The sequence below is a fragment of the Rhinolophus ferrumequinum genome, chromosome 18, assembly GCF_004115265.2.
Source record: "Rhinolophus ferrumequinum isolate MPI-CBG mRhiFer1 chromosome 18, mRhiFer1_v1.p, whole genome shotgun sequence".
In the NCBI taxonomy this organism is placed as follows: Eukaryota; Metazoa; Chordata; class Mammalia; order Chiroptera; family Rhinolophidae; genus Rhinolophus; species Rhinolophus ferrumequinum.
In genome coordinates this window covers 57305988-57374549 of record NC_046301.1, presented here as the reverse complement: position 1 = coordinate 57374549, position 68562 = coordinate 57305988, and the positions used below count along the sequence as shown (strand labels likewise).

General features: G+C 53.7%; 2 protein-coding genes across 6 annotated transcripts; both read left to right on the top strand.

The window, feature by feature from the left end:
- The first annotated feature begins 16285 nt into the window (after positions 1-16285).
- Positions 16286-35476, top strand: ADAMTS10 (ADAM metallopeptidase with thrombospondin type 1 motif 10). 5 transcript variants are annotated; one of them, XM_033134730.1, is made up of 26 exons: positions 16288-16511; positions 18733-18812; positions 20078-20264; positions 20506-20852; positions 21204-21360; positions 22346-22563; positions 24243-24326; positions 24420-24565; positions 24990-25033; positions 25181-25286; positions 25374-25520; positions 25708-25849; positions 28672-28779; positions 29142-29287; positions 29379-29442; positions 30475-30577; positions 30769-30953; positions 31042-31165; positions 31930-32010; positions 32084-32247; positions 32331-32457; positions 32548-32677; positions 33065-33269; positions 33522-33698; positions 33794-33953; positions 34745-35476. In XM_033134730.1, the coding sequence occupies exons 3-26, from the start codon at positions 20177-20179 to the stop codon at positions 34852-34854; spliced, it is 3363 nt and encodes a 1120-aa protein (XP_032990621.1). In that variant the 5' UTR covers positions 16288-16511; positions 18733-18812; positions 20078-20176; the 3' UTR covers positions 34855-35476. The 5 variants fall into 5 exon arrangements, 4 of the variants coding, with proteins under 4 accessions (XP_032990621.1, XP_032990623.1, XP_032990624.1 ...); XM_033134732.1 differs by having other exon boundaries at positions 20064-20264; XM_033134733.1 differs by having other exon boundaries at positions 16289-16511; positions 30820-30953; positions 34745-35022.
- A 1404-nt stretch (positions 35477-36880) lies between these two features.
- MYO1F (myosin IF) lies at positions 36881-68105 on the top strand. The gene is made up of 28 exons (XM_033134879.1): positions 36881-37006; positions 45337-45474; positions 45950-46039; positions 46131-46225; positions 46605-46692; positions 46804-46893; positions 48691-48822; positions 48967-49101; positions 49325-49457; positions 49651-49847; positions 50553-50633; positions 50756-50842; positions 51565-51651; positions 52067-52234; positions 53371-53456; positions 55599-55680; positions 56886-56992; positions 57448-57546; positions 57634-57778; positions 62017-62131; positions 62225-62394; positions 63095-63240; positions 63640-63786; positions 63986-64134; positions 64603-64686; positions 65235-65430; positions 65518-65687; positions 66365-68105. The coding sequence occupies exons 1-28, from the start codon at positions 37004-37006 to the stop codon at positions 66439-66441; spliced, it is 3297 nt and encodes a 1098-aa protein (XP_032990770.1). The 5' UTR covers positions 36881-37003; the 3' UTR covers positions 66442-68105.
- The last annotated feature ends 457 nt before the right edge of the window (positions 68106-68562 follow it).

The window sequence follows — 68562 nt, the reverse complement described above, 5'->3', positions numbered from 1 at the left end:
TGATGGCCAGGTCCAGAGCCTGGCTGGCCCTGTGGAGGGAAGGCCGGGGAGAGTTGCCACTGTGGCCAACGGGGCAGCCACACAAACCCTCTTGAATCTCCTGATGCCCCCATCGGCCGTGTCTCGTAGCAAACCCCCTACTTGTGCACCGAGGCTGTGTGGTGCAGGCTATTGAGGATAGTCCTCACCGTCTCTGTGACCCTTCCCCACGCACACACGCCCGCCTTCCCGCCCATCGCGCCCCGCCTCCAGCTTCCAGGTCTGATGCACGTAGCCGTGCACCTGGCACAGCGCAGGCTGCAGATCCCCTCACCGCCCTCCCCACTCTTTGCCTCCTTCCCAAGGCCGGTGCAGAGAATCAGCACCGAGGCATCTTTCAGGCGGTGGGAGAAGAGCACCCATCTTGGAGACCACCTCCTAGGCCGCCCAGGCCCCGCTCCCAGGAAGGCCAGGACTCCTCATCTCCAGCTTCCAAGTGCGCAGCACGTGGTCGCGCACTACAGCGTGGCGTGGGCTGGCGAAGACGCCCAAGTCTCCGCAGCCATCATGGTTCCTTCAGCCCCCATGCTTCTGCCCCTCAGCCGCTGCCTGACTCTCCCTGGCCGTACCCCAGCCAAAGCCCCACGGTCTCCCTGGCAGCTTCCTTTCTTCCTCTCCACGGACTCCTTCCCTTCAGCCTTAGAAATTCTCCATCATCCTGAAAATTCCTACCTTGCCCTGCCTGTCCCCCCAGCACGTACAAGTTTCTAGAAAGCAGGACTAACCTGAATGTCCATCAACAGGGGAATGGAATGAAATGTGTGTCTGAGGGTTGGAACGGAAACAAGTCCACATGTATTTGTGGGGGGAAAAATAGAACATTTTTATGATCCTATTTGAGGGAGAGGTGATTAAATGTACTTGGCTATCTAAACGAATAACTAGGAAGGCAGATCATCTAAAATTACCTACCCCCCACTTTCTGGGGATAAGGTGATGTTCCATGTCATCATTACACAGGTGTCTTCATGTCTCAAAATTCACGGAATATATACGTTACACATGTCTGTTTCTTGTATGTAAATTGCACCCCCTCCGCAATAACAAAGAAACATAAACTACTGAACTCTAAGTAGTGATGCACATGCTGGAGTATTTAGGGGTAATGAGTTCTGATGACTGCATCCGAAAAATAACATGGACGGAGGGATGGTGGATGGATAGATGTGTGATAAAGTGAATATAGCAACATGCTAACTGTAGAATCTAAGTAAACAATCCTCTCCATTTTTCTGTATGTTTGAAAGCTTTAATAATGTTGAGAAAACCTGTCCCCCCACAGCAGCTACCATTCGTGTTTTCTATGAAAGTGGGCCTGTCAAGGCCACGCTGGCATAGACCTGTGTTGGGGAAGGGTCCTTGAAGGTCCCTTGCTTGTTCTGAAAGTGTAAGGGGAGTGCAGATTGAGATGAACTGCTGGTCCCCTGGGTGACATGGGGACATGCAGGGATGGAGCTGGGGCCCGGGGAAGCCACAGGAGTAGGAATTAGGTGAGGTCTGGGTCAGGGGGGCTAAACGAGGAAGCAGAATCTTCATTCTAACCAGATCGGCCGGTTAAAAAACAGGCAAAGTATCTGCATAGACATTTCTCCAAAGAAGATATACAAACAGCCAACACGAAAAAAAAATGCTCAACATCACTAGTCATTAGGGGAATGCAAATCAAAACCACAATGAGACATTACTTCATACCCACTAGGATGGTTAGAGTCAAAAAGTCAGATAACAACAAGTGTTGGTCGAGGGTGTGGAGAAATAGGAGCTCTTAAACACGGCTGGTGGGAATGTCAAATGGTACAGTCCCTGCAGAAGACAGTCTGGCAGATCCTCAAAGTGCTAAACATAGACTTTCCAGGTGACCCGGCAATGCCACTCTTAGGTATAGAACAAAATGAACTGAAAACAGGTATTAAAACAAATACCTGCTCAGGAATGTTCACAGCAGCACAATTCACAATAGCCAAACGTGAGAACAGCCCAATATCCATCGATGGATGGACAGATAAATAAAATGTGGTCCGTCCGAGCACAGGAATATTATTCAACCATAAAAAGAAATGTTTAAAAACGGATTCACATCGCAACACTTGAATGGTCACTGAAAACATTATGCTCAGTGACAGAAGCCGGTCACAAAAGACCACATACTGTATGATTCCGTTTATGGGAAATGTCCAGACTAGGCAGAGCTATAGAGACAGAAAGTGAAGGTCTAGCGGGTGGGGAAGTAGGAAGTGATTACTAATGGGGACAGGGGTTCTTTTCGGGGAGATACAATGTCCTAAAATTAGCTAGCGATGGTGGTGGCACCGCTCTGGGAATCATGCACTTGACATGGATGAATTGCCTGGTATGTGAACTATATCCCAAAGCTGTGAAAGGGGAGACAGAGAGGGGACGCCTGGGTATCCATTTAAGAGAAATGAAAACTTACCTTCACACAAAAACTTGCCCATAAATGTTGATAGCTTTAGTCACAATTGCCAAAAATTGGAAAGAACTCAAACGTCCCTCAACAGATTCAAGGATAAAAGGTGGTACAGCCATGCCACAGAATACTCCCCAGCAGTAAGAAGGAGTGAACCCCAAAACACCAACATCACTGGGGAACCTCCCATGCATCCTGCTGAGTGAAAGAAGCCACACTCCAAAGGCTGCAGATCCTATGACTCCATTTACACGATATTCTGGAAAAGGCAACATATAGTGACAGGACAGATCAGTGCTTGCCAGAGGCTGGGGCTGGCGGCTATTCTGTGATGGTTGTATGGCTGCATGTGTTTGTCAAATTTATATTTGTTCTACATTTAGTACAAATATAGAATCATGTACTAAAATGGATGGATTTTACTGTCTGTAAGTTACAGCTTAATTGTTTTTAAATAAAAGGGGAAAAAGAGATGGAAGGGAAAGACACACTACGCAGTACAAATCACAGCTGAACAGGAAAGAAAGGGCTGTCCATTCCCTCCAATCCATTCCTTTGCCTCCCATCCTCTCATCCAGCCTCAAAATCTGTTCCCACTGAGCCCCTGCTCCGTTGACTGGCTGAGTACCAGGCAGACGGCTAGGGCCCTCCTCACCCCATTCGTTCCCCTTTCCCCCTTATCACTAAGTCCCATGAGCAGTGGACAAAGGTGAGCCCTCTCCCCTGCTTGCGACTCACAGTTTTCTGTCAGTTCCTCATGCCACGTCCCCAGTTGCCACCTCCTCTGCCTCTGATGGCTTCTGATCTGTCTCCTTCCCCAACTCCTCGCCCCCCTACCTGGGCCATCCTGCCTGTGGCTTCACAGACTGCCAACTGTCAATCACACTCATCTCTAGGCACCCAAGTCTCTGTCTAGAGGTCAATTTGTACTAACATCACCTCCTTGGATCTCCACAAGCTATTTCTATTAACATGACCTGGAATCCAGCTTTGACTCACACTGTGCCTGTTGGCTAACCACCCCAACCTGTTTCCCATATGACCTGTGCTCTGGGGTCTCCAGATAGTGTTTGGCAAGTCTTCCCTAAACTTTCCTTGCTTAAGAACCTACCACAGGATTAACAAACTAAACTTAAGAGCTAAAACTATAAAACTCTTAGAAGAAAATATTGGGGGAAATCTTCATGACAGTGAATTTGGCAACAATTCCATGTCCATGACATCAAAAGCACAGACAACAAAAGACAAATTAGACAAATTGGACTTTACCAAAATTAAGAACTTTTGTGAATCAAAAGATACTATTAAGAAAGCAAAAAGACAATCTACAGAATGGGAGAAAATATTTGCAAATCCAATATCTGATAAGGTATCGATATCCAGAATATTTCATGAACTCCTACAACTGAACAACAACAAAAAAGAATCAACCCGTTTCAAAACTGGGCAAAGAACCTGAACAGACATTTCCCCAAAGAAGATACTCAAATGGCCAATCAGCACATGAAAAGGGGCTCGGCATCACTAGTCACTAGGGAAATACAAACCAAAACCACAAGGAGATGCGTACTACGTCATATCTACCAGGATGACTATTAAAAAGACAATAACAAGTGTTGGTGAGAATATAGAGAAATTGGAACCTTTATGCACTGCTAGTGGGAATGTAAAACGGAGCGATCACTACAGAAAACAATTTGGCGGTTCTTCAAAAAATTAAACTGAGAGTTACCATATGACCCAGGAATTCCACTCCCAGGTGTATATATATGCATGTATGTATACATATGTGTGTGCGTGTATATATGTTTATATATATATATACCTCCAAAGGAGTTGAAAGTGGGGACCCCAACAATATTTATACCCACGTTCCAGCAGCATGACTCACAATAGCTAAAACGTGGAAGCAGCCCCCGTGTCCAGGGACAGATGATTAAACACAACGTGGTCCCTCCAGACAATGGAATATTACTCAGCCTTATAAAAAAATAAAATGCGGATACCTGCGGCAACATGGATGAATCTTGAAAACATACAAAGTGAAAGAAGCCAGTCACAGAAGGACAAATACTGTGTGATCCCATTCACAGGAGGTCCCCAGAGGAGTCAGATTCACAGAGACAGGAAGTAGATGGTGGGGCCAGGGGCTGGGGGAGGGGAGGGGAGTGAGTGTTTCATGGGGACAGGGTGTCAGTTTGGGAAGATGAGGAAGTTCTGGAGATGATGGTGGGGATGGTTGCACAACATTGTAAATGTGCTTAATGCCACTGAGCTGTATATGTAAAAACGGATGTTACTGATGTATGTTACATATGTATGTTACATATTTTTACCACAAGAACCTGCCGTGGCCCCCTCCTGCCTGCCCCACTGAATGTGAGCTCCAGCCAGCTCGGCTCTCACCTTCCTTCCACACACGCCCACACGTTTATCCGTGCTGGGCCCCCACCCCTCTCCATCCCCCTACATCCACCATCCCTGCCTGTGGACTCACAGAGCTGCTCCCCTACAGAGAATTAGGGCCAGGCAGTGAGCTGGGGGCTTGTCCGGGGACAAGAGAAGAGGTAGAAGTTTCTAAGCTGGTCTGGGCCAGGAGCTGAGGCAGGAAACCCGGCTCAGTGTAGTTCAAGGAGCTCTGCCCCATGGTGGCCACAGGTGCAGCTCGAGCAGCAAGAGGTGGGTGAGGCAGAGAGAGAGGCCGGGGCCGACCCTCGGAGTCCTGTCAAGAGCCCAAGGTCAAGGTGCCCCAGAGACATGCGTTTCCTCTGCAGTTCTCAGCTTTGCCCCGACTTCCCTGTCTCGCAGTCAATAACAACAACAGTAATCATATTACCCACCCTGCAGAGCAGGCAGGCCCAGGGGCAGCCAGCCCTGCGTCTGCCCCCACTTCCTTGTGCCTTGCTAGACTGTGTCCGTCAGGGAACACAGGGGCGAGGCTTGGAGTGAAATGTCCCCAGGGTTCCCACAGAGATGCTGGGAGAGGCCAGAGGGGGTGAACAGAAGGAGATGGAGGATGAAAGGCCAGGGGAAGGAGGGGGGCGCTGACATGCTGGAAGCAAAGCCCTGGCAGCTGGACGAGGGGAAGCCAGGCCAGCATTGCGTGTTTACTTTCAGAAGAGCAGGGCCAGTCTGCGGCCTCCCACTGTGACCCTGGACTCGGCCCTAGGGAGGATCAGATGTTTCTCTCCTGAGCTAATCTCTGGGCTGGGTCCCAGGGGACTCCACAGCCTTCCCAGAAGACACGCCCCTCTCTCCCCTCAGAACCCTCACAGATGAAGGGACACTATGGGTTCAGTAATCCTGCCTCCCGTCCCTTCTTAGCCCCACAAGCCCAGCCCCCAGCTCTGCCTGGGCTGACCCTAAACAACCTCATCCTGAGCTCCTAATTTTGCTGCCCAGAGTTTGCAACCCCACTGGGCCACCCCAGAGAGCGAGCCGTGGGACAGACGCCAGCCTTGTGGTCAGTGCCCAGGTCCTGGGAAGAGGAGGAAGAAAGCTTTGATGCTGGGCCTGGAGTCTGTGCCTGAAATTCCACCACTCAAGTTTCCCCTTTGGGTAAAGGCAGTGTTTCCTTTATCTGTTCCAGAAACCCCTAATACCCCACAAATGCTTCAGAAGGGAAAAATGTCAAGGGGGCAGATAAGTTCTGGAAAGCTGCAGAAAGCACGTGAGCGTATGAAAGGCTCTGAGAAGACCTGCACTAACAACGCCATTCATCTTTGTTTAACCCCCACCCTTGGCCACAATCCCAGGGAACAGACTCTGCACATCCAAGGCCCCACTTATATGCTCACTCTCAGAGCCCGGAGGGCGAGCAGGGCAGTCAAGGTGCAGAGGGAGTGAGTCGACTCACCTGGACCTGGAGGGAGGGGACGAGGGGGACACAAGCCAGGCCTGGGGGCCCTGCATGCCACCCTCGGTCAGGCACCAGAATGTCCCCAAGGCACTGGAAGGGGACTTGGCTCCCACAGACACCACCTTGCTCCTCACTCCAGCTCCTGACTCTCCAACCAAACTCTAGCCCTCAAATTCCCCCAGAACTATGATTGCTGCTCCTCAGCCCCCGCCGTGGCAGGGGCCACTGCGCCCGTCATGGAGGCATCACAGGCATTGTCTGCCCACAAAATGCCATATGGTTATTTTATAAAGACAATGACAGGAGTTAGCCTTTCATATATATTCCTGACACCAGGACGGCAGACTGGTGTGGATTCAAATCACGGATCACCAGTCAGCAGGGGCATGGTCCTGGAGCAGCAAGTTCAACTCTCCAGGTCTCATCCAGAAAAGAGGGCCAGTGATGGCGTCCGTTGCTGGGCGATTGTGGGGATTCCATGAGATATAGAACCCAGGCCTGGCCTGCTTTGTGCCTCCTCTGCCCACAGACCTCCAGGGCTCCCACCTCCCTCAGGGTAAAAACCTAAGTCCTCCCCAATGCCCACAAGGCCCTGTCTCTTCCCAGCCCTCAGCTCCCTCTTTCTCCCCCTACTCACTCTGCTCCAACTACACAGACCTCCTCACTGTTCCTTCAACAAACCAGGCACAGTCGACCTCAGGGCCTTTGCAGTTGCTGTTCTCTCTGCCTGGACCTCTCTTTCCCCAGATCCCCTCACTTCAATCAAGTCTCTGTTCAAATGTCACCTCCTCCAAGAGGCCTTTCATGACCTCCCTCTTTAAAATAACCCCCTGGACTGGGTTGAATAGGTCTCCCCAAAAATTCCTGTCCACCGGAACCTGTGAATGGGACCTTATTTGGAAACAGGGTCCTTGCAGATGTAATCAAGTTCAGATCAGGTCCTAGTGGATTAAAGTGGGCACCAAGTAGAAGAGGGAAATTGGGCACAGGGAAACAGACACACAGGAAGAAAGACCTGTGACTATGGAGGCAGAGATTGAAGCGATGCATCTATAAGCCAAGGAGAGCCAAGGACTGCCGGCCACCACCAGAAGCTAGAAAGAGGCAGGCATGGAAGGATTTTTCCCTGGAGCTTTTGGAGGGAGCGCAGTCCTGCTGATACCTCGATTTTGGACTTCTGGCCTCCTGCACTGTGAGGGAATCATTTCTGTTGCTTTAAGTCACACAGTTTGTGGTATTTTGTTACAGCAGCCCTAGAAACTAATACACCCCCATCTTGTCTCTATCCCCAACCCAGCTTCTTTGTTTCGTCTCAGCACTCGTTGCCACCTGAAGTATGGAGGGTGCCCAAAAAAATGTATGCACATTTGAAGAAAGGAAAATACTATATTAAAATTGTAATACTCAATATATACCAAAAATAAAAGGTGAGTACAAGTCACGTGTGACTTCTGCAATGACAAGAGGTGCTCAAAGTGGTGACCATCAGCGTCCAGACACTTCTGATTACAGCAAACTACTGCTTGAGCAACGCTGACCCAAGTGTCCACCTGTATCGCTGAGCATGCCGTTTCAATTTCTTCGCACAGTACCGTGCATCTCAAACTTATCACGAATGCGTGCAATTGTTAGGCGTGTTGCAGGTTCTGTTGCATACTCGCGCCTCCATTGCCGTTGTACTTCCACAGTGTTCTTGAATGTCAAATATCACTTCCAAATGGTCTTGCACTCCTGGAACGGCACCCTTGCTTCTGCCATTTTCTTTGTCCTGCCGGTCGCATGGTGACGTTAGCATTCATCTGATTAACTGCCATCTTTTAAGTGAACGTCATACTACACATTGCTACTGTGATTCAATTCAACTTTGAAAAGTAATACCTAGATAACATCTCCTAAAATGTGTATACATTTTTTTGGCACCCCCAGCATATACCATTGACGCTCATTATTCGTGGATTCCTTAATTGCGAATTCGCCTACTCACTAAAATGTGTCTGTAATCCCAAAATCAATAGTGGTGGGACTTTCACGGTCACTCATGGCCGTGCACAGAGTGCCCCAGGCCACAGTCCCAGCTGAGGTCTCCGAGGCAATGCTCTGCCTTCTGGCTTCAGCTCATGTACTGTAAGCCTCTGTCTCGTTGGTTCAGTCTACAGTACCACGCTTTTCGCCTTTTTGTGCTTTTTGTTGGTGACTTGGCTGTTTAAAATGTCCCCCTCACCCTGCGTCCAGGGTGCCCAAGCACAAGAAGGCTGGGATGCACCTCACAGAGAAAATACATGTGACAGATGAGCTTTGCTCAGGCCTCGGGTATCATGATGTTGGCCGTGAGTTCAGTGCTAGTGAATCGACAATGTATATGAAGAAAGGCGTCTTTCAACAGAAACACTCGTAACCCAAGGCTGTGTATCGATCAGTTGATAAAACTGCTGTGACCAGAGGCTGCCAGGAACCTAACCCTGGATCTCTCCTGGGAGGAGAGATTCACTAATCCAGTGTCCCAGCGACCTCATAGAACATAAGGACCGCGGATAACAAGAATCAACGGTGTGTGGTTTAAAAAAAAATATGGGGACATTTCTAGCTCGGAAGTCAAAGGAACCAGAGGGGCCACCCGGCTCAGGGAGGAGGCCAGACCACAGGGAGGTGGCAGGCTGGCCAGGCTGGGGGACATCAGGCCGAGGGCTGGGTAAACACATGGTTCTGGGAGTCTGTCCAGCCAGGCTGCTCGGACACTCACAGTGTCCCGGGCTACGTGTGATAGGACACAACGCTGGCCTGTATGAGCCTCTGAGTCCCCATCTGCTAACGGCTGTCGCTGGGACACCCAGTGGGGTGGGGTTTATAATGTTCGCTCATGCTTGTCTCACCTGGGGGTTATCCAGTTACCAAGCCCCTTCTTTCATTTAAGCAAGAGGCGACGCACGAGCTTCCGCTGTCTTAGAGAGAGGTTGGACCGGCAAAAAGAAAAGAAAAAAAGCCAGGATGATGACAGGGTAACACTGTGGCCGGGGAGGGACGCGGCTCATCCCGTGAACAGGCCAGCGCGGACAGAAGGTAACCTGGGAGAGACCAATGGTTCTCATCCAGCCGGTTCCGCCCCCATCCCAGGGGACCCTGGGCAGTGTCTGGAGAGGTTTTTGGTTGTCAGAATTGGGGAGTGCTACTGGCATCTGGTGGGTAAAGGAGAGGGATGCTGCTCAAAACCCTGTGATGCGCAGGACAGTCCCCCACAACCGAGGCTTATCCGGCCCAAAAAGTCGGTGGCGCTAAGGTCAGAAGCCCTGAACCACTCACCCACCACGCTGGAAATCCTGTCGACCATGGGCAGCACCACCACCGCCGCCACTGTCACCATGTATTGTGCGCTTACTGTGCACCAGGTCCTGAATGCTTGATACACATTGGCCATTTTATCCTCGTAATGACCCCTTTGTAAGGAGGTTGCAATTATTGTCCCCATTTTCAGAGAGTTTAAGTAACTGGCCCAAGGTCACACCTGGTAGATGGCAAAGCCAGATTCCAACCCAAGCTGTCCGGCTTCTGATCCTTCTCTCTTCTCTTAACTCACCTCCTCAGGGAGGTAGGGAGGCATCCTGAATCCATTGCAATTATGGTTTTTCCCTCCACCACTGAATGAGAGCTCAGAATAGAGGGTAAAATGGATTATAAAATACCAAATTCTGTTTCTCCCATGACCTATGGACCTCCCTGAGGGAGCATCGAGCCCCAGCATAGTGCTTACGGGACATTCTCCGGCTGTGGGTAAGCTGAGTGCTGCCATTCTGGTGTCAGAAGTGATCCTGCTTGGGTGTGGGGCAGCTTGGGTCTGGGTGGAGGTCAAACATGGGCTGGTTATTCCAGGAGAGAGTTCTGAAATCAGGGGACAAGGCAGCGGGAGACACTACCACCATCATCACTGTCACTGATAACAATGACAACAGTTCACACTAATTGAGCACTTACTCCCAAGAGCCCTGTGTCATCGATATTACCTGACATTCCCATTTTGCAGATGAGGAAACTGAGGCTCAGTGAGGCCAACTTATCTTCCCTGGGCTGGGGCATTGTAACAACCAAAGATGTCTCCAAACATCTTTGCGTAATGTCCCCTGGAGACCCTTAACCCTACATTTTGGGATGGAACAAGAAGTGATCAGGATGGAGAGGTCTGGCTGCTGCAGCCCCCAGAAGAGTCTGGAGCCTGAAACATGAGCCAGTAATAATAATCAGTGGTATGCAATATGACTATAGCACCTACTATGCACCAGGCACCCTAAGTCTATTCCTTCATTTCATCCTCACAAGGAACCTGTCACGAGCAGAATTGGAAGCACAGAGAAGTGGAGTGACTTGCCCAAGGACATGCAGCTGATAAGTGGCAGAGTCAGGATTTGAATCCAGGCTGTTACACACCAGAGTCTACACTTAGGACATCATGTGTGCCCTCTCTGCCCAGTGGCCCTGCCAGGGCTGCCTGAGTGAGGCTGTCAGTCAGGTGCAAAGTGGAGAAAGAAGCTCGAGATTGGTCACCAAAGAGCCTTCACAGATGGCACCTAAGGACCTTCCATCCCAAGAGTCTTGGACCCTAATGGCTTGGCCAGATTTTATTAGGCACCTGTTGTGTGCTTGATGTCCTGGCTGAGAAGAGAGTAACGAAGATGGGGTGGCACTGTCTGCCTTCCTGCCGAGACTCTCTGCCTGAGACACCATTGCAGGCCTCTCATCCCACAGCCAGGAGCTGAACACCTTATAAATGCCAATACTGGCATTTGCGTTGCACACATGCACAAAATGAGGCTCAGAGAGGCCAAACAACTTGCCAGGGATACACAGCTGTTAAGCAGGAGTCAGGAGGTTCCCCCTCCACCTCTCTCCAGGTGCCCCCCACCCTGGCCCCTCCTGGAGATCACCAGCATTTTGTTTCCAGATTCACAGCCCCATTGAACCATCTTTGTATATGCAGGGTCTAGGACCAGGGCACGCATTTGCTTTCTCTAGAAGCTTCTCTGCTCCTTGGGGCCCAGGATACAGTCCAGATGGAGCCCAGCAGAAGGCCAGGGTCCGGGTGTCCATTGGGGTGTTGGTGTCCCCTAGACGGTGCCCCTCGGCTGATCCTCTGGAGCGGAAGCTGCACCTCTGAGGGTGTCCATCACATCTGCTTCCTTCTCCAGCTGTACCCCCCATCCCAGGCCCTTCGTACCTCCTGGTCCTCTCCAACAGCTCCCTGGCTCCCAGTTACCACTCTGGCCCCCTTGGTGGGACCCGGGCCATCCTGGAGAAGGCAGTGCATCCAGATGGGTGCTCTCTCCCCAAGGTATGCCTTCCTGGGGGGTGGGGAGATGGCTGTTCAGGAAAACAAGCCACCAGGGGTCTCTAGTTAAGGATGAAGAATCAGAACCCAAGAAGCCAACTTGGCCTTGCTGAAGCCAGACCCCCAGCCTCAGAGACGCTGCTCGCTCATTCCGACACACACAGGCAAGATGTAAGGAGGTCACACTACACTAGGGTCTCTCATTCAGGGGTGAGGGGTATTTTATTCACTCTGCCAAATGCCTGGACACCTCTGGGGTGGCCATGAGATGGGACAAGAGCAGAAGGCCAGAGAACAGCCACTTACCTGGACGTGCTGGGAGCAGCATGGAGGTCCAGGCAGAGAGGACAAGAAAGGCAGCCATGTTTGAAGTTTGTTTGTTTGTTTGATTTGAAGTTTATGTCAAGATCACAAAGTGCTGGGCTCTGGGATAATCGCCAGCCATGTGTGCTGGGAGTGGCAGAGGAGGCCGGCTGAACCGTGTCTGCCCTAGCAGCAGAGGGGAAACTGAGGCCAGCCTCAGATCATCACTCTGAGGTTGAGTGATGTTCCCAACAGCAGGCCCCAAAGCTGAAAAGGGGAGGGGAGGGCCTGTGGGTGCCAGAATGCTGGGTGGGGGTGGGAGAGGGAATACAGGGTTCATCAAAAACTGAGGGGGAAGGTGGGAGGGTTGTGTTGCATTCGCCAGGTGGTATTTGGGGGTGATGTTGTTTTTTTCTTTTTCCCAGCTTTATTAAGATATTATTGGTATTTAACATTGTGCATGTTTAAGGTGTAGAAAATAGTGATTTGACACATGTATATACTGGGGGTGCCAAAAAAGCGTATATAAGTGGACACTGGTCAACGTCGCTCAAGCAGTAGTTCACCGTCATCAGAAGTGTCCGCACGCTGATGGTAACCACTTTGAGCACCTCTTGTCATTGCAGAAGTCAAATGTGACTTGTATTCATCTTTTGTTATCGGTATATATTGAGTATTACAATTTTAATACAGTTTTCCTTTCTCAAAATACATACACATTTTTTGGCGCCCTCTGTACTGGCAAATGATCAGCACAGTAGAGTCAGCTAACACCTCCGCACCTCCCACAATTACCATCTCTTTTTTTGCGGTGAGAACACTTAAGATCTACTCCCTTAGCAACTTTCAAGTGCACAATACAGAATTATTAACTACAGTCACCGTGCTGTCCATTAGCTCCCCAGGACTTACTCCTCTTCTAACTGGAAGTTCGCTCCCTTTGACCAAAGTCTCCCCATTTCCCCTGCCCCCAGCCCCTAATAAACACCATTCTACTTAGATTGCACATATAAGTGACATCATACAGTATTTGTTTTCCTTTGTCTGACTTGCCAGGCAGAGTTGGAGTAAATATTCGCTCCAGACACAGGAGGAATCCCAGAGGAAACTGACCACAGACCCTTCACGCTCTTGCCTCTGCTGTGGCCTCAGCCTGACACTCCCTCCCTCACCTCTTCAACTGCCCAACTCCTATGCATCCCTCAGATCCTGTTAAATGGGGCTTCCTCTGGGAAGCCTTCCAGGACCCCTAAATTGGGATAGCTGGGGCTTTTGTCAGTTTCACCTGACCTTGGGCAGGTGCAGTTTATCTCAATGTTTAAGAGGACATTAACCCCATGGCTGGGGAAAGTATCTTGACAGGTGGGCTGCAGATGGGGTCTCCAGCTCCTGGGAAAGCCCCCTCCCCAGCGCAATGATCCCAGGGCCCCTAGAGGATTCCCTCCCACCCTGGGGGGGTCTTCAGCCTCCAAGCTCACCTGCCTTCCCCCATGGGTGGTCAGATAAGGTGACTTTTACCTTGGTCGTTCTTTTCTAATTCTGCACTCCTAGCTGAGGAACCTTCAGTAAGTGATTGAGCGTCCCCGTGCCTCGGTTTTCTCATTTGGGAAATGGCCATGATAATGGTGCCTATTTCATAGAGCTGATATAAATTTAAAACAGGACTCTAAGGGCTCCATCGTCCTCGTGATTATGTTCTTTCTTTTCCCCCACCCCTACAGTCCAAGGACAACATAGGATTCCTGTGCGCCCTCCTGTGGCAGCGCCTAGTACTGCATCCTCCCAGGTACAATTTATTAATTACATCACTCCGCTCTAAAGGTTTCAAGTTATCCCCCCACCCCCGCCAAAAAAAAATTTTTTTTTAATTCAATCCAAGCTGGTTTAAGTCAAAAGGGAACGCATTGGCCATAGGAGACTTTGAACTTGCTGTGCCCTCCTCCTAGATGCCCTCACCCTCTCTGCCTCCTTCTTGACATTCAAACCGCAACCTCAATGCCACCTCTACAGGGAGACTTTCCCTGGCTCCCGATATATTCAATACCCAGCACCAACTGTGCGCCAGACCCTATCCTAGGCACTAGACATACTGCTGTGGACCACGCAGGTGAAGACCTCTCCTCTCAGAGCTGACATTCTGGTGAGGCCGAGAACCTACAAAAATAAGTATTCCACAGAGTATGTCAGGTGGTGACTTGTGCTGAGTAAAATAAACCAGGGAATGGGAGAGAAGGTGTGTGGGGTGTAATCTTGAAGGGGTGTAATCTTGCACTGAGACTTGAAGAACAAGATGGAGTAAGCCGTGGGGATATCAGAGGGAAGAGCATTCCAGGCAGAGGGAACAGCAAAGACAAAAGCCCTGAGGCAGGACAGTGACCTCCAGCAGGACAGTGACCTCCGGAAGTTGGAGAGTGTTGTTCCTGGCTGTGTCCCCAGTACCTGGATCAACACCTAGCACAAAATAGTGTTCAATAAAGATCGAATGAATGGAAGCCCAGCTATGGGCTTCAGGAACAGCATGCTGAAATGAAGGCCCTGGAGCCATTCCCCTCCTCCACCTGGTGGCTTCATTCTTACAGGAGGCCAATCTCTGGGCTAAGATGGGGACTCAGCTTCAAATGCTACTCAAGATGAAAACATCCATTTCCCAGGATTCCATGCAAAAGCCCCAACTTGCCCATCCCCCAATCAATGGTGAGACCAGGAGATGGAAGGTGGGAGTGGCTCAGGGCCAAGTCTCATTCCCCACCCAGACTACACCAAGAGGGGAGAGGAGAACCCCAAAGGATACGGGGGCTATGGTATGGCAAGGAAGGGAAATGGATGCAAAGGCCCAGTTTCACAGAATAATTATAAGAGGTTTACAGCTAGTAAGGGGCAGAGTCTGGTGGCCACCCACCTCAGACTAAGGACTGGTGGCTAGACCAGCCACTAGGCTGAAAGGTAGGTACTTTTATCCTTAGGGCAGACAAAGAATGGAAGGACAGCCAACTCTTGGATAGAGAAAGAGGTCAATGCAAGCAGGTCAGGTCAGGCTCCAGTAGGAACATCCATAATGGAGGACCCACTTGCAAAGGCCACAGACAGCTTATTGAGCCTGTTCCTCTTGGGGGCTCAAGAGGCCCTGGGGGCAGTGGGTAAGGAACACCCTGCCCCTCTGATCTGGCCTGGGGTGAGGGTGGGGTGAAGGTGGAACCGTAATCATGGGGGCTCCGGGAGGAGGATGGTTATTATATGGAGTACCTGCTGTATGCATGAGTCCTGACCTGTCATTCCAAGTTCAGAACAAAGCAAATTTTTGCTGTTGAATGAACCCCTCTTCCAGTGGCCCTGTGATGGCTGTTAGTACCCCCTTCTCCCCTTCTTCTCCACCTGTAGGGATGAAAAATCCAAGACTCAGAGAAGGCCAAAGGTAAGGCCTGGGCACGCTCTGCCTAGCTCCCTAGGGACCATGCCTGGCAAATGCCTGGAATTGTGAGGTCCCTCCTCCTGGAGAACCAGTCCCTTTCCAGGCACCCGGGGGCCTGTGCAACAGCTGGCCATGGGAGTTCCAATCTCACCTCTGCCCTGACTGTCCAGGTCACCCCCATTCATGCCTTAGCTCCACATCTTTTGAACGTTGACCCAAGGGTTTCTGTTTTCCCCCCAAAGGCCACCGCCACTCCCACCCTTCCTCCCTCCCTGGAGCTTTCACTCTCCCTCTCTGTCCTCAGTTTCCTCTTCATTGAAATGGGACCAGACAGGCCCAGACAGGCCCAGGGCAGGTTGAACCCCCAGAGGGGAGATCTGGGAGGGCAGGGCCACTAGAGATTGATTCAGCCGGCGGGGCACTGTGCCTGGCACACGGGAGGCGCCCAATAAACGCTTGTTTGAGGGAGGACTAGTTCTCAATAAATAACAGCTGTTGTCGAAGCTGTTGATGCTGGCGAGGGAGCAGGCTCTCCCGTCCACCACCCCTTCACCCCTCCTCCGATTTCCCTGGAGCCCCATTCCTTCCCCTGACCCCCCCACCCAATTTGCCTCTTCCTCCAAAACCCCCTCCCCACCTTCTCCCCACTTTCCATTCGATCTTCTCCCTTCCCCAACCACCCGGTTCCCCTCTCCCTCCAGGTCCCCTTACCCCCACCCAATTCTTCCTCAATCCCATCCCCCATCTAGTTTTCCTCCCCTTCCCCACCCTCCCACCTTCTCCTCCCCCTAACCCCCGCCCATCATCCCCGCCCATTTCACTCCTCCTGTCCCATTCTCTCCCTCCCCCATCCTCACCCCCATTCTCCCCACCCCCACGGCGGGGCGCCAGGCCAGGCGGGGCGCCGGAGCTCCCGGGTCCCTGGCTCGGGTCCAGCCCGCGGCCCAGGCCGGGCGGCGGCAGCGGCGGGCGGGGTTCTGGCGGCGCGCGGTTTGGGGGTTTTTTTATAACCCTGGCCGGCGGCTCAGGAAGTGCCGTCCCCGCGCCCCCTCCCCCGGCCACGCCGCCGCGCTCGCTCCCTCCCTCCCTTCCTGCGCGGGCCGGCGAGACGGCGGCAGAGACGGGACTGAGGCCCGGGCGGGCTGGCGGCCGGCCGCGGGTAAAGGCGCCGGGGCTCGCGGGCCGGGCGGGGATGCGTGACTTCGGGAGATTTTGTGTGTCTGCGTTGGACAGGATGGCCGTGGCCATCGGATGTTGGACTGTCCCCCTGTGGGTGTTGTGTTGGTGTCCGATGTCCCAGAGCGTGTGCGACACTGAGTTCAAGTGAGTGCCTGGTGTGTGTGTGTGTGTGTGTGTGTGTGTGTGTGTGTGTGTGTGATGTGTGCGAGTGGACATCCACGTATGTGTAAATGCGTGTGTGTGTGCTTCTGTGCGTCCGCATGAAAATGCCTATGAGTGTCTGGGTGTGTTTGAATGTGTGTGTGTGATTATATGGGGGTGGTGTGTGTCTGCTTAAGTGTGAGTGTAAACCAGCATGTGGGCATAAAGTGTCTGCTGTGTGTGTCAATGTCTAGATTAGTGTGTGTCTCCAAACATCTGTGTGTTTGTCTTCGGGTGTGTCTGAGTGTAAAAAATGTGTAAATGCCTGTGTGTCTGCGATGTGTGTCCAGGTTTGTGGGACTGGGTGACTTTGTCCCAGGTCTGGTGTGAGTGTGTGAATGAGTCTGTGTGTGTAGGCCTGGGTGTGTTTGTGTGTCTGTCTCTGGGTTGCCTGTGTATGTGTGTGAGTATGTGTGCACACAGGTCTGGATGGTGTGTTGTTGTGTGTCTCTGGGTATGTGAGTGTGTACTGAGTGTGGGGGGGGTCCTTTGTGGGTCTGCGTATCCAACTGTTGGTCCCCAGCTGCGCAGGTGTGGTCGCCCTGTTGCCAGTGTGTGTTTGTGTGTCTGGGTGTAGAAGTGGCGCCGCCCACTTCCCCAGTGCTGGTCACAGAGGCCACAGCCCTCTTTCTCAGGGTGTCTCCAGCCCTGCTCAGCTCCCAGCCTTTAATTAGCGGCTGGTAGGGGGAGACCAGCAGGGCGGTAGGCCTGGCCTTTGTCTGCTGGCCAGGCAGGGTCTGCCTCCCGCCTGCCCGGCCAGATGTGCAGCACCCGGAGCCGGCTGGCGGCCTGGGCTGGCGGGGCCTCTGCCTGGGCAGCCGCCGTCTTGGCCTCCACAGGGAGGCCCAGAGGCCCTGTCCCCCCAGCAGGCCCGGGAGGTCTGGGTGTGGAGCCACGGGTCCCTCCAGGATCCCTGGGAGGGGATGGAGCCTCTGTTTCCGGGCCTTTTCCTCTTGCATTTCCTCCTCCAGCTGCTGGCACCCTCCCCCAGGCTGGCCACCACCCTCGTGCCTTCTGGAAGGAGGGGCTGGAGGATTGGCCAGGCCTGGGTACACACACACAGCCACACAGGCACACACACAGCCTCACACAGGGTCACATGGACACACACATCACACACAGTCACATATACAGTTACACCCGTACACAGTCACATGCAGTCACACACATCACACACAGATCCCCTGCTGACATCTGTTGCCCTGAGCCCCGCTCAGGCCCTGGAATCTGCTATCTCCCTCCAACCTTATCTTTCCACCCCCATGCCTACTGACCCTTTAGTGTCCCCCCAGGGCCCTGGACATGTCACACCTGCCAGCTACCCCCACGGGCTGGACCGCTGCCCCGGAATCTGTCCCTTGCCTTGCCCCAGCAGACACTTGTGTGCCCTCAGCTCCAGACTGCGTCCTCCCATCCACATTCCCCTGCCCCCATCCATCTATGCTGGCTCCTTCAGCATGGTCCCCCACACCCCACCAGATCTAGCAGCACAAGAGGGTCGCTGGGAGGAAGGCCCCAGCCTCAGAGGAAAGTGGTGAGGTTTGGAGGGGAGCAGGAGGACAGACCCAAAGACGACATCCAGGACAAGAGCCACAGAGATACTTAGAGTGGAAGATTCTGCTCCAATGGGGGAGGGACAAGAGGGACAGGCGTGGGGGAGGGGACTTCCAGCCTGACTTGCAGTGAGAAAGCTGCCACCTTGGCATGGGGGAGGGTGCACTGAGGCAGAAGGGGGCCCAGGGGAGCCCACCCAGGAAGGACTTTGATCCCAGAGCTGGTCAAGTCCTCTGAGGATGGAATAGGGGAGAGGAGACAATAGGAGATGGGGGGAAGCAGAAGAGGGCAGGGGGAGCTTTTGTTTTAGGGGGCAATCCTGGGAACAGAGAAAGGATGAAATCCAAGTGGAGGTTCACCAGGGCCAGAGAGAAGGGCAGTTTTCTCAGTGACCCCTGAACCCCAGATACAGCCCAGCTCCTCCTCACTGCCCTCTCCCTGTCCAGGCTCCGAAGAAGAGACAGAGACCCAGAGAGGCTCACACACAGGGGTCCAACACTGCGCCACTAACGGAAGATCCCAAAAGGTAAAACAAAAAGTCCTAAGGGGTAAACATCAGCCCAGCTGAAGGGAGCAGAGGGGTCACAGACTGCCAGGAAGTGAGCTCCCCATCACTGGAGGGGTCCAAGCAGAAGCGGGAAACGTTGGCTTCTAAGTCAGTATCTTAGAGAAAACCTGGCTCCATCCCTCTGGAGCTGAACTGCCCTGTTTGGGGATCAACTCTCAGACTTGGCCAGGCTGCAAAGAAAACAAGACAGTGTGTGATTAAGGGGGAAATTGCACAGAGAAGGAGGGTGGAGACGGGAGAGGGGAGGAGGGTTTGGCACAGGGTGGTGGCCCAAAGTGGTGTCTCTGGCGGGCTGGCCTGGGTCAGATGCCTGAGGAAGCCTAGAGCTCCCAGGAAGAATCTGAAGGGAGAGGAAACAGGGCTAAGGGCTGAGCTGGAAATGCAGGGTGAAGGAGATGTCCTGGGGACAGAGACCACCATGTAGGGATTTCCAGCTCCCCTGCAGGGTGAATAGTGTTACCCATGGCAGAGCATCCAAAGGCGTGGCCCACCGGGATGGTAGGGGTGAGGTGGGAGGAACCCAGCACTGGCCTCGGGTTTAATCTGGGTTGAAAATCCACACTGACCAGCCTTCAAGTGCGTCCCATGCTAGCTTCCCCTTGCTGGCCTCCTGCCCCTCCACACAGGTCTTTGTGGTCCTGGGTCCCCACCAAGCTCCCCCGGGCCTTTGATCATGCTATTCCTCTGCCTGGTGCACCATCTCCTGTTTCTTCACATGATTGGTTTCTTGTCATCCTTCACACCTCTACTTCAAAGCCTCCACGTTATTTCTTTTAGAGAATGTGTCAGTCTGAACTACTCTCATTTGTTCATCTCTCTACTTCTCTGTCCTGTCACTCCCAGGAGACTGAGCTTAAAGGGGTGGAGAGAGGACTATGTCCATATCATGCATATCATTACTCAATGAATGGATCCTTTCAGGGTTATTGGGAAATGAAATGAAATGGTGTGAAATTCCTCAGGCTAGTAGTAGGCATATAGTAAGTGCTCATGAAGCCAAAGTCCATAAGTGTCCTACTAGTATAAGGAGGGTGGGCGGTGGGGACAGGGCTACTGGGTAAGGAAATGTATTCAGAATCTTCAAACCAGGGGAAGTGCCTTGGGCATCCTTGGGGCTAGGAGTGAGGGACTACAGGTCCCCCTGTCAGCCTGGCAAGGGACCTTAGCAGTGATTGTGCGGGGTGGCAGGACCAGGCACCCCCGACCTAGTTCCTCCCTCCCAGGAGCCCAGTGATGCTGCCCAGGCTGTGAACAGGGAAGGCGGCGCTGTGGGGGCTGCCGGCAGCCAGGGCTGGGGAGAGACATGTGGACACGTGGCCTCTATGGCTCCCGCCTGCCAGATCCTCCGCTGGGCCCTCGCCCTGGGGCTGGGCCTTACGTTCGAGGTCACGCACGCCTTCCGGTCTCAAGGTAGGGGTGATCCAGGGGCGCTGGTGGGGAGGGAGCAAAGAAACAAGAGTCAGTGGGACTGGGATAGCAGTCGTGGGGGTGGGGGCAGGGAAGGCCCTGGGATCAGTGAGTCCAGAGTCTTGTAGCCTGTGACCTGGATTCAGGGGCCAGTGAGGCCAGCATCACCTGTCCTGCTGCCAAGCTGCCAAGACACGGGGGTCCTTCCCAGGGCCCACCCCAGGCCTCTGACCCTCACCCACAGATGAATTCCTGTCCAGTCTGGAGAGCTATGAGATCACCTTCCCCACCCGAGTGGACCACAATGGGGCACTACTGGCCTTCTCACCCCCTGTCCCCCGGAGGCAGCGTCGGGGCACAGGGCCTGCAGCAGAGTCCCGCCTCTTCTACAAGGTGGCCGCACCCAGCACCCACTTCCTGCTGAACCTGACCCGCAGCCCCCGCCTTCTGGCAGGGCACGTCTCCGTGGAGTACTGGACACGGGAAGGCCTGGCCTGGCAGAGGGCCGCTCGGCCTCACTGCCTCTACGCTGGCCACCTGCAGGGCCAGGCTGGCAGCTCTCACGTGGCCATCAGCACCTGTGGGGGCCTGGTGAGCAGAAAGTTCTGGGAGGCAGGGAGAAACTACCTGTGAGTTTGGGAGTTAAGGAAAACACTTCTAAATATAAGTCAGAGAGGGATTCATAGGGGAAATTTTTAAAGCATTTCAAGTAATCAAAAGGATTAGCTAATTTAGGATGCAGCTAAAGCAGTACTTAGAGGAAAATGTATAGCCTTGGGGTCAGCCTGAAAATTAATGAGATTAGAAGTCTTAAGAGATTAGAAAAGGAATAACAATCTAAACCCAGTAAGGTAGAAGGAATGAAATCAAAGAGTTAGGGTCCTAAGGGTCCTGGGCACCAGGACCTGATCCGAGTCCTCTGTCCAACTCCCTACTCCCCAGCATGGCCTCATTGTGGCAGATGAGGAAGAATACTTGATTGAGCCCCTGCAAGGTGGGCCCAAGGGGGGCCGGGGCCCAGAGGAAAGTGGCCCCCATGTGGTGTACAAGCGCTCCTCCCTGCGTCACCCCCACCTGGACACAGCCTGTGGAGTGAGAGGTACATCTGTCTCTGGGGATGGGCAATGGGGCTGCACAACATCTCTTTACCATGAGGTAGATAGAGGTAGGCAGCAGTGTCTCTCCATCCAGAAAGTCAGTAGGCAGCTACTTGAGGGGAGGAATGACATCAGTCAGACAGCAGGGCAGTGGGGCAAGGGTGTTCCATCCATCACTGCCATTGTCCAATGACCCAGTGGTAAGATAGACAGCTGGACAGCCAGGCACATGCTCGGGTGTAAAAGTGTTCATCTCTAGGATTACAGTCTGGTCAGTTAAGCAGCAGGCAGGTTGTATAATAAGATACCAAGGGGTTGCACAATGAGAACAGGCAAAAGAAGGGCTCAGCCACTTTTCAGAAGGTAAGATTCACAACCAGACTTACAGGAGGACAATCAGACATTTAGGGAATGAGAAAGTAAGAAAGCTAAAAAAACAACAAAATATTTACCAGAACAATCATACAGCTAGAAAACTGAGGGCTGTCCGGTAGAAATGCAGAGCACTGGGACAGTCAGTGAGTTGTGTAACGAGTCTGGGTGTGGGACACTGGCAGACACACAACCACATTCGGTTGTACAAACAGAAAAGTAGATGGTATCGCAGTCGGGTGAGCAGTCAGACCATCAAAAGCAGTTGGTTCTATAGCCACACAGTTGTGCAGTACATTGACTAGAAAGTTCCATAGTTAGAAAGCCAAGAAGTAATACAAGCACACAGTTCTGGCAGTGAGTCAGGCTGCTACACACATACATTCGGGTAGTGGGATTGTCATGCTGACTGTCGTGGGGTGCTGGGAGGCTGTTCAACCAATCAGTTTGGCTGTGGAGCAACCAGACATCTGAGTAATGGAGCATTTCTAGAACTAGACATCCTACAACCAGAATACCCATAGCAAAAGAACAAGGCGTTGGGCAGCTGGACCAGCGGACAGGGAGTTGAACCATAGCAGCAAGCAGCTGAATGACCAGAAATTCTCCATCCAGATGAGAAACCATGGAAGGGGCGGCCTTGGTGGCTGCGCACCCTGAAGCCACCACCTGCCAGGCCCCTGGGCAATGAAACAGAGCGAGTCCAGCCGGGTCTGAAGCGCTCAGTCAGCCGAGAACGCTACGTGGAGACCCTGGTGGTAGCTGACAAGATGATGGTGGCCTACCACGGGCGCCGAGATGTGGAACAGTACGTGCTGGCCATCATGAACATTGTAAGTGCCTCCCCCTCCCTGGGCATGGAGCCCTGAGAACCTGGAGCCAGCCTCCAGAGGTCAAGAAAAGGGGTGTCACCGTCACACCTCCAATTCCTGTCCTGAGGCCAGAGAAACAGAATGGAGGGGGGACAGGGTGAGAAAAGAGTGAGGAGAGGTAGCATGGCACAGCGCTTAGGAGCCGGGGTTCTGGAGCCAGATGGTCTTGGCTGAAAGCTCAGCCACTTTTCAGTTGTGTGCCCATGGACAAGTGACTTCACTTCTGTCCTGGTTTACTCATACGTAAAATGAGGATAATAATAGTACCCGCTTCATAAGACTAAGGTGGATGCAGTGAATTTATAAAGCCTTAGAACAGCACTTGGTACACAGTAGGTGTTGTATAATTGTTTGCTATATAAAAATAAGCATGCTGGGGCAGCCGGTTAGCTCAGTTAGTTCGAGTGTGGTGCTCTTAACAAGGCTGCTGGTTCGATCCCCACATGGGTCACTGTGAGCTGCGCCCTCCACAACTAGATTGAAACAACTACTTGACTTGGAGCTGATGGATCCTGGAAAAACACACTTCAATTAATAAAAGTTAAAAAAAAAATACAAAGCTTTAAAAAAAAAAAACAAAAGCATTTCAGCTTTTAGGTACTTGTTGAGGTGATCAGTACGCACATGGGCACATGAGCACACATCTGTATGCGTGCAGAGTTCTCGTTCAAGCACCTACCTGTAATTCATACAGTTCACCTCATTGACCCGCACTCAGATATACTCAGTGCTGATGCAAGATCTCTATTAAGACTCTGGACCTCTCTGAGCCTCAGTACCCCTTTGTAAAATGGGGTTTGTAATAGTACCTACAGCAGAGGGTGAGTTGGTGGCAGGGCAGCCAGATAGAGCACTTGGCACATGGTATGGGCTTGATGAGTTGTGCTCTTGTTTCAGTGAAGCAAAAAGGGAAAAGAAAAAGGTTAGCAGACAGACAGATGGCCCAGTATGTTAACATGACATCTAATTTGATTCCACTACTTTCTGCCCCAGCCCTGCATCCCTCCCGTAGGCTTTCGAAGTCCTAAAACCTGCCAGGGTTTCTGCGGGTTTCCACATGGGACAGTGATGTTCCAGGGCTCCAAGACCACGGCACTGTGTGGCCTCCACCATTTGTGCCCGCTCACCCCTGGGCCACTTCCTCCTTCCCTCTGACCACTGTCTCCAGAGTTTCTTGCCCCCACACTTCTACCATCCTGTGGTGATGCTCACATTGGTACCCTCAGACAGCCACAGAAGGAGACGCATCCCTCAAGCCACCTCTGGGCAGAGACACTCAAGGCAGCCAGGGAGTGGGCGGGGAGGAATGGAAGATAAGAAGACAGGGCTAGCTGAGCAAGCGTGAGTCAGAAAGAAATATATGGTAAGCAACCAGTGCTTTGCAGGCAGGCTTACCTGGACTTGAATCCCACTTATGACACCTACCATCTGTGTTTACAACCTCTATGCATCAGTTTGCTCATCTGTAAAATGGGAATGATAATAGTACCTACTCATGCAAAGATGTATGCAGCAGGCTTAGCCTGAGGCTGGGCATACAGCAGGAACTTGATTAAAGTGAGCTATTGTCTTTGTTCTCTTTCTGTTTTCTCCTCTGGGCCCCTCTTAAGACTCCGTTTCTCTTGTTTCTTGGAGGTCAGGTTGCCAAACTTTTCCAGGACTCAAGTCTGGGAAACATCGTTAATATCCTGGTAACACGGCTCATCCTGCTCACGGAGGACCAGGTGTGGGGACCTCACCCCTTCCCCTGCACACCACCGCTGCCTGCCCTCCCCAGGGTGGCTGGCACCCATGCACCTCACTCTGTCTGTTCTCAGCCCACTCTGGAGATCACCCACCATGCTGGGAAGTCCCTGGACAGCTTCTGTAAGTGGCAGAAATCCATCGTGAACCACAGTGGCCATGGCAATGCCATTCCAGAGAACGGTGTGGCCAACCATGACACAGCAGTGCTCATCACGCGGTGAGGGGTGGGGAGGGCTCCAGGACTTGGGCTGGGGGAACAAGTGGCCCAGGCGACCATCCAGATCCAAGCAGGGGATCGCCTGCGGGGAGATGAAGCACCTGGAACTATGAAGCTCCCTCTCAGGAGCCAGGGATGGGAGGGGCAGCTGGGAGCCTGAGAATGTGGGGAGGCGGGTGTCGGGCCGTTTGGGCATTGATACACTCCTTCACTCATACTTTCCTTCATTCAGTCAGTCAGTCAGTTTCACTCATGCACCCCAGCATCCCCAAGGCCATCTGGGGACAGAGCATGAGGCTTCGGGTGAAAGGCAGGTAGTGCCTCCCAAGCAGAACTTAATTTAATCCCAAGAAACGGGCCTGGTGGCATCATCAGGGCTTAGGGAGGCAGCCCAGCCTGCTCAGTGCCCCCTCTCCTCCCACAGCTATGACATCTGCATCTACAAGAACAAGCCCTGCGGCACACTAGGTACCCACATCCCCTGGGTTTCAGGCACCTATGAGGCAGTGGGCTGGGTGGCCCTGGCCCTCACAGGGGTGGGCACCTGGCAGGGGGGACAGGGCTGGCCAACACAGCCCTGAGCCCCCAGCCCCACCCCACGTGCCCGTTTCCCAGGTTTGGCCCCCGTGGGAGGGATGTGCGAGCGAGAGAGAAGCTGCAGCATCAATGAGGACATCGGCCTGGCCACGGCATTCACCATCGCCCATGAGATCGGACACACGTGAGGCCAGGGGACACAGGAAATCAAGGCCGGGAGGGTCCGGCCAAGTTCCTTGGCACCCAGCAGAGCTGACACTCCTCTCCTCAGGTTTGGCATGAACCACGACGGCGTGGGGAATAGCTGCGGGGCCCGGGGCCAGGACCCAGCAAAGCTCATGGCAGCCCACATTACCATGAAGACCAACCCATTCGTGTGGTCATCCTGCAGCCGCGACTACATCACCAGCTTTCTGGAGTGAGGACAGACCCGCCTGTCCTGCCCAGAGGCTCACACTCATGTTGGTGGCGGGGTTGGGGGCGTCCTCTGGAAATCAGGGTTGTGTCTCCTGCAGAGCTGTTCCCTGGGACCTCTACCCATCCAGAGCCCCCGAGCTCTTGGCCTGAAGCCTCCCAGCATGACAGCTGCTTTTCTCCCACCGTAGCTCAGGCCTGGGGCTCTGCCTGAACAACCGGCCCCCCAGACAGGACTTCGTGTACCCAACAGTGGCACCCGGCCAGGCCTACGACGCGGATGAGCAGTGCCGCTTCCAGCATGGAGTCAAATCGCGTCAGTGTAAATACGGGGTAGAGAGAGCCTTCCTGCTTTCCTTCCTGGGAGGGGAGGGGGCTGCAGGGACTGAGCGACTCCACATGGGCACCCCCACCCTGGGCAGTGGGGGTGGGAGAACTGGGAAGGGGAGTGAGCCCCATAGGTCCTGGAGGCACAGTGGGGCATGGGGTGATACAAATGTCACAAGCAATCAGATCGGGGACAAGAATGGTATCTCCTGGTTCTCCAGACCTGATTTGAAGCCTGGGCTGGGGAGAACCGGGGAGGCCACCTTCTGTCCAGCATATCAGGCCACCTGTTGGCTGTGGCAGGACTAACGTCCCAAGACCCCTAACTGAGCCAATTTAACCAAACATCCAGACTTGGTGGAAATAATTCCCCTGGAGGAGAACCATCTTCCCCACTTGGCAAAGAACTGGACAGAGCCTTACAGGGACGCCCTGTCTTCACTCCCCACATCCTCTCCTGACTGGTTCACAAGATCTCCTGGCCCCAGTTCTTGGCTGGATGAACTCTCAGCCTCTTGATCACTCCCCAGCTTTTCCTGAGATTTAGACTCAGCTCCCAAAGCCCTATTTGTACGTAGAGAAGCGAGTGGAGGGTCCGGCTCTCAGCTCCCCCCCCCCAGGAGCTGGAGGCCTGCTGGCTAAGCTGTCTGCCCCTCCCCTGCCCGCCTCCCTCAATTCCCAAAACACGCTTCCCATCTCCTCACAGCTTCAGCCCTAGCAGCTGGACCCATTCCCAATCCTTCACACTTAAGACTCGGAAGTTTAGAATTTGCAAGGCCACGTCCAAGATAAGGCTGCATTAACTCAAAACGGGGAGTAGGCAGCTGTTAAAATGCCCCCAGTTCATTCCAGTGCAAGACAAGGGGACAAACCTTGGATCAATTGATATTTAATTGACATTCCTCTCTCCCCCACACCCTAACTTGACTGGTAACTACAGCACCCTCTAATGAATTCCAAAAGAATCCGAAACGACCCTTGAGCCTCTCCTGTGTCCCAGGTGTCTTAAAAATGATGACAATGGCTGACATTTACTGAGCACTCACTATATGCTAAGTATGTGATACATATTATCTCACTTAAGCTCTTGAGAATCCTATTATCCCCACATTACAGATGAAGAGACTGAGGCATAGGGAGGGTGCCTTGCCCAAAGTCACAATTCAAGAACATGGCAGAGCCGGGATTTAAATCCAGGTCTTTCTATGACTCCAAATTTTATAAAGGGGTATTGGAGGGGAGGAAGTGCCAGATTATCAAGCATGGACCAGTGCTAGCTGTTGTTGAATTGATTCTCCCTTTTATTTCCCCAAGGAACATGTTCCTGGCCCTCCTGGCAAAGGGGGGCATTGTTGACTACATGTAAATCGGTTAATATGTGTAAAGAGCTGGGCCTACCTAGTGCCTGGTCCAAAGATCGCTGTGGTCACTGTTACTCAATAACGGCATTGGTGCGAGTCCTTTTGTACCTGCTCTGTCACATGCCTCTCAGCCTTTCATGTAGGCAAGGCCCATCTTGTAGATGAAGAAACAGAGACTCAGAGAGGGGGAATGTGTTGCAAGTGAGCGGTGGAGTTGAAACTCTAGTAGCCTAGACCCATCCATAGATACCACAGTGCATCCTAGTGGAGAAAAGGAAAAGCAGGACCGGGGTCTGCAGTTCTCCTTACGAGGTGTCAGAAGTGGGGTGGGGGCACGTGATGTTTTTACAAACAGCCAGAACACAAGCTAAGTGATGCCAGAAGACCAACCTAAGTTTGTAGAAGTGTCCTCTGAAGGGGCAGAAGGCGGGGACTCTGGAGGATATTTGAGGAAGCGGGTCTGAGGACAACCCTCCAAACTTTTCATGTATGTGCACGTGTCTCTCAGAGCCTGACCCAGAAAAGGTCCCTTCCTACAGCCACTGAGTGGTCCAATCCCAAATATTCAAAGTTTGGAAGGATTAGGTTCAAAGAGATTACACATAATTATAAAAATGAGACAGAAGGAGCCCCACTTCACAAGGAAAGACCCTGGGGTTGGGGCAGGATGTACCTAGAGGGTCTAACCTGAATCCGGAACGCTTGACCATGGAATTAATCTGGACCTAAAGGGTCAGAGTGACATCCTGGGATTGGTATAGGACTTGCTGCCAGGTCTTGGCCCAGCCCAAGCAGGATTCCGACAGAAAGAAGGCAGGCTGATTTTTTCACTGGAGGAAGCCGAGGAACGTCCCACACAGATCCAACCTGGCCTGGTCCTCTCCCAAACTCCCATTGATGAAAACTTTTGGGAGTTCCCCCAGTTTGGATGAGGGGAACAAAGAGAACCATCTGCTGGGGAAAAAGTTAGAGACGGGGCCCTTCACCTGAGCCATCTTCCAAGCCTGATTTTTCAGAACGGCTCTTTCATGGGCTGCTTCGCCCATCCCCAAAAGAAATCCAGAATTTTTCCTCTGCATTCCTCAGCGGGTCCCACGCTTCCTTCTAGAAACTCAGGAGGTGCCCGGGACTGAACTGAAAAGGGGTTACATCATAGGACCTTCAGTCTAGGTTAGAATCCAGGCTGCCTTTTCGTAGCTGTGTGACCGTACTTGTCTGAGTCTTGGTTTTCTTGCAGTAAAATGGGGAATGATGCCTAAGAGTTTATGGCACACGTTGGTGTTCAATAAATGCAGTGTACACATAGGCAGAGAGGAGGTCCCAGGCCATGCCCCTCTAGAGTATCGAAGAACATTCCTTGAGACTCAGGAAAGGAGCGTGGGGGCCCCGAGGGGGCAGTGAGCCAGCCGGTCGCCTGGGTCCTCCCGAGGGAGGAAGGCGAGCTTGAGCGGGCGCCTTGGCCCGCAGGAGGTCTGCAGCGAGCTGTGGTGTCTGAGCAAGAGCAACCGGTGCATCACCAACAGCATCCCGGCCGCCGAGGGCACGCTGTGCCAGACACACACCATCGACAAGGGGGTGAGCTCCAGCCAAGCCCTGGCCTTGGGCTACACCCACCTGTGCCGCGCCTCTAGTTCCAGGTCGGCTCTGGCCACGCCCCTGGCCGGAGGCCACACCTCCACCCCGTCTCTAGCCACGCCCACACGCTTGTCCCAGTACTAGCTTCACATCCTATGCTGCCCCCAAGACCCTCCCTTGAAGAATGGCTCCCTGGTCACGCCCCCATATTACCTGACTGTATCCGGGTCCTCAAACCCGACCGCCGTCCTCCCACTTCCGCCCCATCCCGGGGGTGCCGAAATCTCCGGTGGGAGTGGGGTGCAGAAATGAGCACCGAGGATCCGCCAAGCCGGGCTCACCCCTCCCCATCCTACCCGCAGTGGTGCTACAAGCGGGTGTGCGTTCCCTTCGGGTCACGACCGGAGGGAGTGGACGGGGCCTGGGGCCCGTGGACCCCGTGGGGCGACTGCAGCCGGACGTGCGGCGGCGGCGTGTCCTCCTCCAGCCGTCACTGCGACAGCCCCAGGTCAGTCTTCAGGACCCCCTGCAAGAAGAGCTGGAGGGGCGCCCCCTACTCCCCCTGCCCGATCTCTCTCCTGTCCTCCCACTCTTTCCAGACCAACCATCGGGGGCAAGTACTGCCTAGGTGAGAGACGGCGGCATCGCTCTTGCAACACCGACGTGAGTTCCCACGGGACCCCAAGCCCGGTCCTTCGGAAAAAAAGAGGCATAAATCAGCTTCCAAGGAGCCGGTGCCGGCTGCCTGCCTTCTCGGGAAGCTGCAACAGCCGCCCCGCTCCCTTCCCTCCCCGTTACACGTGCCCCACCCCCTCTTTCCCCTCGGCCGAGTTCCCACTCCTCGCACCTCCCCAGGGATCTGGCTCCTTCCAACTCCTGCAGTGCAGGAGTCTCCCACCTGGAAATTGTTTGACACACACACACCCCCCGCTACAGCGCGCCCCGCCCCCTCCTTTCATAGCCCAATTTCTCCAAAGAGCTCCGCCCCTGCCCCAAACCTGTCTCTGAGCTCCCAGTCACCAAACGCAGTCGCCACGTTTTCGGTCTCTGCTTGCGCCCTCTTCTGACCAGGGACCACGGCCTCCTGTCCAAAACTCCCGCCTGGCCGGCATCACCAACCTCCTGCACTCCCAGCCCCTCCTGGGCTGCACTGTCTCCTTTCCTCAGCTCTGCTGCTCCCTTTTTATATATTGGGGTTCCCTATGGCTGCGTCCTGTGTGTACACATCCAACAAGCACGAGGTTTGCTGCAGCAGGGGGTGCTAAGAAGGGGGGTGAGTTTCTGAGTGAGGGGTGGGTTACCTAGCCCCCCACCTGGGAAAGGGAGCTCATGTCTGGGGAATCCACATGCCCCTCACACTCACAAAAGGGGCTGGGCCCCTTCCCCGATTTGCCTTGCTCCTGTCTAGGCCTGCTCTCTCAAGAAAAGCCCCATGGTCTAAAACTAGAAACCTAAGCGGCATCCGCGGCTTGCACCTCACCTAGTCCCATTTCCGGTGCACCAGTCTCTCCAGCCCCGCTGCGTGGACCTAACCCAGGCCACCATCCAATCCTTGGCAGCCTCCTCCCTGGTCTCCCAGCCTCCCTGCCTCCAGCCTTGTTCCTCCAACCCATCTCTGCTCTGAGCGTTTGTTCTTTGCCCTGACTCCATCCCGGGACAGTTGGCCTCCCTCCCTTTCCCGTCTCGTGCCCCCAGGACTGTCCCCCTGGCTCCCAGGACTTCAGGGAAATGCAGTGCTCCGAATTTGACAGTGTCCCCTTCCGTGGAAAATTCTACACGTGGAAGACATACCGAGGAGGTGAGTAGGGGGCTCAAGAGGCCGTGGGAGTATCCAACAGAAGGTGGATATGGCATCATGGTCTGCCCTGAATCCTCCCCTCACCTGAGGAGCCAGCGTGCCAGACTGGATGCTGGGAACCCTCATTCCTTCGGCTCAGCCTGCCCATCCTTGGATCTGGGGTCTGTCCCTCTTCGCCTCACCTCCCTCAGGGAGCAAGCGGGGAGCCCCAGAGCTGGGTCTGATGGGGCTGTGCCCCCCAGGGGGCGTGAAGGCCTGTTCGCTCACATGCCTAGCAGAAGGTTTCAACTTCTACACGGAGAGGGCAGCAGCCGTGGTGGATGGGACGCCCTGCCGCCCAGACACAGTGGACATTTGTGTCAGCGGCGAGTGCAAGGTGGAGGGGACTCCCAGAGAGAAGGGAGGGATGGGGAAGGTGGGGGATGGGCACCTCACTGACACCCCACCACCACTGCCCTCCCCAGCATGTGGGCTGCGACCGGGTCCTGGGCTCTGACCTGCGGGAGGACAAGTGCCGAGTCTGCGGGGGTGATGGCAGTGCCTGCGAAACCATCGAGGGGGTCTTCAACCCAGCCTTGCCTGGAACTGGTGAGAGGCCCTGACTTCCCTGTCACACTCAAGATCAGCAAAGCCTCAGACCCAGGGACCCACTCGAGTGTTGGGACCCCAAAAAGTTCTGGGGATCCAGCAGTGCCCAGATCAGGGTCAGGAAATGGCTTGGGATAAATGTCAGTTTAAATGCCTAAACCTTGGCAATTAAGATGTCCAAGGGGGTGTGGACCCAAATCTCCCCTCCTCCATCCAGGGGGCCTCTTGCCCAAGTGTGGTTCAGGGGACAGTGTAGGAGTCCAGGCAGATAAACCAGGACTCACGGGGGCACAAGTGGGCAGGGATGGAGTGTTCCCAGGGGCCTAGGTCGTAAGTGGTGAAGCCCACTGCAAACCCAACTCTTGACTGCTAAAAGTACGATGTCACCCTGTGTGAATCAGAGCCTCCATGGTACTCTCTCCTCTCTGCCCAGGCCCAGACCTGCTGCTTGTTAAGGGGTTAGGGGGTGGATCAGGCCACTTTGGTGGTGAGAGAGGCAGGAAAGTTAGGTTGAAATTCCAGCCCAGCTACTTTCTAGCTGTCAAACCTAGGTGAATAGCTTTGCTTCTCTGAGCCCCAGTTTTGTCATCTGTAAAATGGGTGTGATAACACAACTACTTCCCTGGGCCAGAGCTGGGGGCACAGTGTGATGTCCCTGTAAGCTCTTGGTAGTGGTTAGCTGCTATCATCGAGGGCCAGGGATGAAGGAGGTAGGCAGGTGTGGGGGATGGGCTGAGTGGGTGACACCTAGCTCCACTGTCCAGGGTACGAGGAAGTCATCTGGATCCCCAAAGGCTCTGTCCACATATTCATCCAGGACCTGAACCTCTCCCTCAGCCATCTGGGTGAGCTGGAAGTGGGGGGATAAGGATTGGGCATCAGCTTGGCTGGGATTCTGATCCGTGTGCTGTCCCTCAGGCATGAAGGGGGACCAGGAGTCCCTGCTGCTGGAGGGACTGCCTGGGACCCCCCAGCCCCACCGCCTGCCCCTGGCTGGGACCACCTTTCAGCTTCGACCGGGGCCAAATCAGACACAGAGCCTGGAAGCACTGGGGCCCATTAACACATCTCTCATCGTCATGGTAACGATGGGAGGGAGCCACAAGAGGACATTCGCATCCTTGTGGGGACTCTGAGCTGACTTCCCTTTGATGCCCCCCCCCAGGTGCTGGCCCGGACAGAGCTGCCTGCCCTCCGCTACCGCTTCAACTCCCCCATTGCCCGCGATGCACTGCCCCCCTACTCCTGGCACTACGCACCCTGGACCAAGTGTTCGGCCCAGTGTGCGGGTGGTGAGGCCGGGGTGGGGCCAGGGGGTGGGCACTGGTCACCTGGGCTGGCCTGGGCTGGGCAGGGCTGAGCGGCCTCTCGACTGCCCCCAGGCAGCCAGGTACAGGCCGTGGAGTGTCGCAATCAGCTGGACAGCTCAACCGTGGCCCCCCACCACTGCAGTGCCCACAGCAAGCTCCCCAAGAGGCAGAGGGCCTGCAACACGGAGCCCTGCCCGCCAGAGTGAGTGTCCACCAGGGTGCAGGGTCAGGGTGACAATTGCTACAATGACAGTACTGCTGAGATCAGAGGGGCAGGTGCTCCCAGGATTGGGGTGGTGGTGTTCCCCAAGGCGGGGTCAGGGCTGTCCTGGAATCTGAGTCAGGAGGATGGTGCTCCCTAGTCAAGTCCAGGTAGTCATCATTCCTTGGGGTGACGTACCTCCCTACCCCCAGTGTGGGTACAGGGAGATGATGTTCCAAGTGTGGGTTCAGGATGCGTCCTGCAGGAGGAACAGCCATCTCCTTGTCAGTTTCCAAGATGCTGGTAGCTGGGAAGGAGGAGGGTATGCTAGTGCCCTAGGGTCAAGACGCCCTGCCTGCATATGCTCAGCCCCCGCACCCCCCACAGCTGGGTTGTTGGGAACTGGTCACGCTGCAGCCGCAGCTGTGATGCAGGCGTGCGCAGCCGCTCCGTGGTGTGTCTGCGCCGCATGTCAGCCGCCGAGGAGAAGACACTGGATGACGGCGCGTGCCCACAGCCACGCCCACCGGTCCTAGAGGCCTGCCACGGCCCCGCCTGCCCGCCTGAGTGGGCCGCTCTTGACTGGTCCGAGGTCAGCCACCCCTTCCCGCCTGCGCCCAACCCACTCCCTGTGCAGCGCCGGGCAAGGCCAGGGTGCTGGTTGCCCACTTAGGTACCCCTCCCCAGTCCCAAGCCCCTTCCAGGAGCCCTAGTGGGCCACCCTGGACTGGTCGGAGGTTAGCTGGACCCTCCTCTCCTCCCATTGGACCAACATCCTCCCTATTCCCTGTGCATGCAAGGATGGGGGTGCCCACTAAGCATAAAACACCTCCTCCAACTGCAGTGCACCCCCAGCTGCGGGCCAGGCCTCCGCCACCGCGTAGTTCTTTGCAAGAGCGCCGACCACCGCGCCACGCTGCCTCCCACGCACTGCCCACCCTCTGCCAAGCCGCCAGCCACCATGCGCTGCAACTTGCGCCGCTGTCCCCCCGCCCGCTGGGTGGCGGGTGAGTGGGGCGAGGTAGGTGGGCGCGCCCTGGGTGGGGCGGAGGAGGGGGAGGGGGGGACAGAGGCAGTTGGGTGGTGGCTTTGCCGTGATACCTCGATACCTCGCAGTGCTCTGCGCAGTGCGGCCTCGGGCAGCAACAGCGTGCGGTGCGCTGCTCCAGCCACACCGGCCAGCCATCCCGCGAGTGCGCTGAGGCGCTGCGGCCACCCACCATGCAGCAGTGCGAGGCCAAGTGCGACAGCACGCCACCTGAGGATGGCCCCGAAGGTATGTGGGGCAGAAGGCTAAGGGACACCAGGAGGGCCCTGTCCAGAGAAAGCCACAGGAGAGCATGGGGGCCCTGCCCATTGGCAGACCTCCCAACTACTGAAATGCCTTCCTGTCTTCTCCAGGCCAGCCTCAATTTATTAAGTGCTACTGTGTGCCAAGCGTTTTAGGCACCTGATCCTTTTGGGGGCCCAAACTCGGGTCATTCCCCCAGCCACTTCCATGACCTTGGATTTATTCATCTTCACCAATATCATTACTTGCCTAATATTCTTTCTTCAAATCATAATTTCTTAACCTCAGGCACTATTGACATTTTGCGCCACATGATTCTTTGTCGTGGGGCTGCCCTGGGCAGAGTAAGATGGTTAGCAGCGTCCCTGACCTCTACCCACCTGATGCCAATAGCACCTCTCCCAGTGGTGACAACCAAAAATGTCTCCAGACATTCACCAAATCCCCCCCCCAACATCGCAAGATGTCCCCTAGGGGGACAAAAATCACATCCCCTTGAGGACCACTGCCTTAAATATAAAAAGTTTTCTACCTAAGTAAATTTATTTTTCATAGCAGTAGAAAAATATTTCATAGCAATAGAATTACTCCCGGCACAGGAACCAAACTGCCTGGGCTTACCTTCCACCTCTGTACCTTCGTTTTCTCATCTGTCAGAGTAAAAAATATATTCACTTGAGAGACTTCCCGCTTTAGAGGGGTGAAATGAAATAATCCACGTGCAGCTCAAGGGAACTGAGACCTGATTCCCACCCCCCTTCTCCCGCCCTCTGCAGAGTGCAAGGATGTGAACAAGGTCGCCTACTGCCCCCTAGTGCTTAAATTTCAGTTCTGCAGCCGAGCCTATTTCCGCCAGATGTGCTGCAAAACCTGCCATGGCCGCTAGGGGGCTGCGGCCCCCTGAGACACAACTGGGCGCCGGCTTGTGGGGGACCCGGCCTGCAGCTGGCCAGCCTGAAGGAGCCTGCGAGGGCGGGAGCTGGGAGTGAAGGGTGAGATGGAGCCAAAAGTTATTTATTGGAAACACCTGCAGGGCCCTTGGCTGGAAGATGGAGAGGAGCTGGCCACCCCAGGGCCCCTCCCCAGCCCCTCTCTTAATTCACAAAGTCCCTTCAGGATGGGTTGGAGGAGGGAACAACTGTTCGCCCTAGCGCCCTTTTCACCCACCCCTACGGAGTCCCCCAACTCCCCCACCTTTGATCGGAATATGTACTGTGAAGAGTGGGGGTGGGGAGGGGGTCAGTCAGTGCCCTGACCCCCAGCACTGCCCTAGCCCCCCACTCTGAGCTGGAGGGGGTCTGTGTCCGCCATGGGGGATGGGGATTAGCACCACCTGCCTGACACCCTCCCCCTGACCAGACCAGCCACCGGGGTGGGGCAGAGCTGGGAATATCCACCCCAACCTCTGCCCGGCCTGCCCCAGGGGGACCCGAACATCCAGGCCGCCCCCATCGTGGTGCTACAGGCCCTGCCCTGGGGCCCACACACTCTTCGCCAGGAAGCCCTACATCAATAAAGTTCTATCTTGTGTAGATTTCCACACGCGTTGTGTGTGTCCCCACCCCAACAGCCCAGAAGGGGGCTCTTACCAATACAGATTAGAATCCAGTGATCTTAGGACAAAATACAGCTTGTCACAGAGGCTCTCAAAGCCATGCGGTCTGGCGCCTCCCATTCCGGTACACTCCAGCTGCACCTGCCTCCCGGAATTTCCTGTCCTCCCGCCATCCTCCCATCTTGGGGCCTTTGCTTAAACTGTTTCCTTGGCCAGTTGTACCCTCCCCTTCCCTCTTCACCTGGTTAATTCCGACTCACCCCGCAGTCTCAGCACAAGGTCGCCTCCTCCCAGAACCCTCCCCTGATGTCTCCAACAAGTTGGGGGACCTCCTGCCTGCATGTTCACTCTTAGTGTCCGGAGGCATTTGCTGAGGTTTGTAGGCACCAAGACAATTTGTTGAGTAAACTTGCACAAAAGACAGGGAGCAAGGGGGTTCTCTCCATATGTGGCCACAAGGGGGCAGGGTGTCCTGGCAACCCCTAGGCAGGATGCAGTGCAACAGGGATGTCCCCGTCCTCCAGCCTCCCTGCCAGGCTCTCCCAGCGTCTAGGTTTCTGCCTTGGCCACCTCCTCACTGTGTGGCATGGGGAGGTGACAACCTTTCAAAACTGCCATTTACTCAGAAGACCAGTACGTGGCCTGCTGATCTCTCAAAGATCAGGCCGTGGGCCCACACTTGATGGATCCTGTATGTGCTACGTGCTGCTGGGAGGGGCCACATCCCCGTTTTATGAGAAAAATGGGGGGGACCCCGGAAGGAACAGAGCTGGGGGTCGTTCAATCCAGATCTGACCTCCAAAGTCTGGGACCGTCCAGGTGTATCCAGCCCCTGGAACTGTTCAGTTCTGCTGCTCTCTCTCTCTCTCTCTCTCTCTCTCTCTCTCTCTCTCTCACACACACACACACACACACACATACACACACACACACTCACACACACACACACACACACAGGCCATTCTGAAGGAAGGACCGGCAGAGGCCGCTCCGGAAGCAGGTGTTTATTCAGGGATGCCCAGAACAGATACATGTCTGAAGTGGTTTTGATGAGACCTGAGAAGCCCAAATGCTTCCTGGGGTCACGCTGAAGAGTGGTCAGTCCTGCAGCCAGCTGACCTGTGTGCTCCTTGTGGCAGCCTCTGTCCCCAAGGAATTGGAGAGGGGGCTTTCTGGGATCTGACAGCAGCGGCCGTTAGTCCCTGACCTCTCTCTTCAGGCTCAGAGCCCCAAACAGCTCCCTCGGCCCTGCCAGCTGCTGGAGCTCTCTCCCCGCCCTCTGGGCCCAGCTTCCCTCCCCTGCAGCCGCGGGCCCCTCCCGCCAAAGGAAGTGAGAGGGGGGCTGTTGTAAGAGGAACTAGGGCTGGGAGTCGGTGCAGGAGAAGGAGCCGGGCCATGCCCGAACCGCCCCCCGGAGCTCCCTGAGCCTACACCCCTGCCACCACCCATTTGGGCAGGAACCCAGACGCCAACCCCCACCATGGTAAGTCCTTCCAGGGTGGGCCCTGATGTGCAGGGGTGGGGAAACCAGCCATGTAGAAGTGCCCTGGAGGCATCAGAAAGTGGGGTGATGGGAGAGGGGCACAGCGCACCCTTTGGGGGTCCCTCAGTACAGCTCGGGTGCCTCCAGCATCTGTCACCAGGGACCAAGCTCCCATATGATGGTGGACAGGATGCTAGAATGGTGATGGGGTAGGGGGGATAAGGGTGGAACAGTAACCGGAAAACAGAAAGTGGCCGAGGGATCACACAGTGTCTGCAGGGACAGGGACATCCCTTTCTTGGGGCTTAGGAAATCCAGTTTCCAGCCCAGCTTGGTCCCTCATCTCCCCTTGTGGCCTTGGGCAAGTCACCTCCCTTCTCTGGGGCTCGGTTCCCATATATGTCATATTTGGAAATCAGTCGAGATGTGCAAGGTGTTTTGGGGACCTCTCAGTTGGAACTTCAGAAGGTCTGTGGGTTCAGCCCTGCTGAGTCCACAGCTGGGAGGGGAAGCTGTGTCAAATGGGTGTTGGGGTACAGTGACGCTGTAGAGACAGAGTGCCTGTGCAGGTGATGGGTGGTCTAGCTGTAGCAATCAGAAGTGCACAGTGAGACACTGCATGTCCACACTACCACTGGTACCCCTCCGTGTGAGGACAGCAGGGGAGACGCTGCAGTCAAAGGCGTCGCCACCTGGTAAGGTTGAGGTCTAATGATGTCTGTGGTGACAGGGCAGGGACTCATGGTCCTAGATTTAGACCCAGCAGCATCATGACACATTAAGAGAGCCTGGGCCGGCATAAAAGTCACTCCCACAGTTCATGCATCTGCAAGCCACTTCAGCTTTCATTTTTTGTCATTCTGTCAATGAAGGCATGTGGCTGGGATAGTCACAGAGCCAGTGGTGACAAATGCGGGGCTTCTGGCAGTCGCCGCAGGTGGCTGATCATGGTGCAGGCAGGGAGGCAGGGATTGTATTAGTCCAAGAGGGAACATCTTACTTCAGAAAGCTGATGATAAATTGGGCATCACTGACCCAAGGACCCACCCAGGTCACTCGCAGCCAAGCGACCAGCTAGAGCTCTGGGTTTGGGACAGGAACGCATCCACGAAGGAGCCACTCCAGGAAGACTCAGGAGCTCCACTGGGCAGACTTTGATCAAAAGAACAGGAAATGATTTGCTACCTCAGAGAAAAGCAACCCCTCCCAAGGAAGCGGTGCGAAAAATGCTTAGTCAATGGTTTGCTTGGCGCACGGGGTCCGGGAAGGGAGAAACTCAGCCCAGAGGACCACGGCAGAGAAAAAGAGTGGGACCCATTCAGGAGGCCAGTACCTCCGACGTCTTCCTGGAGGGTGACAGGTGCCAGGGCGAGTGTTGAAAGACTCAGCGAGACAATGTAACGTGCACTCAGTACACAGTGGCTGCCATTGTTTGTGATCTCATTCATGGCTGGAATTAGTGGTGGCAGCGGGCGAAAGGGACTCGTTCTTGGTTGTTGAAGATGAGCTGCTGTTGAAAATTGGCTGTTGGGTTGTTATTACCATTGGCGGCGATGATGCTGCTTTTGGTGGTTGCAAGTTGGTGGTAACTGGTTCTTGTGGGTAGACTGGCGGTAGTGGTGGTTGCCACTGGGCCAGCTAGTGATGCATATCAGTGCCTGGTGGCTGGTTGTTTTCAGCTGGAGCGTGGATCCATGGTGTGATAGCAATTGGTGGTCACTGTTACTCAGAGTTGGGTGGCACTGGTCGTGTTTGTTTGCTGTTGGTTGTTCACTGTGTTTTTGGTGTAGTAGTGGTGGCTGTTGGTTTTTTAAAGGGGTACTGTTGACCGCTGCTTCAATGGTACTTGGTTATGAGTGCTTGTTGGTGGCGATATTGTTATGTAGTGGTTGTTGATGGCGGTTGGTTATTATGGGTTGCTGGTGCTAGTGATGACGGGTGGCGATGGTAGTGGGTGATGGTAAGGACATTGCTGGTGGAATCGGTTGTTGTTTCTGTCTGACATTGGCTGAGGTGTTGCCACTGGGCTTATCAGCAGTTTCTGTTTGACTTTGGTGGCGGGATGGGTGAAGGATGCAATTGGCTGTCCTCGGGTGGTGATGGTGGTGACATGAGTATAATGGTGGTTGTTTTTAAAGCGCAGACATGAAATAGAGAGACCAGCAATGTAGCTGCTTGATCCAGGGGCAGTGGCCATGGGAAGGCTGGGGTCCAAGAGAGAATTAGGAGGAAGGACTCTGGGAGGACAAGGGACCCCACATGTTGGAGAATGACCTCTGGCTAAGCTAAAAGAAAACTGAGGTCTTCCCCCAAAGAAGGGGGAGACCCTGGGAGCCTTTGGAGGTAAGAATGTTGTTTGCACAGCCTGGGGCTGCAGGGTGTGGCACCAGGGGCACACCAGGGGCCAAAGCAGGGCCAAGTGTGGGGGGCTGGCTCCAGCAGTCACAGCAGGCTTCACATCCCCTCCTGGCTGGCAACCACAGCTCACAGGACCCCAGCGAGGAAGGAAGTGGCTGTTTTGTTGCTCTCTCCAGCATGGGACTGCTCATCACCACCCAGGGGCAGGGCAGCCAGAACAGTCGGGGCAAATTGCAACAGCTCCCTCATCCAGCCCTTCCTCCCGGCTGGGTACCCTGTGCCTGTGGGACTTGCCAACTTAAGGCAGCTACTGCTGCTGCTGGAGCTGCTAAGGAGAGCTAGCATGTCTGCTTCACACGCTTTGCCTCGTTGAATCTGCACAGCTGCCATGGGAGGTCTGTGGCCCTCAATATTCTCATTTTCCAGATGAGAAAACTGAGACAGGAAGGTTAGGTACAATCCAAAAGTGGCAGAGGATTTCAACTCAGTGACTCCCCAGGTCACACTTTGAACAGCCACCTTGACCTATAACCTCCTCCTCCTCCTACAAGATGAGAGGCCACCTGGGGACGGGGTGGTGTCCCCCACACACCCCCACACACCCAAAGCCTTCCTGACTCGTGGCTCTTGCTGCCACCCCCGACTGCCTGGAATGTGGAATGTTCATGTTGCAAGGCCTGCTTCCTACAGGAAGTCCCTACTGGTCACCCCACCTCTCCTTAGCACTGTCTGATGTGGACCCACAGCCTCTCATGGGCAATTCACTTCACCCCCTTGGGGTACACTGAACTCCCCTTGGCCTGGATCCACCTACATCCATGCACAATAGAGGCTCAGAAAGTATGTTCACTACAGGGCTCCAAATGCCCCGGCCCTGCAGGAGCCATCACCTTGGTCACAAACAGCCCCTCCCTCCTCTGACACCAGGGAAGCCCCACCTTCCATGCCCTCTGCGTCTCTGAAGAGCTGAAGTTAGAAGCTACCTTCCCCGTCGCACCTCAGCCATCTCCAGCCCCTGACTGTCTTTCACAAGAGCCTAGCAGGTTGAGTCATACTTGGCTTGTGGTCAACTCTGACCACAACCTCCTCATTGAACCCCCACCCCCAAGTAAGGGACTTAGGAACAAACAGTTTTCAGCTTGACCGGTGGAGACTTGGGGGCCACGGAGAGAGGGATACCCATGACACAGGGCAGGAGGCAGTTCCATCCCAATGGTACTTCATTCATTCATTCATTCAACAAGCAAACGTATGTTGACCAGCTCCCATATCTGCTGTCAAAGACAGACCATTTCCACTAAATGCTCTTGGGGGCCACCAGCTGCCATTTCCTGAGGGACCCCAGTGCATCTTTTCTCTATGCTAGGTCATTTACTTTTCTCAGCAAATCCATGAAGGAAGTTTATTATGGAATCCATTTTACAGATGGGGAAACTGAGGCTTGGAGAATTAAAGTGGTCTCCTGGGGTCAGGTAGTCAGTCAGCTAGCTGTCAAGCCAGGCCTCACACCCAATTGGTCCCATGCCGAAATTCTTAAGTGTCCTCTCACACACTGTACCCACTTGAGCAAAGCCCTCTCTCCGACTACTGCTAACTACCTGTGGATTTTAGGATGACATGGAGCTGGGAGTGGATCTGGGGGTCCCGGGTGCCTGGGGCAGAACACAGAGGGAGAGATGGCAAGGACTGCAAGAGGCAGAGGACCACTCAGTCGGGTGGGGGAAGTGGGGAGGGACAGGAAGAGGAACCAAGTCCCCGGGGCCAGGAGAGGCAGACACAGCCAGCCTGGAGGCCTCTGACCTCAGAGAAAGGAAGTGGCCTTGAGTGTCAGCTCTGCCTGAGGGGCCCAGGAACATGGAGACTGGCTGACCCCAAAGGGGAAACCCTGGACAGGACCCATCGTGTCTCTGCCTCATGCTCATCTGACCCAAAGTACCAACCCCAACCACCTCCGACCAAGTGTGGGCTGGGAGACAGATAGCCTCATGAGTCCTCCCCCAGGTCCTCCCTCCTGCTGTGTGACCTTGGGAAGGACCCCTAACCTCTCTCTGCCATAGTTTTCTCTTCCACAGAGTGAACCTAATCATAGTACTGACCTCAGTATGTGCTGAGAGGATTAAATGAGGTGAATCACAGAAAAGGCTTAGACCAGAGTCTGGCAGAGAATAAGTGCCCACAGGCTGTTAACTACTGGTGCTATTGTTGTAGTCAGTTACCATAGTTACTACCCAAAGCCCCTCCCAGTGAGGTCTTCAGAGAGAGAATCCACTTCCTGTGGATTATTCCCTCCCAATAGCCCCCACCCTGACCATGAATGATGCCCCTTTGCTCCTGAATTTCACGTCTTTTCTCACCAACACACTCAGGTCTCCCCATCTTGCAAACAGGAACCATGTTCCCCTGACCCTCCCCCCGCCCGCACAGCTTCTTTCCCTCTTCCCCTTCTCAGCCAGACTGTCCCAAAACATCCTCCATCTGTCTACACCCCCTAACCTCCCAATCTGACTTCTGATCCTGAGGTCACCCCCACTCTCCGTAGGGCCCGTCTTTGTCTCCCATGAGCACAGGTGATCTCCAGGAGCTTGGGGTGCAATAAATGGCTCCCTGGTTCTCCCAACGGACCCTTGTTACCTGCAGGCCCCCTCCCGTCCTGGCGCCTCTGACCTCACAGCTGGCCCTGCTCGGCCTCTGTCATGGCCCCCTCTCCAACCTTCCCCAGTGCTGCTCCCCCAACGTTGCCCTTCCCCCACCCTTCCCAGTGCATCCAGGGTTCTTAGCACGTCACACCGAGCACCCCCTTCTTGTCACAGACATTTTGATGGGCCCCTTTAAAGCTCTGGAATGCAATTCACAGATATTGAAAAACAGCGACTCCCACTGTTTCAAAAATAATTAATGGATCCCCTGCAATGCAGAGGAGAAAGTCATTTATAACGAAATGTGTACATAAATATGAAAGTGCTCATGCCAGTGGCCCAAGAATGGCCACTGGAGCCACCAGGTGCTCACACCTAGACACCGGTGTGTCTCAGCGAGCTGCCAGCCCCTCGCACGAGTGGGGTGTTGGCCACGTGAACATCGCAAGCAGCATGAACTTCCAAATGCTGAACAATTCTTAGCAAAATCCGAACAAAACTAAAATCTCCCTTGATACAAGATAGTCACATCCCTGAAGAACGCAATGGGTATTGCGCAATGAAGCATGCAAAAAACACATAGATTTTCTGTTTATACATAAAATTGAATTTAGTTCTCAGTTCCAATTACTGATTATAAGCAGGTTTGTCACCTATGTGAATATCTGCTGGGTGGGATAGGGAGCTGCAAGCAGGATGATTATTTGAGTGAAAATTTGGCACCTGCGGCCCCCTTAAAATGCCAGGCATGTCCCCATCCCTGTGACAACCAAACGTGCTCCCACAATTCCTAAAGTGCACCCAGGGGCAGTACGGCCCTGCTGAGGACTCTCCAAGCTTCAGACAGTCAAGTCCAAATTCCTCTGTTTGGCATTCAAGGCCCTTCAGGACCTGAGCCTGGTTGACACCCTCCCCTCCGTTCATTCATGCACTACCTGGTTCCTCACTCCTTCATTCACGTGAGACTTAATGCCTTGTTGAGCCAGGCATGGCCTGGCCCCTGCCCCGGGGAGCTCACACACCGGATGTGTGGGATGTCCAAAACCTGGATAGGGTTATGGTGGGGGACGCCCAGGGGATTGTGGGAGTCCAGAGGCAGCACCTCACCCGTCCTAGGGTCAGGGAGGTCTTCTCGAAGGAGGCATCCCCTGAGTCAGGTCTTAAAGGATGGATTGGCGTTCACCAGGCAGGAAGGGTGTTCTGAGCAGAGGGCTCAGTGTCTGCAAAGGCTTAGAGGCAACTCAGTAAAATACTGAAAGAGTTCTTCCCCAAGGCCTTAATTACCAGCACACAGTAGGTGCTCAAGAATGTTTTGTGGAATGGATGGGTGGGAGAGCAATGGGAAGCCACAGACAGGAGAAAAGCCACAGGGAGATTGGATGTGCCGTATGAGAAACCCACTCTGACTACTCAGGCTGGAAGCAGTTGGAGGGGTGCAAGCCCTGACTCCCCCACACCCCCTCCTCTGTGTTCTGCCCTGCCTCAGTCACACCTCTGCTCCTCTGTGGGTGGTTCGCTCTGCCTGGTGCACCCTCTCTCCCTGCACTTGATCAAAGCCCTCTAAACTTTCAGGTCCTCTGGGTCATAGCCACTTGGGGGTATAGACACCAGAGCCTGACCTTTGCTGCCAGACGGACCCAGACTCGAGTCTCACTCCCTCGAAAACAATGTAGTTGTGTGCTTAGTCAAGTGTCAAGCCACTACGCTTCCTGAACCTCAGTTTCCCTCCCAGCCTACTCCCCGCTGAGTTGCTATGCAGATTGCTGGTAACACCGGGCACTCCCTGCCCAGTGTCAGGAGTTTAGTGACTTGTTAGTTCTGTCACGTGCCCCTCTGCCCAGGCCAGTTGTCACACAACGGCTGAGGCCAAGAAAGAGCATCAGCCGCCCACCCAACTTTGCTCCCGGGAGCGGTTCATCTTCACATCAGCCCTGGCAAGTAAGCCTTCCTCTCATTTTATAGATGAGGCCACGGCGGTCCACGGCAGTGTTAGGTCACCCAGCCAGATGACAACACAGACCTGCCCCACCACAGCGGGGCCTGTGTAATGTCTGTGAGCATTTCTTGACAAAACCCCCCTCTGGCTGGCAGCGTGTCCAGATTCTGAGCATGTTCTCCCCTTCTCAGGAACTTTCCATGGATCCCCAGTGCCCCCGGGAAAGGCTGTCTTCTCATTCACCTCTGCCCTACAGTTGCCCACACTGACCCTCCTGCTTGACCCCTGCCAGAGTGCCCTCTGTCCAGCCCTCTTGTCTCCAGTCCCTGGAATCTGCCTGGCAAACACTGGTCATCTGTGAAGATTTGACGGATCCCCAGCAGCCTTTGCCCTTGGGGTCTTTCCTCTGAAGTTGTGTTTCTTTCTTCACCCTTCTCCCTTGTTCATTTGATTGGTCCTCCCTGCTAGGGCTGAGAAAGGACTCCATCCCAGCCCCAGCCCTCTAGGAGCTCCTGGTCGGGGGGGTAAGAGGCTTCCTGGAGGAGGGACATGTCATATGAGCATGAGTGCACCAGACAGTGGTGCTCCAACCACCATCACTCTTCTGTTTGCTAGACTTTTCCACAGCAGGGGTGTACAGAACAGAGGCAGAGTGGGCCTGAGAGAGACAGTGTGCTTATATGTTTAAGGCACTAGATGAGTTCAGTTGGGCCGAAAGGAGAAAACATTCTGGAAGGCTTCCTGGAGGAGGAGTTTTTGTGGGGAGCCTGTGTCTGAGTCTCCTCCTTGGGGCCCTGGGAAGGTGTCAACTGATGGAAAACAAGGAGGAAATAAGGGAAAGTGGGAGGCGGGGAAAGTGCTGGAGCTGGCACTGGGAAGGGCAAAGGCTCTGAGATGGAGAAGATCGTGGCAGGGGCAGCAGAAGGCTGTGGGAACTGAGGGGCAGCGTCACAGCTGGGCACAGCAGGTGGAGGTTACAGAGGGGCTCTGGGGATCTCAGAGGTCTGGGCTGGGAGGCATGACCAGGAGAGAGGAGGAGGGGAGTAAGAGGAAAGAGACCATCTTGAGGTGGAAGGGGTGGGCGTTGGGTCAAATGCCACTGAAAAGTCAAGGACTTGGCATGGGCTTCAGTAGGGGGAAGGGAGTTGGGGAAGTGAGGAGCAGAGAGGCTGAAAAGGAAGTGGGAAGGCGGAGCTGTCATTCTGTCTGGCCTCTTCCTGGGGGGCAGGGAGCCCGGACTGGACCTCACCCACCTCCCCTGGTGTCTCTGAGGTGGGGAAGGAGGTGAGACACAATCAGAAGCTGGAGATGGAAGTGAGCTGGGGTGGGGGAGGGGCACGCTGAGGCACCCCACCCCGTCCCCCTGCCAGGGATCACCCCCACCTCACCCCCACCCCCAGGGCAGCAAGGAGCGCTTCCACTGGCAGAGCCACAATGTGAAACAGAGCGGTGTGGACGACATGGTGTTGCTGCCACAGATCACTGAGGACGCCATCGTGAGCAACCTCCGCAAGCGCTTCATGGACGACTACATCTTTGTACCCTGGGCCGCGGGCGGGGCCAGCACATGAAGGAGGACAGAGAGATAGGAGAATGGCTGACCCAGGGAGGCAAGGATGGCGGGTGGATGAACACAGGAAAGGATGTCAGAGGGACCTCAGCACAGAAGGGACATGCAGAGGCCTGAGCCAAACAATGGCGGATGGGATGGGCAGTGAGAGCACCGGGTGGTAGGACAGGGGACAGGTGGAGTGACAGCAGGGCTCTCCTTTGGGGTGGCTGTGGGCCTTACTGCCCCCTCTGCCCGGGAGTAGCTCAGCCATAACTCTGCCATTCCCCCCATTCTGGACCCAGTCCTGATTTTTCTGAAGATCCCCAGGACACATCTGAGTAGCTCCATCCCTTGCTCTGAACAGTGGGGCTCTAGGAGGCCCTGGGGGAGCAGGGTGAGGGGACGGGCCTGTGAGGGACAGAGTGTGCTAGGACACTGCATGGCCCTTAACCACCCGCCAGACCTACATCGGCTCCGTGCTCATCTCCATAAATCCCTTCAAGCAGATGCCCTACTTCACGGACCGTGAGGTCGACCTGTACCAGGGCGCGGTGAGGCCAGGGCCGACGGGGGGTGGCGGGAGGCCCCGTCCCCAGGGCCCCAGCCTCCAGCCCTGGGCTGAGACGTGCCTCCCCCCACCAGGCCCAGTACGAGAACCCCCCGCACATCTACGCCCTCACGGACAACATGTATCGGAACATGCTCATCGACTGTGAGAACCAATGTGTCATCATCAGGTACGACAGGGGCCCCAGACCGTCCTGCCCGGGCCCTGATCAAACAGCGTCACCGCCCCCAGGACACTGATGTGGAACTCCTTCCTGACCTTACCGGGGCCTGGCTGTCCCTCTCTGCCCCCAGCCTGGCTTTACTCCCCTTGTCACCATGTGACCCATAATCGATTTTACCTAGTCATTCTGTTACTGTCCGTCTGCTCTCTGAATGTCAGCTCCAGGAGGGCAGGGGTTTGCATCTGTCCTGTGCACTGTTGTATCTCCAGTGCCTAGAATAGTGCCTGGCACCCGGGAGGGAATGAACGAGTGAACAATCAGGAACAGGAAAGGGCACTTCCCCCACCCCTGGCCATGGACCATTCCTTCTCTCGCCCATTCCCAGTGGAGAGAGTGGAGCTGGGAAGACGGTGGCAGCCAAATACATCATGGGTTACATCTCCAAAGTGTCCGGAGGGGGCGAGAAGGTCCAGGTGAGGCAAAAGCAGAAAGACGGGCTGGTTTGCCTCCCACTCGTGGTGCTTCATCCCCCCACACGTGCCTCAGCCTGACCCCTCCCCCCCCACCCCCGCCTCTGCCCCCAGCATGTGAAGGACATCATCCTGCAATCAAACCCCCTGCTCGAGGCCTTCGGCAACGCCAAGACCGTGCGCAACAACAATTCCAGTCGCTTTGTGAGTCAATAGCCCTGCTTTGGAGCAACCTCTCCCTCCACATTCACTTTCACACACACACACATGTATTTCCCAAGAACACAGGAAATGCTTGCTCCTGAATGGGAGACTCATTTCCTGCTTATGGTCCATCTGAAAAAGAGTCCCCCACGGGCTGAACTGCGGAGGCTACGGCATGTTTGTGTCACATTCTTAAATACTCCCCGAGCTGCCATCATGTCACATCGGTTCCTAATCACATTTCAGGTCCAATTTATTCCTTCTTTCTTTCTTTCAAAAAATAGTTCTTAGGCTTCTTCTTTGTGTCAGGTGCCATGCTGGGCCTAATGGAAGACAAAAGAGGTAGACAGATCTGGATTTATGGTCTGATTCTGTCACTAGATATGTAGCTTGGACAAAAAAAAAAAAACAATCAACTTGAGTCTCCTGTTTTCTCATCCATAAAATGGGGATGATATTAAAATCCATCTCATAGACCTCCACAATTTCAGAGCAATGCCTGCATGTGGAAATGACTTAAATCCCAGGTACTAATAAGATTTTTTAATTTCCCAACATATTATTAGTTATAGTTTTACTTTCTAATATATTTTTATCATATAATTATACTTTAAGTGTTTTACTCACTATTTTATTACAAATTGCAAATACACAGAAAAATTGGGAAATAGTACAATAAACGCCTGTATGCCCGTCTCCTAGATTCCATCATTAACATTTTACTCTACTTGCTTTATTGTATCTCCATCCATTTTTTTGATGCACAACAAAGCAAGCTGCAGACACCATACCTTTCCTCCCAAACACTTCAACATGCAAATCATTATAGTCCATCATCACACATTTACAGTTCTTTTCTTTCTTTTAAAGTTTGCGTACAGAAAAATACATAAATCTAAAGTGGACCATTCACTGAGTTTGGAAAAATGCACACACTGTGCAACCCAAACCCCTGTCAATATACAGAACATCACCATCACTCCAGAAAGTTCCCTTCTGTTCCTTTCTATTCAATTTCTACTCCCACCCTACCCTAGAAGCAACCATTCCTCTGGGTTTTTTCACCTAGATTAGTTTCAGCTGTTCTAGAATTTCATAGAAATGGAATCACACAGTATGTTTTCAAACTACTGATACATACAAAAACATGAATGAACCTCAAAAACGTATAATTACATTTTATCTTATGTAGTTTATTGTACAATAGAATAAGTATATGTCATATATTACAGGTGTCTGTGTAGTACGATGATATAACTTGTATTGTTATTAGAGGGAGGTGGCAGAAAGGAGAAGTAAAGAGGTTTGTCTGCCCTCTAACCTCCAACCAGAGCAGAACCCAGATGGTGTCAGACACCAAAGAAGGGGCTTGTGGGACCCTTGCTCTGGGCTCAGGGACAACATGTGGGAGACACTCAGGATCGCTGGGACCAGTAGCATCCCATAAATACGTGGAAGCATCTGTGTTGTGGTGGAGAGACTGGGAAACTGGTCAGTACACGGTGAAACTTCTGTGTACCAGGCACAGGACTGGATGTCCCAAGTGAGGGCTTGAAGCATCAGAGAGGGAGGAAAGGGCATTCTTGGCCCAGGACAGAGCTTAGGGGGAACTGGAGAGGAGGAAAGGAGCTGCTGAAAAGGACAAGCAGCCATAAGTGGAGAGAGGAAAGTGGAGGGAGGAAAGCAAGTTGAAGTCCATGGGTAAGAAAGGGAAAGAGACCAGGCTCATCAGCCCCGACCCTTCCCCCACCGGCACCGCTGGAGCCCTGGGGGCTGACATGGTTCTGTCGGGCTCAGGGCAAGTACTTTGAGATCCAGTTCAGCCGCGGCGGGGAGCCAGATGGGGGTAAGATCTCTAACTTCCTGCTGGAGAAATCCCGCGTGGTCACGCAGAATGAAAACGAGAGGAACTTCCACATCTACTACCAGGTGCGTGGACGGGGGAGCCCCACCTGCAGTCCGGGGTAGATAGTGGGAGGGTCCATGTCCGGTAGCCCACGACAGTGAGGACTGGGGCACCACAGGGCCTGTGCCAGTCCAGTGCCAGATCCATGAGCGTCACTCATCCTCCAGCTGCTGGAAGGGGCCTCCCAGGAGCAGCGACAGAACCTGGGGCTCATGACCCTCGACTACTATTACTACCTCAACCAATCGGATACCTACAAGGTGGATGGCACTGATGACAGGAGTGAGTTCAGCGAGACCCTGGTGAGCACCCCCGCCGCTCCAGCCCTGGCAACCTCATTACAAATCAGGAAATGGAGACCTGGAGAGGGGCAGGGACATGCCCACGGTCACACAGCCAGTGGGTGGGAGAGGCAGGACAGAGACCTAGGTGTCCTGACTCTCTGCGTCCCCAGAAGCCCGATCCCAGGGGCCAGGGTGGAGATCAGAATCAGTGGCACAGGCTCTATCCCCACTGTGCCCACAGAGTGCCATGCAGGTCATCGGGATCCCGCCTAACATCCAGCAGCTGGTCCTGCAGCTTGTGGCAGGGATCCTGCACTTGGGAAACATCAGCTTCTGCGAAGACGGGAATTACGCCCGGGTGGAGAGTGTGGACCGTGAGTGTGGGTGCTAGGGAGGGCGGGGTGCAGGCGTGAGCATATGTGAACTGTTTCCTCCTAGTTCAGCCCCCGTAGGATGAGAACCCACGAGGGCTATTTTGGTGTCACTGGGCAAAATAGGAAGAGACAGAAGCACCGAAAGAGGCTTAAGAGCCTGACCTGACTGGCTGCCCCTTTCCCTGCCGGGCAGTCCTGGCCTTTCCTGCCTACCTGCTGGGCATCGACAGTGGGCGGCTGCAGGAGAAGCTGACCAGCCGAAAGATGGACAGCCGCTGGGGTGGGCGCAGCGAGTCCATCGACGTGACCCTCAATGTGGAGCAGGCGACCTATACCCGCGACGCCCTGGCCAAGGGGCTCTACTCCCGTCTCTTCGACTTCCTCGTGGAGGCAAGTGGGGCAGGACCAGGGGTGGGAGAGGCCATCTGGGACCAGACAAGTAGGGGAGGCAGGCATGACTGTCATAACCTCACCAATTCCCGGCTGTGGGAGGCATCAAGCAGGGCCAGGAGTGATCAGATGGAAAACTGAGGGGCTCCCTCTGGCTGTGGCTTAGAGCCCAGGAAGGAGGCGGCTGGGGCTGTTGGAGCAGTGAAGCCTGGACTGGGACGGCGCTGTGGCGATGGAGAGGGGTGGGTGCGTTTGAGAGCCAAGAAGAGGACTTTCAGGAGGACAAAGTGACGGACTGGATGGGGGCAGATGGGAGTGGCGTGTGTCAAGGTCAGGAATGATGACAACAGTCGCTAATATTACGTAACACCTAGTGTGTGCCTGTTACTGTTGTAACTGTTTTACATGCATCAATTTATGCAACTTTTCGGAAAAGCCCTACAAGACAGTTGCTATTATTAACCCATTTTAAAGATGAGAAAATAGAGGGGCACAGTGGTTAAGGGGCAGAGCTGGTTCCCCAGGCAGGAACCCGGATGCTCTAAGACCTGGCGTCCTCACGTGGGTGCCTGCAGGTGGTATGCACAGAGCTGTGGAAGGCAGGAGACAAACTGGTGTGAGGGGACATAGCCTGGCCACGTGGCTAAGAGCATATCACGGGAATGGCAGGCTGGCACTCACCTCCTGTCTCCACCCACATCACAGGCCATCAACCGAGCTATGCAGAAGCCCCAGGAAGAGTACAGTATTGGCGTTCTTGACATCTACGGCTTCGAGATATTCCAGGTACGGCCTCTGCTCCCTAGCTCAAACGCTGTCCCTCCCTATGCCCCCTGGGGTGTCCCAGTGGCCCCAGAAGCCTCCAGCATCAGCCCACTGAAGGAAGCACTCTTTTCCTCCCTCGGCAGAAAAACGGCTTTGAGCAGTTCTGCATCAACTTTGTCAATGAGAAGCTACAGCAGATCTTCATCGAACTCACCCTGAAGGCTGAGCAGGTGCGCAGGGCAGCCAAGTGGCCAGGGACATGGGACATGAAGGTCACTGAGCAACCAGGGGACAGCCCCGCCCCCATTCCCACCTCTCTCTGCTGACCCATCCAGGTCCACCATGAGATTTCCTTCGGAAGAGGTTTTCTACCTGTAAAGCTTTGACAAGCACTGGGGAATAAGCTCTTTGTTCATTCCTTCACAATTACTTACTGAATCCCTGCTGTGTGCCAGGCCATGAACAGCCCAGACAAAAATCCCCGATGTTTTCATTCTACCTGTCCCATCCCGCAGAAGCAGAGCCTCAGTCAAGGATTCAGGGCAAAGACCGGGAGAGGAGTGAGGAAGTGAGGGAGGGATTTTTGAAAAGAGCTCCAATAGGATGTGTGAATGAGCAAGTGGGGCTCAGTTCTGCTGGGCCTCAGGGAAACTCTGCAGAGCAGACCTCGGGGTTGGCCCCCTGAGGAGCGAGGGGGCCCGGGTATTTATCCTTCAGCTTCTGTCTGTCTGTGGTCGAGGGCTGCTGGGGTTGGCATTCCAGCCTTCCCCACACAGGGCAATGGGCTTTGTCACTGGAGACAGTCCTAATGATGAGATCATGGGGGACATATGGGAGGGGGTGAACACCTGCCCCACTTCCTTCACCCATGCTTGTGGAGCACACATTCTAGAAATGCACACACCTTTGCCCAGATACCCACCCCCATTTCTGCCCCCTTTGCCTCCCCCAGGAGGAGTATGTACAGGAGGGCATCCGCTGGACCCCCATCCAGTACTTCAACAACAAAATCGTCTGTGACCTCATCGAAAACAAGCTGGTGAGGGCCGGGCCAGCATTGGGGGAGGGTCTCGCGAGGCCCCAGAGCTGAGCCTGGGAGACCTGGGAGGTGCTAATGGCCCCTATAGGCCCTTTTCAACCCAGGAGCGCTGACATATCTCCAGCCATCTCACCCACTCACTCTGTCCACCTGCTCACCTTTCACTTATTCACTCAACAAACATTCCCCCGGCCAGCCTGCTGAGGGACAGAGGGGTCAATGCTGACAGATCCCCCACCAGGCCTGCCAGTCTGGGACCGGGAAAGAGGTGTGGATCCCTCATGGGGTCCCTCATCCCATCCTGTGTCCCAGGGAGCTTCCACAGCAGCCCCCACACACACCCCTGGCCCCCCACCCCCTCCACTGCCACCCTGATGGAGCTCTTTGTGCCGCTGCCGCCTCCCCATGCCCGCAGAGCCCCCCGGGCATCATGAGCGTCCTGGACGACGTGTGTGCCACCATGCACGCCACGGGCGGCGGCGCCGACCAGACGCTGCTGCAGAAGCTGCAGGGGGCCGTGGGCACCCACGAGCACTTCAACAGCTGGAGCGCTGGCTTTGTCATCCACCACTATGCTGGCAAGGTGCGCTGTGCCCCTCACCCTGCCGCCGGGTGGCACCCAGGGGCACCCCCTCACAGACTCTGGGTGCTCCAGGCTGCAGCCTCCCAGCTTCCTAATGGAAGGAGCCCTTGGGTACCCCCAGCCAGGGCCGCAGAATTTCACCCACCCCCTTCTCCAGCCCTATCCCAACTGACCAGAAACACGGACCCCACCCACTGACCCCCAGAAACTGGCCTGGGCCCCCCACCATGCCTTCAGCCAGAGCTGCAGAAACCCACTGGTCCCTGATCAAGGCCACAGCTCCTCCTACTAACAGGACAGCTCCCACTTACAGGACAGAAACTCCCTCCCATTGACCGCAAATTGGGCAGCAGACTCCCAAACCCCAATCTGAGCTGTAAGCCCCACTAACCCCCAGACCCAGCACACAGCCCACCACCTTCTGACCCCAACTTGGAGCCCCCCAGGCCCCTGCTGCAAGCTACTACCCTCCAAAATGGGCTAGAACCCCTACAGACGCCTCCCCAAGGCTACAGAAATCCATTGGCATTCGACCCTGGCCACAGTCTGCCTCCCCAATTGTCAGGACTGCAGCATCTGCCACTGACCTTCACATGGGTGGCAGAGGTGAAGGCTTGCTATAGCCCACCAGTCCCTAAAGTGGGCTGAAGCCCCTATGTTCCCTGAGCCAGGGAATATCCACAGCCAAGACGACGGAGAGCCCCCATGGGTCTGGCTCAAGTGCCCCAGGGTCTCCAGCCACTGCTGTAACCCTCCCCCGACACAGCCCCCCAGACCCCTAATTGGCCAGAATACACATGCTCAATCTGACCTTTTGATGCCTAATCAAGTGGCAGAAAGCCCACCCCAGGGAACCCTGACCTGGCTCCAGCCCACCCCCTAATCTGGACTGTAATCCCCACCTCCCTTCACCTCTGACTCAGACTGCAGCCCCCACCCTCCAATTTCAATTTGAGCATCAGACTTCCAGGGTCCCCAGGCCAAAGCTGCTGCTGTCCCTTGCCCCCTATTCTGAACCATAGATACTGTCCCCCATCCTCTCACCCCAGAGCAGGACCCCTGACCACCTGGGCTGTAAGCCTCCCTACCTACCCAAGCCTCAGCCCCTCACGCCCCCTAATGCCACCTTCCTCCAGGTCTCCTATGACGTCAGTGGCTTCTGTGAGAGGAACCGGGATGTTCTCTTTTCCGACCTCATAGAGATGATGCAGACCAGTGAGCAGTGAGTGGTCCCAGATGTGGGAACATCTGGGTAGAACTGCCCCATGGGAATGGGGGAGGCCTAGGGACCACCCTATCTTCCCCAGAGCTCCCATCACACCACAGACTTTGTGGGGTGGCTGTGTGACCAGACAGTATTTCCAGTGACTGGTTCTGATTAAACAGTAACCCTTTGGTCTTTACGGCCCTTCCAGCGGCCCGGCTAGAAACCCACGCAGGGTATGGACAGTTTCCCTTTTTACGCAGTGAAAACATCACGTCTACACTTTTCTGTATGAACACATATGGATCCATCTCCCTGATCACAGCTGCATACCAGCTTTCATCTTTTTGGCTTTACACCTCAAAATTTTATTCCAGCTCTGCTGTGGACCAGGCACCATTTGAATTTGTGGGGATGGGTGGCTAAACAAGTCAGAGATCACAGGTGCTCGCATTGAGCTGACAGCCCAGTGGGGAGACAGACACTGAACTAGAAAAAAGGCAAATAGAAGCTAGCATCAGGTGACTAGTCATAAGACGGTGGTTCTGAAAGGGCTGCAAATGTGGGTCCTGGACCACCCACTTGGGCATCCTCTGAGCTGGTTACAAATGCAGAATCTCATGCTCCACCCCAGACAGACAGAATCAAAAGCTGCATTCTAACAAGATCCCCGCCCCCACCTCCCAGGGTCCCCGGTGCACATTAAAGTTTGAGATTCACTGATCTAGAGCAGCACTGTCCAATATATTCCACATCCAACAGATTCAAGCTACACATGTCATTTTTAAAAAACAGCCTTATTCAGGTACCATTGATATACCAGTAAATCCACCCCATGTAAGAAGTGATTTTTAGTACAGAGACCACAATCCAGAACATTCTCATCACCCCAAAATGATCCCTCATGCCAAATTGCAGTCAATCCCCATGCCCGTCACCTGTATGATTTTGAATTTTCTAGTAAGCATGCTTAAAAAGTAAAAAGGTGAACAGGTGAAACAGGTGACATTTTAAAATGTCTTCTTTAACTCACTCTACCCAAAATATCATCGTCTCAACATGCAATCGATATTTAAAAATTACTAATGAAATATTTTTCATTTGCTTTTTCCGTACTGCATATTCTTTGAAATCCAGTATATATTTCAACACTTACAGTACATCTCAGTTTGGACAGGCCGAGTTTCAAGGGCCTCAATATCCACATGTGACCAGTGGCCACCACGTTGGAAAGCACAGAGCTGTGGTTCTCAGAGTGGGGTCCCTGGATCAGCAGCATCAACATCCCCTGGGAACTGGTCAGAATTTATGGGGAGCCAACCCAAGTGGGGCAAGGCCATCTGTGTTAGACAAACTCTCCTGGTGATTCTGGGGCCCCCTGACGTCTGAGAACCACTGGGACTCGTGTTGTGAAGAAAAACTAAATTGATAAAGGGATAGAGAGTAGGGAGGGCACCATTCTTTTTTTTTTTTACTTTAATCTTTTAATTATGATAAAATACACATAATATAACATTTACCTTTTCACTTTAAGTTGTACAATTCAGTGGCATTAAATACATCCACAGTGTTACACCACCATCACCACCCTCTAGTTCCAGAACTTTTCATTCCCCCAAATGGATACTCTGTATCTATTAAATAGTGCACTCATTCTGTGTTGTGGTGAACAGGGAAGATCTCATTGAGGAGATGAGGAAGGGAGCCATGATATACCAAAGTGGATTTAATGGATTCCCTGTTGCTGGACACTTAGGTTATGCCCATATTTGACTATCACAAACAAGGCTTCAGCAGCAAGCATCCTTCTCCATATTTCTTTGCATATTCATATCAGCCTGTGCATGTAAGATGGTTCCCACAAGGGGACCTGCCCTGTTGCCCAAGATACTGCATTTTCCTACTTAATTTAACTTTTTTCTATTTTACTTGCTACCCAAGCCATGTGTGGTCATGGAAGAAGAAATAACAGGGCAAATAATCAAGGAACTAAAAAGGATGAAAATCAACCCTCCAGTCCTCACCATCTCACCCTCCACACTCAAGACTATAACTGTGCAGCGTGCCCTCTGGGTCCCAGGCACCTAGGCAGCCCCACCTCTGGGAGAGGGCACCCCAAGGTCCAGCTGCACCTCCAACCGCTTCTCCCCCCTTGCCTAGAGCCTTCTTCCGGATGCTGTTCCCCGAGAAGCTGGATGTAGACAAGAAGGGCCGCCCCAGCACCGCTGGCTCCAAGATCAAGGTAGACCGGGGGCAGGCAAGGAGGAGCTGGGCATAGGGAGGGCTGGCTCTGTTTTTCTCTTCATTCCGGTGTCTACCACTCCCCCATCCCAGGCCCTCTGCTCCTGTCTCTGGCACCCTCTGTCCAGCAGGGTGTTCTTCCAGCTCTGGGGTGAGGGAGCTTGGACCAGCTTCCTCAATGGCCTCCTAACTCCCTAAATCCAGAAGTGAATCATCATCCTAATAATGTTTTTGGTCTTTTGGTCACTTTTTTAAATTGTGGTAAACTACACATAAAATTTACCATCTTAACATTTGTAAGTGCACACTCAGTGGCATTAAGTCCACTCACAATGTTGTGCAACCATCCATCTCTAGAGCTTCCTCATCTTCCCAAACGGAAAGTTTGTCCCCATTAAACACTCACTCCCCTCCCCTCCCCCAGCCCCTGGCACCACCATCTACTTCCTGCCTCTGTGAATCTGACTCCCTGGGGACCTCATGTAAGGGGAATCACACAGCATTTGTCCCTCTGTGTCTGGCTTCTCTCACTGAGCATCATGCCCTCAGGGTTCATCCATGTTGTAGCAGGTGTCAGAATGTCCTTCCTTTTTAAGGCTGAGTAATATTCCATTGTGTAGATGGACCACTTCTTATTTATCCATTCATCTGTCAATGGACACTTTGGTTGTTTCCACCTTTTAGTTATTGTGAAAAGTGTTGCTATGAAAATGAATGCCCCATCCTTGCAATATTTTAATAACCATGTATTGAGCACTTGTCAGTGCTGGCAGCAAACACTGGGCAGTTTACACATGTGGGACTAGTTCCACCTGACAGAGGGAGAGACCAAGGCTCAGAGAGGTGCAGTCACTGGCCCAGAACACACAGCAGAGCCACGATCAACACTGGAGTCTCTCCTGCCCCTCCTCCCAATCCCCCCCCCACCTGGAATGATTTCCTGTCTCATCTCCCCTGAGGTACTAAGATAGACAGCTCAAGGCTGGCCGGCCTCAGGCACACACACAAGATTCCCTACTTTCAAAGTACTGGTCCCTGAAGGACAGGTAGGAGTGTTCTGAGGCCTGTGTTCTCCCGAGAGCTCAGTTACTCCATCAACAAACATTTGCCAGCCCCACCCCACCTCCTGGCAGATCCAGGGTGGGAGGAGAGAGGGGCCAGAGATATGATCTGTGCACCTCCACCCCACCTTCTCCTCCACCGCAGAAACAAGCCAATGACCTGGTGGCCACGCTGAAGAAGTGCACACCCCACTATATCCGCTGCATCAAACCCAACGAGACCAAGAGGCCGCGCGACTGGGAAGAGAGCAGGTGACCCCCCAGCGCGGTCTGGCAACTGGCTGGGCCAGTCTACACTGCTTGTCCCCAGGCTGACCCTCCTTCTGGAACCCTGCTGGGGGTGCACGACCCGTCACAGGACTAACCCAGGCTGACCCCTAGGACCAGAACAAAGCCCCTCAGGGCCTCAGGGTTATACCCAAAACTGACCAAGCCAACCCTAGGGCCCAGGGATGACCCCCGGGACTAGCACAGTCTCCCTCACAATCCCCAGACCCCAGGACCCACCCTACAAGTGACCCTGATCACAGAACAAACAGACTCCTTCCCCAGAACCCAGGCCCACACCCCACAGAGCTGACAACCTGGGAACAGCGCTGCACCCCGGCCCCAGACTGCAGCCAGCAGAGCCCCTCCCACTCCTGGGCGGGTGAGGCCCCGCCTGTGGGTGGGTGGCTGGGCGAGCGCTCAGGCTGCCTTCCCCGCAGGGTGAAGCATCAGGTGGAGTACCTGGGCCTGAAGGAGAACATTCGGGTGCGCAGGGCGGGCTTCGCCTACCGCCGCCAGTTCAGCAAGTTCCTGCAGAGGTGAGGCACCCGGCCACCCCAGGCCCTGACCACCCCCTGCAGAACAACCGCCAGCTGCTCAAACCCTCCCAAACCCTTTGCCTCCAGGTACGCCATTCTGACCCCCCAGACGTGGCCGCAGTGGCGTGGGGACGAGCGTCAGGGGGTCCAGCACCTGCTGCAGGCAGTCAACATGGAGCCAGACCAGTACCAGATGGGGAGCACCAAGGTCTTCGTCAAGAACCCCGAGTCGGTAAGTGTGTGTGAGAGACCGGCAGAGAGGCCCGGGCTCAGGTCCTGCTCTCAGGCCACGGTGTGACATGGGGCACATGGCCTCACCCCTGCAAGCCTGTGTCTCCATTTGGAAAGTGAGGAGAGTAATAATAGCCGCCCTGCAGGACTGGAGTGCGGATCAGACAAAACAGGAAGTCCACTGCATAGTGCCCGGTACACAGTAGGTAATCAGAAAAACCTAATATAGTTGGACAGTCCTTGGTGGCCAGGAAGCTGTTGGAGGAACACATGGCCACCTATGGTGACAAGCGCCTTGGAAGGAATAAGGACTCACGGCTTAGCTAGAATGTGTTTTTGTCCCTTGTTTCCTTTCTTCCTTTTCCTTCCTTCATTTCCTTCTTTCTTTCCTTTCTCCCATCCTGTTTTCTCTTTCCTTTTCTTCCTTCATTCCTTCAGTCACGGACACATTCAGTCCCTGAGCCTAAGACTCATGTCAAAGTGGCAATTTTCTTATTCCGAGCCCAGCCTGAGCCCTGACCTACCCAAGACAAACCTCATTCCACAGTCTCCGACCTAGAACAATCCCTCCAGCGCTACCATCAGCGCTGAGCCTTTTAGCAAAAGGCTGGAAGCACCAGCGACATCATGCTGCCTCCGCTTTCAGGGACAAAACAAAGCCACAAGGTCAATGTCGACTGTGTCCCGGGATGTCAGATACAGAATGGTGACTGTAGTTAGCAATGCTGGATTGTATACTTGAAAGGTGCCAAGAGCTCTTCCATGTCCTCACCACACAAAGAAACGGGAACTATGTGTGGTGGCGGAGGTGTTAGCTAACCTAGAGTAGTGATCATTTTGCACCATATATGTGTGTCAAATCAACTCTTGTACACTTGAAACTTACGCAGTGTTATATCTCAATTATGTCTCAATAAAGCGGGGGGAGGATCTTTTAAAAAGCAACAATGATAAAAAGAACAACAACAAAAAAAACAGGGCAAGGAACTCCCTAAGGGCCTGCCTGTCCACCTGCTTCTATCGTGTTTCCCAAAAATAAGATCTAACTGGAAAATAAACCCTAGCATGATTTTTCAGGATGACATCCCTTGAACATAAGCCCTGATGCGTCTTTTGGAGCAAAAATGAATATAAGACCCTGTCTTATTTTCGGGGAAACACAGTATGTGAGGTTGAAAGTAAAGAGGGAGCTGATAGTCTCAATGAGCCGCCCGAGTTCACCAGACTCTCAGGTGAATCCTAGGTTCCCAGCCCAGGGTAAGCTGGGGGGAAAGGTGTGCTGGGGATGGGGCCACGGCCAGCTAGGTACCACATCACTGGCATAATCATGGTGCCCACTTTTGGCACCTCAGGAACTTCATGAAGACAACAAGGAGAATGTTGAGAGGATTCTCGACATTACTGTAACTTACAGGTAGCTGTTCTCTCACCAAACCAAAAACATAACACAGAGGCGTGGAGACTCTAGAGATTTCACAGCTACAAAAATAGTCTGTCTTGGGAGGTTGGGAGTCCTTGCCCCCAAAATTTGTCTGCATCTATCTCCTGGATCTTTTCCCTGTGGATGTAATTTCTCGAGAAACTAAAACACTCTGGAATCGCATTCAAAGTAGATATCGTTACTGATAGAAACTTATCATGAACCAAAATTGTCCATGGCTATGACTACACCTGAAACAATTCAATTTGTAACAGATAAGGAAAAACAGAAAGAAGGATGGGAAGAAAAATAGGATGGGCAGGAGAGAGAGAAAGAGAATCAATCCATCTTGCCAATTACTGGCAGACTGTACAATCTGACTCTGAAAGAAACAGATAATAATTGACACTGGAAAAAAAATAGAGAAAATAAAGTTAGCTCTGGCTAAGACTCTAGAAGGTAAAATCAAATTTTGACCAAAATTGCAGTCTGCACATTTGGAGGTGGGGAAGATGAAACTGGCTGAAAATAATGAAAGTCACAAAACTAAAAGTTTGGTGGGAAATTTTATAAGGAAAAAACCTGAAAATTTGCACAGGAAAAAAGGTGATTCTGATGAGAATAATATTAGTAAAATGAAAACAGTTTAACGGTGCTATATGAAAACTTGATCCAGGAATTAAATAAACCTAATGGAGTCGCAGCCTTTCTCAATCACAAATGCACTTATGGTGAGATGATTGTCAGTTGGATTTTGTTTCTTGTAAACACGGACATAAATATCCTTGAAGGTGTTATATACCAGCTGGTCTTCACTGCCATCACCCAGGTGTGTTAGTTTCCTATGGCTGCTGTAACAAAGCGCCACAAACTGGATGGCTTAACCCAACAGAAATTTATTTCTCACGTTTCTGGAGGCTAGAAATCCTAAATCAGGGTGTCACGAGGCCACACTCCCTCTGAGGACTCCAGGAAAGAATCCTTACCTGCCTCTCCCTAACTTCTGGTGGTAGCTGACAATCCTTGGCACTCCTTGGTTTGTAGACGCATCTCTGCCTCTGTCATCACATGGACTTCTCTGCTGTGTGTCTGGGTCCAAATTCCCCTCTTCTTACAAGGACACCAGTCATATTGGAGTTAGAGCCACCCTAATCCAGTATAATCTCATTTTAACATGATTATATCTGCAAAGACCCTATTTCCAAATGAGGTCACATTCACAGGTTCCAGGTGGACATGAATTGGGGTGGGGTTGCTAGTCAAGTCAGTCCACCAGGATAAACACAGATTTGGGTCTTATCTCACTCACCTCCCCCCGTACTTAGCACACCTACCCTTGCCTTCCATAGCATGAAGGAGATGCATTTTGAACTCTGCAGATAGGAAGACCCATTTCTGAAACCGAAAAGGAATCCTCTTCACTGGGCAGAAATTACAAGGTTGGGGACACTTGTCCCATCTGCCCTGAACAGCTAAGGGGGAAGAGGGTTCCTGATTGACTGGCCTATTCCCAGTTCTGCAGGCTGGTCTCCCTTTATTCATACCTGTCCCCCTCAGCAAACCACAGAATGCACTCATATGTCCTCTAGACACCCTATAGGAGGCATTACTCAGACACACTTTGCACACAGACCCACCAACCATAGACTATCAGAGAAACAAAAGAATGCATACGTAAATCACGGTATTCCCTGCAACCTATGAAACTGCAGTGTTGGTTTTTTTCTTCCTGGTGAGAAGACTCCCCACCTTTGTGAACAGTTATAAACACCCACAGCTTTAAAATCCTCCAAGATATATTTCTAAAAAGTGCATTCGAACCCAGTATCTGCAGAATCCTTTTAGTCCTTGCAGGAAACCCTGGGTTTCTGGGAGACGTCAACCACGTCAACAAAGCGGGCGCCCAGGCTTTGGGCAGTGATGTGATATTTGTGTATTTGAGAAATCCCTCTGCATAAAGGGTTCATTTCCTAAATAAAGCCCAATTTTATTTTCAATAATATTTCCCATCTTCACTGATTGAAAATTGTGTCCCTTTTATCACTAAATTTGGTTGAATTAGGATGTTTCCCAGCCATTTGTTCCTATTCCAATAGATTGTTCTAGTCTTTGACCAGCACCGCATTGTGTTTTTGCTGTAGGTTTATAACTTTTCATATCCAATGGGTTCTTCTCCTTAATATGTTCACCTGTTATTATTCCAAATAAACAGACATGTTTCACAGCATTTCCACTATGACTTGGTCTGAGATAGTTTATTTCCTAAGATCCCTCTGGGCCAAGACTGTTAAAACTCAAAAATATGCTTTCTGCAAAAACCTCCTTTCCAGGAATGCCATGTACGGCTGTGCAGGTTGTACACTGAACAACCACATGGTCACCAGTCACATCACAGCCCTATACATCAGATGTTCATATTTACAGTATCTTGTTGGTTTTCTAAAATGCACATTGATTCACATTTCTAACATCTCTGAAATCGGGGTGCACCTCATGTGAAAGGCATGCCTCATGTGATTAGCAGTGTGACAAACCATGATGTTATATTGTTTCTGGCAAGATCACACAGCTAGTAACAGACAGAGTTGGGATTTGAAGCCAGCAAGACCCACAGTTATAATTTAATGTGGGGCTTGTGCTACATATTAGGAGAAAACCCTGCATCCAGTCACTTGGAGGAAGAAATTTTTGCTAACTACAGTGTGATAGCGTGTGTGCAGGCACCCATGAGCATGAGCATGTGGATGGGGTGGGCTCAGGGGAAACGAGACTGTGGCCCTGGGAGATGCCAGGACCCACCGCCCCTCCCTCTCGCCCAGCTCTTCCTTCTGGAGGAGATGCGAGAGCGCAAGTTCGATGGCTTTGCCCGCACCATCCAGAAGGCCTGGCGGCGCCATGTAGCAGTCCGGAAGTATGAGGAGATGCGGGAGGAAGGTGAGAGGCTGCAGGTGGGAGGCTCAGGGTGAAGGGAAATGGACCTGGAAGAGCCAAGCCACAACCTCTGCCTCCAACCCTGTGTCCCCACAGCTTCCAACATCCTGCTGAATAAGAAGGAGCGGAGACGGAATAGCATCAATCGGAACTTTGTCGGGGACTACCTGGGGCTGGAGGAGCGGCCGGAGCTGCGTCAGTTCCTGGCCAAGAGGGAGCGTGTGGACTTCGCTGACTCAGTCACCAAGTACGACCGCCGCTTCAAGGTGAGGCACTAGCAAGTGGGTACATCCGGGACCCTGGCACCCCCATCATAGGTATATTCTCACCTGGCCTGGACACAACTGCCCACAGGTATATATTCACCTAGCCTAGATACACCTGTCCCATCACAGGTACACCCTCACCTGGACGGGGCACAACTGCCCACAGGTATATGTTCAACTAATGCAAATACATCTACCCATCAAATATGTGCTTACATAGCCCGGACACACCTGTCCATCGTGTATCTTCACCTGGCCAGACACATCTGTCCACAATTACACACTCACCTCACCCAGAAGCCCTGGCTACAGGGCCACCCTCACTTATCCTGGACACACCTAGCCATTAGGTACATCCTCACCAAGTCTGTATAGACCTGTCAATTAGACATACCATCACCTGGCCCCGATACACTTGTGCACAGGTACTCTCTTCTGGCCTAGGCACCCATGTCTAGCAGGTATACCTTCACCTATCCTGTACCCGTTCACTGCCCCAGACACCCCTTTCTAGTTAATATGCTCTTACTTAACCTGTTATTTTTTATATATCGTAACCACTCGTCTACCTTCCCACGGAGGGACTCCTTCACCTGACCTCCCAGCACCACCCCTATGCCTAGGGCTGGTCCCTCGGGACCAAGCTGTCCATGCCCTGGGCTCCCTGGTCTCAGCCTTTCTGGTACTGCATCCTTCACAGCCCATCAAGAGGGACTTGATCCTGACACCCAGGTGTGTGTATGTGATCGGGCGAGAGAAGGTGAAGAAGGGACCTGAGAAGGGCCAGGTGCATGAGGTCCTGAAGAAGAAGCTGGAGATCCAGGCCCTGCGAGGAGTTTCCCTCAGGTGAGGCCAGGCACTAACCTGCTCCACAGTCACCTTTGCCTGCCCCCTTGTCATCCTCAGCTGTCCTCATACTTACACCTCATGTTACACCATCTGTAACCCCGACCATCTGACCTGCTGCTATACCTATACTTCTCTTTGCCCTACCTGTCACCTTCACCTGCCCCCCACACTCATGATCCTTACTTGCCAACAGCACCTGTCTCCTCACCTGACTTCTCACCTGAGCCTTCTCTGTTACCGCCTTCCCCAGTTCCTTGCCACTTTTTCCGCTTGCCCTCACCTGTGTAACTCCTTACTTGCCCCTTACCTGATCCTCCCTTGTTGCATCTCACATGTCAATCCTTCTACCACCCTCACCTATCGCTCTCATCTGCCTTTCCTCCGCCCTGACCCCAGCACGCGGCAGGACGACTTCTTCATCCTCCAAGAAGACGCGACCGACAGCTTCCTGGAAAGCATCTTCAAGACCGAGTTCATCAGCCTCCTGTGCAAGCGCTTCGAGGAGGCGGCACGGAGGCCCCTGCCACTCACCTTCAGTGACACGTACGCCCCCCCCATCATCCTCGAGCTGGTCTAGGCACAGCAGTCCCTCTCCCACCCCACGGACCGGTCGAACTCCCCCTCTGCCCCGTCACCCACCAGTACCAAGCAGGGAAAGGATGGAGTGGGGAAGTAACACCCCGCCCCCCACCCCCGCCGTTTGGGAAGCAGGTGCCCCTACAGCTTCCCGCTCTCCCCACAGACTACAGTTCCGGGTGAAGAAGGAGGGCTGGGGCGGAGGTGGCACCCGCACCGTCACCTTCTCCCGTGGCTCCGGCGACGTGGCGGTGCTCAAGGCTAGCGGCCGGACACTCACCGTTAGCATGGGTGACGGTCTGCCTAAAAGCTCCAGTAAGTCTGTGCAGAGCGCGGGGCGGAGCCAAAGAGGCGGGGCCAGCGAGGGGATCAATCAATGCTGAGGGGCGGAGCCAGTGAGGTTGGCCAAGAGTGGGTGAAGGCCATGATGGGGCATGTCTAGAGAGACTTAGAGGAGGTATCCATGGAGAGGGCCGGGCCAGCGAGGTGACCAATGACTGGGCGAAAAATGCGGAGGGGGAGTAGCCAAAGGCAGCCTGTGAGTTAATGGATGGGGGCGAGCCTTGCAGTGGGCGGGCCCAGAAAGTGAGAGGTGGGTCCTGGAGGGGCGGGACCAATCACTGGGCGGAGCCAGTGTTCTAGTAATTAAGGGGCGGTACTGATGGGAGAGCCAGTGAGCCCAAGACGACCGGATCTGGGGCGGAGCCAGAGTGATTGGACTTGAGGGCGGGGCCGGTCTGGCCACCGCTCAAATCTCTGCATCCTTTCCCCTTTCCTTTTCAGAGCCTACACGGAAAGGATTGGCCCAGGGAAAACCTCGAAGGTCGCCCTATGCCCCTTCCCGGGCAGCTCCAGGGCCCCACAGAGGTGAGGAGACGCCCCCCACTAAGTGTCTTCCCTCGCCTCTTGTGGGCTCCATAACCTAAGCCAGACCTCTTGTCAACAGGATTTAACAAGCAGAGTTGACCACTCTCTTCTCTGTCCCTTTCCATACCTCCCTGTCTCCCACAGAATAAAGGCTAAGCTTAGTTTGGTATTCAAAGCCCTTCAGAATTCAACCCCAGCTAACCACTGACCTCTCCTCCCATCTTACACCCGTCAGGCAAGCTACATCATATTTTGCCAACTTACCAAATTTGTTCTTACCCCCAGGCCTCTGCTAGGGCTGTTTGCTCTATCTCCCAAATTCCTACTTCACTTGAGCTCCTGTTTATCCTCCAAGACCTATCCATAAAAGCCCTTCTACAGAAGGAGGTGGGGGGAAATCTTAACTGCTCTCTCTTGTCAGTTTTGGCCCATGGGTCCCTCCCGCTGGCCAGTCATTATATTGGATCGAGAGTGTGGCTGCCTCCTCCCTCAGACTGGAAACTTGGGCATCACCCTGATAAATGCCCGTATCCTTGCTCCAACCACAGGTCTAGACCGTAATGGGGTGCCCCCCTCTGCCAGAGGGGGCCCCCTGCCCCTGGAGATCACATCTGGAGGGGGCTCCCAGCGGCCTCCCCGAGGCCCTCCAGCCTCAGCCTTGAGGGCCAACAGACGACCCCGGGCACAGCTCCCGTCGGAGCACAACACAGAATTCCTCAACGTGCCAGATCAGGGCGTGGCTGGGTAGGTGGGGTAGCAGGGCAGCCCCAGGAGGTGGGCAGGTGATTGGAGGAGTATCTTGGGCTGTGACAAGCGCCCCCGTGCCCACAGCATGCAGAGGAAGCGCAGCGTGGGGCAGCGGCCTGTGCCAGGTGTGGGCCGACCCAAGCCCCAGCCACGGACGCATGGCCCGCGATGCCGGGCACTGTACCAGTACGTGGGCCAAGACGTGGATGAGCTGAGCTTCAATGTGAATGAAGTCATCGAAATCCTCATGGAAGGTATGAGTGCCAGGACAGAGGTAGGAGGTGTCAGAACCCTGACATAGCCAGGCAGCCCCACCCACCGCATACCCCTCCCGTTGGAGAACAGAGGTGGCCAGCTAGCTCCCAGTCCCCGACAGATACCCTTTTCTGAGCCAGTGGCTGCATAGGCTAGAGGCCTTTGTCTGGAGGTCACCTCCTAAGCCACATGGGAGCCTGACCTCACTGCATCACACCCAGTACCCCAGCCTCATTTGTGTCACCTGTCAAACACAGGGCTAAAAGCAGAACCTCAGAGACCCCTTGTGAGTAGGAAATGGGCCATGTCTGGATGGCCCAGACCATTTCTTATCTTAGTCCCCTGGGCTGCTCCAGAGGGGCATTGGACTCAACAGCACCCTCTGCAGGTGGGTTGGGGAACCCCATGGAGATCATTCCTGGGTCCACTACGGGGATTGCAGGGAAGGGGCCTGTAGGAGATGATGAAGAAAGAGTGCAAGAAAATGACAGAGTGTGAGCCAGTGAAAAGGAAAAACCATGTGTGTGTCCCTCCCTCCCTTCCTTCCATCTGTCACTCTCTTTTCAGCCTCTGCCTTATGCCAGGCCAGTGGAAGTGAGTAAGACTGACACTGAGCCGGCTTGAAGGTTTTCTCCTGGGTGGACTGGGTACTGCCTCACACTCTTCTCTCCCACAGATGCCTCGGGCTGGTGGAAAGGCCGGTTGCATGGCCAGGAGGGCCTCTTCCCAGGAAACTATGTGGAGAAGATATGAGTGGGGGTACCCACAACTCTGTCCTCGCACCTGCCAGGGAGCCAGGCCTTGCTAGCGGGGGTCTCGTTTCCCTTGGCTGCATTGGCCAGAAGGTCCAGTCCTGTGGCCTCCAGCCCAGCCCACCCCGGGCCCTGGGTGGGTCTGGTAGTCACCACTGTAGCCACCCTGGACCCTGGCTTCCCCCATGTCACACCAGTTTTCCCCTGCGTCACACAGGGCTAACAGCATAGCCTACCTCCCAGCTGCCTTGTGAGTACAAAATGAGTTGTGTCCTGTCAGCAAAGTGCGGGGCACAGTCCGGGGGGCCTTGACAAGCATGATTTCTCTCCTTCTCTCTTCACTGAGAATAAATGTTTGCCGGGCAGAAGTGTGAACTAACTGAGCGCCAACCTTCTCAGAACTTTGTGACGTAGGAGCAGCAAATGCCCCATTTTACAAGTGGAAAAATGAAGGCTCAGGGGTTGAGTCACTTGCCTAAGATTCTACAGAGCCAAGTCTTGAAAAGCTGGAGTTGGTCTCACATGCCAGCTTCTAGACGCTGCATCCCAGCTTTTTTGCAGAAAATGGTCCAGTGGGTCCTGATAGATCTGAATCTGCAGCCCCCACACCCATCCGGTACCCAACTGGACCCTGAGGAATGAGGCAGGTCCCACATGCCCCCTAGCCCCCACCCTATGTCCGTGCCTTCTTAGCCCTCAGTTGCCTAGAATCAGGACAGGGCCCTGGATTTCTGCACTTATGATCACGGGTGAAGGGGTCGACCTGGCTACTGGTCTCCCCAGCTGTCAGACCCCATGCAGGAGTCTGAGCCTTCTGAGTACTCCATGCAGGGGCAGCTGGAACCGGCTGGGAGTCGTGCCATGGTCTGGTCCTGAGGATCCTGGCTTACCAGACGGACACCACCTCTTTGCTCAGCCGCTCAGAGAGCAGCCAGTCTGGGAGAGCGGTAGGGTCAGAACTGAGCCAGAGAAGGGACGGGCTGACTGGCCAGCTGAGCCTCCTGTAGGGAAGCTGATCTAGGGAAGCTGAGTGTGGCTGGAAAAAAATCCCAAGGTTGCAACTGGGTCTCAACAGCCCTTTTGTTAGTGAATTGTTATACAAAAGCATTTAGCCAGTCCCTTGAATGTCCCTGGTTCCCTCCATGTCTGACTGTCTAACTCTACTACCCAACCACCACTGTGTGCATCCCTCACTGCAAGACTTACATGTAAGGACAGATGGCAGGGAGGACAACTGACATGAGCCACTGACCTCATCAGCTGGGCATTTCCTGGTGCTGAAGAGGAAATCAGGGCTTCCCTCTCCCTTCTCTGCCCTCGAACTCACTGCCCCTCCTCCTGGCACTTTGAGGTACAGCGCTATGACCCCACTACTGTGGCAGGCACAACATATGTAGGAAGTAGGGCCTTCTAGATAGAATGGATAGATGAGGTTTGGGTGGGGTGCTGGATATGGAGAATGGAGTGGGCTTGACATTCTAACAGATAGCTTCTCACATCTAGGTTACAGCATCTGCAAACCTCAGTCAGCTTGGCCCCACCCACTCAGCCCCACATCCTGTTGACTCTTAAAAAATTTCTTAAGTCAGGCCCTTCCTCTCCCTTCCTTGGATCCCTGTCCTGTCTGAAAATGGGCCAGATTGCACCAACCTCCCTGCATACACACACACACACACACATACACACACACCTCTCTACCCTGCATCAAAATGATCTGGTTTTAAGAGTTTTTAACTGTATTCAAGATAAAAAAAAAAGATTTTTAAATTAAAACTGCACAAAAATGTGAAAAATCTGTCTCTCCCTCACTTGAAAAATCCTGTTCTTCTCCCCAATTTTTAATGGTATTAAAAATACCATTTCTCCTTCTAATGCTATTCTCTGCACATAAAAGCACATAGATACCAAAAAAAAAAGCACATACGTACATGTTATGTACTCAGATGGGAAATATACATTGCACATAAAGTCTACAATTGCCGAGAACTCAACATATACCTCTTGAATGGTTAAATAATGTATTATAGAGATCTGAGATCAAAGATCCACTTCACGGTCCTTCAATAGCCCATTTTCCAAACGACAGCCAGGGATCAGATGGTGTACCATCCTCCAGCTGAAA

Coding starts and splice junctions, on each gene's coding strand:
- ADAMTS10 (XM_033134730.1), top strand. CDS start 20,177: ATGGCTCCCGCCTGCCAGATCCTCCGCTGGGCCCTCGCCCTGGGGCTG. Junction 25,521..25,707: donor TACATCACCAGCTTTCTGGA/GTGAGGACAGAC, acceptor CTCCCACCGTAG/CTCAGGCCTGGGGCTCTGCC. Junction 32,011..32,083: donor CCTCTCCCTCAGCCATCTGG/GTGAGCTGGAAG, acceptor GCTGTCCCTCAG/GCATGAAGGGGGACCAGGAG.
- MYO1F (XM_033134879.1), top strand. Junction 49,102..49,324: donor GTGAGTTCAGCGAGACCCTG/GTGAGCACCCCC, acceptor CTGTGCCCACAG/AGTGCCATGCAGGTCATCGG. Junction 52,235..53,370: donor TCCACCACTATGCTGGCAAG/GTGCGCTGTGCC, acceptor ACCTTCCTCCAG/GTCTCCTATGACGTCAGTGG.